The sequence below is a fragment of the Coregonus clupeaformis genome, chromosome 17 (assembly GCF_020615455.1).
Source record: "Coregonus clupeaformis isolate EN_2021a chromosome 17, ASM2061545v1, whole genome shotgun sequence".
Lineage (NCBI taxonomy): Eukaryota > Metazoa > Chordata > Actinopteri > Salmoniformes > Salmonidae > Coregonus > Coregonus clupeaformis.
In genome coordinates this window covers 26,972,476-27,042,858 of record NC_059208.1, presented here as the reverse complement: position 1 = coordinate 27,042,858, position 70,383 = coordinate 26,972,476, and the positions used below count along the sequence as shown (strand labels likewise).

Below are 70,383 nucleotides of genomic sequence, written 5' to 3'. Positions count from 1 at the left end.
AGAGCCCAGGTTGGAGACCGTGTCTCTTCACCCCCACACACTCTCTCAGTGTGTCTCTTCCCTTCCCAAACCTTCAGCTCATCAGCTCCTGATTTGTTTCAGCTGCGTGGGAAGATTGGCCATAGAGGGGTGGCGTTCCCGACCATACCAGCAGATGGAGCCATAGCTGTCTGGGTTTGCAGCCACCTCAGGGGGATGTAACGTCCCTCCAGGACACAGCCTCTCGTGACATCACACATCCCCCTCCTCGGGACCGACGTCCTCGTCGGGGTAAAGGCAGCGAAGAAGGCATCACGCCGGGAGAGGGCGTCCGCATTGCCGTGGTGCTTGCCAGCCTGCTCTCTCTTCAACTCCTCCACCTCTAGGACCAGGGACTCAGCCTCCTGTTGTCTCTCCTTGAGTTTCTTACTGAACGCATCAGCCTTGGTTTTAGCAGAGTTTAGCTTCTGTTGAGCAGCTTTCAGTTCCTTCTCTCTCTCTGCCTCCGCATTCTTCATCTTGTTCTCCAACACCTTGTACTTCTCCTCTGCCTTCTTCTGGACCTCCTTACTACTGCGCAGGGTCTCCTCACACTCCTCGATGGTCCTGCGCAGCCTCTCCAGCTCCTCCTGTTGCTTAGGGAAGGAGCTCTGTTGGAGTTTAGCCTGGAGGATATCTAACTCTTCTGTCTTCATGTCTAACTGTTGCTTTAACAAACGATACCTCTCAGCGGTCCCCTTCAGACCAGACAGTTCTTTGTCCAGATTCTGTAGCTCCGTCTCTGTGTCGGTCTGGGCACCTGCCATCCCTATCAGAGCCCGGGCGGGAGTGAGTAACTCGGAGGATTGCACCGGAGCCTTCCCAGGATGAGTCTTGCCTCTCCGGTTCCGAGGTACTCGGGTTATCCTCTCCTGAGACTCTCTCCAGAGTGGGTAAAAGGCTGGGCAGTCTCGTCCAATTAGGACAGGGACGGGGAGGGAATCAACCACCCCCGCTGTCGTGTGTATGGTTCCCCGTGTGCTGGTCATTGTAAGTTCAGTAATGGGGTATTCTCTGGTGTCCCCATGGACACAGGAAACTGGGAGGACTTTCCCGGGGTCAGACACGTTGGGCCCACCAAATCCTTACGCACCAGGGTGGCCCGGCTACCAGAATCCAGTAAGGCCTCCACATCATGGTGATTCACAGTTACCGGGCAGGTGGGGGGTCGATCTGGGCCGCCATCTACGACTCCCAAGAGCGAGGCAAAACGATGTGTGGGTGCTGAGCTGGAGGACTCCGCAGTGGGCATAGGTTCATCGGCTGGTTTCCCACACTGCCAGGAGATATGTCCCATCTCCCCACACCGGTAACACTGTCGAGTTTCCCCATCCTGGTGTACTCTTCTTGGACCCGCCTGGTTTCTGGCTCCCCCTGGAGCCGGGATAAGTCCTGACGTGGCTGGGTTCGAGACCTTGGGGGTCCTTTGGACGGGTTCTTCCCATTTGTGGTGGGGCCGCACTCCTGGGGTCTTTTCGGGAAGCATTCAGCATCTCCGCTGTGGCCTGGTACTTTTCCACAGCTTCCACGGTCAGATCAGCCGTGGTCAAGGCCTGTTGACTGATGAACCGTTTTGCCTCATAAGGCAGGGGCGCGTAGGTAACGATCCACCACAACGGCCTCCACCACCGCCGCTGCTGTATTCCTCTGCGGATCCAGCCATTTCCTTGCGATTCGGACAAGTTCATGCATCTGCGCCCGAGGAGGTTGGTCTGGTTGGAAGGTCCAGCCGTGAAAGCGCTGGGCCATACCAAACTTTGTGAGTCCATATCTGCTGAGGATCTCAGACTTCAGGGCATCATAGTCAGTAACCTGGTCAGGGCCCAGGTCCCGGACAGCATTCAGCGATTCCCCGGTTAGAAAGGGGGGCTAACAGACCAACCCACTGTTGCTTGGGCCAGGCTTCCCTAGTGGCCGTGGCCTCAAATGCATGCAGGTATGCCTCAATGTCATCGGTAGCTCCCATCTTAGATATAAAGTCACTTGCCTTTATTGGGCGGGTATTTTGGACAACCCTCTGTCTCTGCAACTGCAATTCCTCTGCCTTCAGAAGGTTGGCTTTCTTTTGCTCCTCCAAGAGAGCCACGTTTGCTTGCATCTGGGCTTGCTGGCCAGCAACAAGGGCTTTCAATATGTCCTCCATTTCAGTCGGCGGGGAGCCTACGGCCAACTTGGAAAACTGGGTGATCAAACCTTTGGTATCCTCCTCTGACATGCACTATTAACGCTTGAGCTTGCCCGTATTCTCCACCATCTGTGATGTCACGAGAGGCTACACAGCTTTCAGCGGGATTGCTCAAGTAGTGCAAGGAGACCAGGTTCAATCAAAACAAGGATTTTATTAAAGGTCTTGGGAAACTAACGAAAGTATAACACAATTCTGTTCTCTTGTGGCTCTTTAAGGGTTAACAGTTCAGGGATGTCTCTTCCACATCCAAAATCATAACTCTCACTCGCTCAAATAACTTTTCCCCAGTCTTACTGTATTCCACGTTGCAGCTAGTGGCCAACCCAGCAAAACGTCCTTCCGAATGTCCCACACGTATTTCCACAGGTGCATATATCCAAAGGTGAGTATTTCCCAAAGGTAAGTATCTCCAAATCCTTATATTCCTCATGGAAGTGGACGTGCAGCACTCTTGTCCTCCAGAGAGCCCAGGTTGGAGACCGTGTCTCTTCACCCCCACACACTCTCTCAGTGTGTCTCTTCCCTTCCCAAACCTTCAGCTCATCAGCTCCTGATTTGTTTCAGCTGCGTGGGAAGATTGGCCATAGAGGGGTGGCGTTCCCGACCATACCAGCAGATGGAGCCATAGCTGTCTGGGTTTGCAGCCACCTCAGGGGGATGTAACGTCCCTCCAGGACACAGCCTCTCGTGACATCACAGCGTTTATTCGTGAAATAAATATGAATGCATATCACGCTGCGCCTTGGTCCTTCTCGTTCATGAACGATCGTGACAGTACCAAACAAGGAGCCTGCTGCGTCCTTTTTTAATGGAATGAAAGTGTGGTTTTTAATTGCATTTGGCCCAATTTAATGAAGAAACGACATAATCCCTGCGGTAATTACTGATTAAAAAATAGGTGAGACCGACGGGCTGGGCCATCAAAACGCTCCCAACCTTGTCATGACATCACTGCTCGTCATCCCAAGGACACCTAAAACGTACTAATTTGAGCCTTCCATCTTCAATGTTGTGTGGCAGCCCAAAGTCTGTCAGTTGGGTTGGTGGTGGTGGGGGGCTTCTTGTAGCTTGCTATGGCTTAATGTTAGCCATTCCCCTCTGCTTCAATGCGCTGTTGTCTTTGTTGTCACTCTGTTTTGCCACTTTGTGAGCTGGCCCTGATTGCCCACTGTGGATTGCATCTCCATTATAAAATACATTCTGCTGCATAGTCATAGGCATATTGTCCAGCGATGTTTCTCTTGAGTGCCTGCATTAGGCTGGCTCTTCTCTAAACTTCAGTCCCCTGAGTGTTCTTCTTATTACCCGTTTGTATTCAGAGCGGTCGGGTGGATGTGTGTATTCTGGCTCGCTTCCAGTGGCTTGGAACTTGGATGGAGTTATCTCTAATTGCCTCTTCTTTTTAATTGCATTGGCCTGTAAGAATGCGAATTCTCCATCTACACACTCTATCTGAACTCTACAATGGACTAATTTTTCCTCCTAATATTTTCTCATGAACTGTGGTGGTTCTAGACACATTTTACTAGGGGGGCCAAGGAGGGGCCAGTGTTTAATCAGGGGGGCACACATAAAAAAACTGGCAACACATGATATTCAAAGATTATAAACTTTATTTTACTTTAAAATCATATGACATTTATTATAACACGTATTTTGTACAAGAGTGCAGATGCAAGAGAGATAGTGCCATAAAAATGAAAAAAAAAAAAAAAAATTAAAAAGTACAGGGTACAAATACAGGGTTCATATTCAATGTGAACAAAACTCCAGGATACAACAAAGGGTACAACAATGTGCCATTTCCTATTTATGGAAGCCCCACTACTGTGGACAGTTGATTCCACATTTTGTTTTAAGAAAGAAAACTTTCTGAGTGATTTATAAACAAAACACACTACCCTGTATCCATTTAGGTAAAATAAACCAAATCAGAAAAGAAATTCAATTCAAAGAGGCTTTACTAGCATGACCATATTGACATACAGTATTGCTAAAGCACATAAACAGGGAAACGTGTTACACATTAACATCCAGTAGTCCAATAGGATGCAGACAATAAACATTAAGTTAACATTCGTTTAAAAGCTCTTTGATAATCCCTCCATGCGATCATTGCACACTTGTGTCGTTCAGACTTTGCATGTAGTGAAAACCCTGCATTTCTCATAGTTGCCTTTTTCCAGTTTGTAAAACCAGGTGTTGAAACAAAAACGGTGTCTGGGGCATTTGGTGTGCTAAAATGTCTACATGCATAGCAACATGTAGAGTCCGTCATTACAGAATACTCAAGCCATGGATGAGTAGTGTACCAGTTTGGTCTGAAGCTTCGTCTTCTGTCCCCCATCAGTGTGGTTGGGAATATCTTCAAGTTCGGCTGTACTGGTACGTCATACTTAGACTTGCTGATATCTGAAGAAGATGGACAGTAAACATAGGGCACAACTACAACATTTATTTACTGTATATCTGCATATATTTCAAAATGTAGGCAAAGTATTTACTTAAAAAAAAAACAGAGCCATATTGACACAAAAAAGAATTAACAGCAGAAAGCAGCATTTTAAGGACACCCAGCAGGCCTACCATTACATTGTAATTGCATTGCTTTGCAAATAGTAAGAACCTTCCTCATCACAAACCTGATGGTGCAGTACTTGATCCACATGGATCCACTTGCTGTCCCTCTGGCTGTTCATCTCTCTGTCCCTGTATGCTTTCTTCTTCATGCTTCTCACCCTCTTCTTCATTCTCCCTCGCCCTCTTCTTCATTCTCCTCACCCTCTTCTTCATCCTCCTCACCCTCTGGAATTTCCCTCTCTTTGTCAGACCCCTCACTTTCATCACATGCTGGCTCTCCCTCTTCCTCAACTTTCTCAAAACCTCGATTTGTTTCTCTCACTTTTTTGTTTGCTGGGGCAAAAAAATGACTTTATGTCCCTTCCTCGTTTCATGATAACTATTAGAAGAAGAAAAAACGTAGGGGCATGCATTACATTTGTTACCTAACCATCCCTCCCTACTTAACACTGGCAGATAACCTGTTGATTACTTTACTAAAAATGTATTTGTTATCGCGATGCAACAGCCAAGACGGATGAAGTTACGTGGTTAACATCACAACATTGTGTAGACCTAGCAAGGATAGCCTACTAACATTTGGATATTTGCTTCTGCTTCGATGAGTTTGCTTAGATATGATTACATTTCTAAACAAATCGAGACCAGACATTTAAAAACTTGATTTGATTTATGTGTGAGGAACAAAAGGAACATGTAGGCTATGTGCAAGAACAACAAGTCACTTATGATATTAAATCGTTTTTCTTACCTTCGACTCCTTCAAATCGTAGCTCCTCTCGCAAATAGTAGTTGCTGAGCTCTCATTCACCGAAGCAGCACCACACGTGGCAGGCAGGCAGATGGCAGGATACAGTTTTTGGGTGCGCCACTCTAATTTACCCGTGTAGAACGTTGCCGTGTAGAGCGTTGCATTAGTTCCGCTTTTGGCGCTCGCGTGTAAAATAGTTATAAATTCATAATTTTTTATTTGGTCAGCACGGGGGGGCCACAGGGGTGGCCAGGGACATTTCCAGGGAGGCACGGGCCTCCCCCGGCCTCCGTGTAAAACCGCCACTGCTCATGAATCTTTGAATATTGCATTTCCACTTGCTTAGAGCAATAGTAACAACAAGAGTGTGAAGTCACTCAACTTTGGTGTATCGTTTCTATGTACAGTGATTTGCAAAAATGAAGGCTCGTATTCATTAGAAAAAAAATATTTGTCAAATCTTACTATAAAATACACCCTTTCACCTACATATGATCATGCAAATGTTAAAGTCTGATATTGTACAACTAAAATTGCTTATGCACAAATAAAGTACTACGTTCAAATACACTTTCCAATTCATCAAATACCTTTCTTTTGTTCACCTATCTCAATTAAATTCTATGTGAGGTCTTGTCCACTTCAGCTAATTAACAACACAAAATGAAAAATCTTATGTTTTTTTTACTACTTTATTAAAAATAAAGCTTCACCCATTTTGAATGTTATATTGTATTTGTGCATCTCTGAGCGATGTTCTATAGATTCCCTAGGTGTTTTCATATGTATCTGAGCTATTGCTGTTCAAGCAGGCAGAAATGTGTCTGGTATGACGTAGCGTTGCGATAAAGCCACTCTCACTACACTGGAAGTTAATAGGAATATTACTTTTAAGGCTGGTTTACAGTCCGTCTATCAACATGTCTGTAGACAATTGTCATAGCGACATCATGAACATTCTACTGTCGTCTGACATCAATCTGACATCAAACTATGAAAAAGTATAAACACAAAACGACAGCCTCAGCATGACATCAGCAGTCCGCTGCTCCAAATAGCATACGTTGCCTACTTTAACACCAATAAATCCATCAGTTTCAAAAATGAATTCAGTAAATATCAACCTAGCAAGCCTGGCAACTAAAAGCAATTGTCTAAACAATGTTTTGGATTGTTGTTAGCTAGCTGGCTAGCCAGTTCAAATATTGACCAGAGTATAGCTGACAAGATCTTAACTTTAGCTACTTTATAAAATTATTACAGGAAAGGAAACCCACATCATTATTTACAAGGTAATGGCGAGCTTACAGAACGGCTTACTGTTTCATGTATATGTGACAAGGAAACTGACAGACACAGCGATGGTCTACAGACATTCCACTGGAGCAGTGGCAATTTTAGCATGTAAATCTTGGTGGGGCTTATTCAACCAATGTTGTTAGATGCATGCCAGCAAACCCACTACACAACACTATACAATACATTAATTGCACTATAACGGTGACAAACAGTGCCCACAAACTGTTAGGGCCTACATAAAGCTGTCCCGACAGTGGAGCTTTCCTTTCAGCACAATGGAGTGAATCCTTACCACCGCTACACCTGGCTATCAGCGGAGCCTCATCTGGTAACGAAACGGTTAATTCAGCCTCATTTACTGCCTTTTTCAAAACCGTAGCTGATATGGCTGACTTGCTTAATTAAATAAATATGTTTTCTACTGACTCCTTGTGGATTTGTGTAACTCGACAAGAACCACATTCTCCTTCAGTAATAACATATGCCGTCATGAGTTTTGACTTTTGAACCATACACAAACATTATTACATTTTTGTTCAGTAAATTCATCATGTTTGTTCTTATATCATTAACACTTAGCTCGAAGTATAAGCAAGTGCAAGCAAACGAGCTGCGATGAGGTAGGCCTATTCGTTCAGCACTTTCTAAATTGACACTGATCGAAATTCAGATAGATGTTAGTTTAGAAATTCAGCAAGATGTTGAGGCCTTAACTTTACTCTTTAAGTCAACACACAGAGAGAGAGACGAGACGCGGTTAAATCAAATCAAATTGTATTTGTCACATGCGCCGAATACAACAGGTGTAGACCTTACCGTGAAATGCTTACTTACAAGCCCTTAACCAACAATGCAGTTCAAGAAATAGAGTTAAGAAAATATTTACTAAATAAACTAAAGTACAAAATAAAATAAAAAGTAACACAATAAAATAACAATAATGAGGCTATATACAGGGGGTGCCGGTACCGAGTCAATGTGCGGGGGTACAGGTTAGTCAAGGTTATTTGTACATGTAGGTAGGGGTGAAGTGACTATGCACAGATAATAAACAGCGGTTAGTCTACCATTTGAAGTATTTTAATAAGCCTATGTGGTCTAAAAAATAAGGTAAATACAAGCGCGAGGATCCACTTTTATAGACAATATACCGACGCACAGACAGCGCATTGCGCAAACAAAACAACCCTTGCAATATGAACTGGATTTACATGGTTCTATTACAGAAGTTTTTGTTGCAAAACATTTTTTGAATTTAATTAATTAATTAATTATTAATTAATTAATATGCCATTTAGCAGACGCTTTTATCCAAAGCAACTTACAGTCATGCGTGCATACATTTTTGTGTATGGGTGGTCCCGGGGATCGAACCCACTACCTTGGCGTTACAAGCGCCGTGCTCTACCAGCTGAGCTACAGAGGACCACCCATACACATGGGAAGAGACTGTCACTGGCAAACATGGTTACCGACCCAACAACATTATATAATATCCCTGTCACGAACGTTGAGAGACGGGTCGGACCAAGGTGCAGCGTGAAAAGCGTACATGTTTATTCACCAAATAAACATACAAACCAAAAGAAGAAACAACGTAACGTGAAGTCCTCCGGCCACACACACACACACACACACACACACACACACACACACACACACACACACACACACACACACACACACACACACACACACACACACACACACACACAAGCCTAAACGGAACAAGATCCCACAATACACAGTAGGCAATGGGCTACCTAAGTATGATCCCCAATCAGAGACAATGAGCGACAGCTGCCTCTGATTGGGAATCATACCCGGCCAGACATAGAAATAGGAAAACTAGAACCTAAACATACAAATTCTAACATAGATACTCACGCCCTGACCAAACCAACTAAAGACAACCGGCCTGAAAATCCCCTCCTCGTGGAGAAAAACACATGAGCTAATTATAATACACAAAGTAAGCAAAAACAATGAAATGCATCATTCCAACATTGCCTAAAATTATGAATAAGATACTAATGAGAGAGATCTATATAAGCAATATAACAATTGAGAAACTACGGCAGAAGGGAACGATGAGCAGATCAGAGGCAAGCCGTAATTTCGATTAAGACAATGAGCGGGCTAAGACAGACGTAGTCGATCTGCCTATTTGTTCAGCACATTTGAAATGGACAGAGACAGAATTCAGAACATGGGCCGTTCTTACAGTATTCTCCCAGTACACCAAGTCAGAACCGTAGGATAAATAACGGGGGCATTTAAGCAGACAATGAAAGCTCTTACAATATTCAATTATATTTCTCTAAAACAGGCTATAGGATACATGTGCACCACCAAGTCAGAACAGTAGGCTAAGTTCTGCGGGGGAGAGAGACAAAATTCTTAAGGTGAGACACATGGGCTACTAACCGCTTACTACACAACATACACTTAGTATTACTTTCTTAGCTACAGTATACATATCTCCCTGGCATATTACATTTATGCAGCAGCATACAAGACATATTTATTATTATTATTATTATTATGGACTCACTATTGTGCTGTGCTCACTTGAACAGGAAGGGGGCGCAGCACTCCATCTTGTGGGCAAACTTTGTCATCAAGAAGTCGTGCTGGATTGACAGCATGGCCAATGTATTCAACCTTTTCTGGCCCATGGTGTTGCATGTGAATGTTTATCCTCTTAAGCTTGGGAAAGAGACCCTTCAGAAAGATGTTTTAAATCCTTAAATCCAAACTTGGACCACACACCCTCTCCAACGAATAGCAGCAGCGGAAGCAAAAATAGTGATCGCTTTGCGACGCTCGCAGTTAGCCACTGATTCCTTACAAACCACTCATTGTTGTATTTGCGACTTGAGTCATGTTTATCTCCAACGGTCAATGAGCACCGAGATGTTTTATCTATAATTTATCTTCATATGACAAGGATTTAAAAAGATTTGCCAGTAGATTGCAGATGTGATTCATTATAAATGCTTGTCTAGCTAGCTAGCTTGCTAGCTAAGATTTTGAAATTATGATGTTGACATGATCAGTCCAATCAAAGCTATGGTAGATATAACGTGATTTGACATCATTTTATCTGTGGCCAATGACCTTGAGCCTTCTTGGATGGGCCCTAATGTAAATCTATGGCAGCACCCAAGGGGGCTTCAACTGCATAGCTCTCCCTGTAGATTCTCTGGTGACGTAGTGTCCCCATGAATGACACAACCCTGAGCCAATCACGGCGCAATTAGAGAAGATTTCCAATGCCTACGCTCTGTGCTTTCGCTGGCTGCCCCTCCACCACAGAAAGCAATGAGCTAGGCTGAAACACCTGCATTTTGGAGATGCCTTACTCAAGAAAGAGACCATGTTTGTATGTGACTTTATTAACTGAAGGATGTATTTATTTTTTGATTGTTTGCAAACTGATATGTAACACTAATTAATGTCAGAATAACATGCAAAACAGGCCCTTTTTTTGTTAAACGGGTGGAGCTCTGCCCCACCTGCCCTGAATGACAGGTCGCCACCGCACCAGAGCATAATTAAATGTAGTTTTGACCAGCCACACTTGTCGCATTCTAATTGTCTACAGACATGTCGTTAGACCAAGTATAAACTGGCCTTTAGGTCGCAAAAACGTCTATCATACAGATTTCTATACTGGCCGATGTCATAACGCAGGAGGTTGTCTTTTCTTGAATGAGCCATTGATCATATTTTTTTGATATTCCTACCATGAGAAATGTGTAATTTAACAGAGGGTCTAAAACATGTATCCTATTTGTCTGCCTTTTCAGTCCAGGGTGCATTGCATGGTGCCGTTGCGAATGTCAGACTCCACTCTGTGGCACACTGATCTGCAGGTTGAACATGGTGAGATTGTAGACTCCTAAGTTGATAGTGGAGTTTGTTTAGGTGATTTTAGAGCCAACTAGCTACTTCACATACTGATATTGACTTTGGTATTATTGTGTATAGCTACGTTTGCTACCTAGTTAGCTATCCAGCCCATTGAAAGAACATTGCATTGTGGGCTTTTGTAGTCGACTTGAGCTGGAACAGACTTCCACAACTATTTGCACATGTTGTTATCAACCTTATTATAACGACAAAATGAAAAATTTGTTCACAAAAATATTTTTCTCACATATTAATTATAGGAATGAGTGGTTTTGGGTAGATTGTTCCTTTAAAAGTTAACATATAATAATAATAATAACATATAACACTACATTTACCGTGTACCAATAGCTCCACCTAGCAATTGTTCTTGAAATATTTTGTTTCATTATCGTTGATTTGATTAATGTATGGTACCGTTTATGTTATGGAGAATGTCATTTGTCATTCATTCATTTTTTTTGTTGCTCAATTGGATTAACTCTGGTTTGTTTCTGGATGTGGAGCTACGCCTACATAATCAGAATAAATAATAGAGAATGATAGGGGCCTCTAGTGGCCAAAAGGCTGTATTAGCATGGCCAGTGCCATTGAGGGCTTCCATTATTTTAATGTAGTCAACTGGGTGGTACTTCCAACTTCATTGGCTGATCCCTCATGGTGACCCTGTTGGAGTCATGTCCAACCGGGTCATCAGGAGGGATCAGCCGATCGTGAAGAAGACAAGTGACTACTTTAAAATGGACATGGCCTCAATGGCGCTGCCCATGTTTTCACATTTGCTATGAAAAACACAGATACAAAAATGAGTCCTCTATCTATCTCTATGGAAGGAATAGATATCTCTATGGAAGGAATAGATAAAAAATAGGTGTGATCAATCAGTAAGCCTAATGAAGCAGACTGTAGACGAAAGTCGGCAAGTGAAGTCGGAGGTGCATCTGTGACAGCCGAAAGTCGTACACTAGCTAGGTTCCATCCAAAAACTGGCGACTAATTTTCATGGGAATGTTGTAAAATATGCATAAAGAAAATATGCACATTTTCCCACCAGTGGTGTGTTTGCACCAAACGGAATTGTTGAGGATACAAATCAGTGTGTGATGACATAGTGCTCAGACTTTTCCGCTTTAGTTTTCATGTACCGAATAAAATCGAATGTTCAATGTGTTTTCATTGCATTTTCAACTCTACCGATAGTTTTGTCACAAACTGTTGCATTAAATAGCAAATGTGTGTACTCTTGGCATGTTCACTCTAGCCAACAGCTTGCAGATACAGTGAGGGCAGGCTCTGAGGGTAGGTTAGTCTACATGATTAGAGTATTATTGATAAGAACAATAATATTTTTATTTGTCAGTAAAGCATCGATCTCCGTAGCTCAGCTGGTAGAGCACGGCGCTTGTAACGCTAAGGTAGTGGGTTCGATCCCCGGGACCACCCATAAACAAAAATGTATGCACGCATGACTGTAAGTCGCTTTTAGATAAAAGCGTCTGCTAAACGGCATATTATTATTATCATATCACCAGAATAAGACCCTCAACATTTATTGGAAAGAAGCATCAAGCTCATACCGTGCACTTTCAACACCCTGTGAAGTTCATCATAATATCCAGGTGCGCTATTCATTCAACTTCCTCATCCAGTTCAACATCGACTAAAGGGCTCCCCCTGGCGGGCCATCCAGGTGCGCTATACAGTCCGTCTTGACGCCCTCGAGTGGATGTTGAGCGGGATGCAAACCGCACACACACCATGCGTTTAAAATGTTTAAACGCGTTTTCCAACACCCTAGTAATTCGGTGACAGAATCTGCGTTTGTTTGGGGAAAGCAAACATAAAAATAGACGAGTTGGTGGTAAGGTTGTTTACCTCTCAGTAGCAGGGTAATTTTGGAGGGTAGATTGCATTTCCTCTCATACCAACCCCTAACCCCTCCCCCCTCTTTCCCTCGCCAGACGCTCAAATCTACCAGACTACGAAAACCTTGCTCGATGTTTCAGGAGAAAATTTTCAGGACCAGACTTTGATAATTTTTCATCAATTTATGAACTAAGTACGGTGTTTTTGTGGCGGTAAATTAGAACACAAGAAACATTGTTTCTGAAGGAGCGCACTGGGCGGAGGCAAAGCGGCGACCCAAGCCTTCTAATTATTAATCTAATCTCCACATAGTCTTTTCCATTAATTGGACTTCTGACAGGTAATTTGTTTTCATTTGCCATAAATCTGGTTCCAACGGTTATTTTCCCCGTTAAAACGTGAACAACCAGGCTACAAAAACGTGACTGCTCTGACAGGCTGTTATACGTGTGATTTGGGAAAGGAATCTGTTATTGACCTGTGCGCACAGCTTTACAGTTTGTGAATAAATTGCTAAACTTATTTAAATAGCCTTGCAAGTAAGCCATATTTTCCTTTTGGTTTAAGGACATTTAGTCTATAGAATGTCCCCCATATCATTACATATACAACCATTTCTAAATATCACTGAGAGCACGTGACCATACATTTTTTATGTATTTATTTAACTTCGATTTTATCAGGGAGTCCTACTGAGACCAAGGTATATTTTACAGATGAGCCCTGAATTACTTAAATTACAGAAAATACATACATCAAAATATAAATACAAAATGTAAGTAGAAAGAAAAACGAGGTCATAAAAAAAAAAACACATTCATCAGTAATAAGGTCCTCAATCAGCTTTCTGAATTGCCCTAGAGGCACCAGAACATCAAATGTAAAAACATTTTGAAGATTGTTCCACAAATAACGTGCAAGAAAAGTAAATCAACTTTTAGTTAACTCATCAATATGCTTTTTAAAAGACAGCTTTTCATCTATCCAGAAGCCCAGATATTTGTAAGCAGGGACATGATCAATATGGACACCATCCAAAGTACATATAATCAGTTATATTTATGCGCTCTGGAGAACAACATGTGCTTAATTTTACCTGCATTCAATACTAATTGCAGGTCAATAAGGTTTTTCTGTAATACAATGAAGGCAGACTGTAGGTCAGATAGAGCCTGGTCAACCATTGGGGCAATAGTATACACAACAGTATCATCAGCATGCAAGTGCAGGATAACATTTTTGACACAAGTCAATATTGTTAATGTAAAAAGTACAGGACCCAGAATCGACCCCTGCGGGACAACTTTCGTAATATCCAGGAAACCTGATTTAACGCTATCAGTTGATACACATTGAGTTATATCGGTCAAGTAATTTTTAAACCAGTTACATGCAGCCTGGTCTCGACCAATTGAAGAAAGCCTCTGAATTAGCGGTGACTGATCAACAGTATCAAAAGCCTTTGACAGGTCAATGAAGAGGGTAGCACAATGTTGCCTTTTATCCATAGAGTAAACCACATAATTTATAACTAATGATGCAGCAGAGGTAGTGAGTGCTATGACCTGGTCTAAAACCTGACTGATGTACATTTAGAATACATTTGAAAGGTAAGAAAGATCTTAGCTGAGAATTAATCAAGGGTTCAAATATTTTAGCTAGGCAAGACAGTTTAGAAATAGCATACATGACATAAGCCAATGACTGTATGGCAGCGATCATCAACAAGATTCAGCTGCGGGATGATTTTTACTTGAGCGCATGGTCAGTGGGCCGGAACATAATTACAAATAATTTGTAGACCGCAAGAAGCCCAAATAGATACACTATATATACAAAAGTATGTGGACACCCCTTCAAATTAGTGGATTTGGCTATTTCAGCCACACCCGTTGCTGACAGGTGTATAAAATTGATCACACAGCCATGCAATCTCCATAGACAAACATTGGCAGTAGAATGGCCTTACTGAAGAGCTCAGTGACTTTCAACGTGGCACCGTCATAGAATGCCACCTTTCCAACAAGTCAGTTGGTCAAATTTCAGCCCTGCTAGAGCTGCCCCGGTCAACTGTAAGTTATGTTATTGTGAAGTGGAAACATCTATGAGCAACAATGGCTCAGCTGCGAAGTGGTAGGGAATGGGACCGGCGTGTGCTGAAGCGCGTAAAAACATCTGTCCTCGGTTGCAACACTCACTACTGAGTTCCAAACTGCCTCTGGAAGAAACGTCAGCACAAGAACTGTTCGTCGGGAGCTTCATGAAATGGGTTTCCATGGCCGAGCAGCCGCACACAAGCCTAATATCACCATGTGCAATGCCAAGCGTCGGCTGGAGTGGTGTAAAGCTTGCTGCCATTGGACTTTGGAGCAGTGGAAACCCGTTCTCTGGAGTGATGAATCACGCTTCGCCATCTGGCAGTCTGACGGACATATCTGGGTTTGGCTGATGCCAAGAGAACGCCACCTGCCCGAATGCATAGTGCCAACTGTAAAGTTTGGTGGAGGAGAAATAATGGTCTGGGGCTGTTTTTCATGGATTGGCCTAGGCCCCTTAGTTCCAGTGAAGGGAAATCTTAATGCTACAGCATACAATTACATTCTAGACAATTCTGCGCTTCCAACTTTGTGACAACAGTTCGGGGAAGGCCCTTTCCTGTTTCAGCATGACAATGCACCTGTGCACAAAGCGAGGTCCATACAGAAATGGTTTGTCGAGATTGGTGTGGAAGAACTTAACTGGCCTGCACAGAGCCCTGACCTCAACCCCATCGAACACCTTTGGGATGAATTGGAACGCAGACTGCGAGGCAGGCCTATTTGCCCAACATCCGTGCCCCACCTCACTAATGCTGTTGTGGCTGAATGGAAGCAAGTCCCAACAGCAATGTTCCAACATCTAATGGAAAGCCTTCCCAGAAATGTGGAGGCTGTTATAGCAGCAAAGGGGGGACCAATTCCAAATTAATGCCCATGATTTTGGAATGAGATCTTCGATGAGCAGGTGTCCACATGTAGTGTATAATATTTGAGTAAAACATAATCATTTCAAACCTTGCTTATATTTGTATATGGTCACATATCTCTCTATTATGCATGGGAATACTTTGGAATATATTTACACAATTAAAATCACTTGGAGCTGATTTGCTGTTATTTTTACAGGCTTTCATGTCCAACAATAAAACTCATTTTAAAACTTTTTTTGCTCAGAAAACTTGGGTGACCAAAGAAAATCACCCGCGAGCCAAATTCGGCTGCAGGCCGCCAGTTAGGGAACCCTGCTGTATGGCATAGGCATGCTGTACCATAACTGTTCAAAACTGACTAGCCTAGTCTACTTTTCTTACTTTTTATTTGTCCTTTTCAGTGCAGGCAAAATGCAATAAACTCCCAAATCTCTAGGCATGAGAGGTAGCTATCTATAGCCTAGTGGGCTAGATGAAAATCATGACTGAGGTTAAAAGCATTTTCTAAGAATAACTTAGTTTAAACTTTGTTTACTTGAGGGTGAGCCCAGTCTTCTTTAAAGTAGAATGCTGTAACGAACAATATTATTGGCCTTTGCTATAACTCTTGCAGTATTTGGTAGATTAAGATATTGATTGGCAGTCCTTTGTTGTTAATCCTGTTCCTAAGGCCTGGTTTCAGTGTTTAAAACCCAGTTTCTCTCTAAACCATGCCACACTGCTCCAACTCAGAAACCATAAGTATGAATAGTTATAGTCACTGTGTGGAACAGCTTCTCTATGCCTTGGGCTAGGGAGGGAACAGATAGGGTCTGTGCCAAAAGACAGGCTCTGATCAGAGTCAGTGGGGCTAATCATTTTAATGACTGTATGTCAGATTATTATGTTAACTACAGTGACAGCCATCTGATGCCCATCACAGTATGGTATGCCTTCATATGGAAATCTACTAAATGTACAGGATGAGTTCTGCCCCCACATCTGCTGCCAGGGTAGTTCTTAATGATCATATATCAGTTGGACAGAAGTCCTGAGGTCACTGACTTCATCTGACAGGTTTTGATGGAATTAATACATTATTAGATATATAACAAGGCTAATTTGTATGTTCACCGTTCAATTCTCCCAAAATCCCACAATCATGTTCTGCACATGAATCAAATATGCTCACAGTTCCCTAGAGATTAGTGTCAGGTGAGAAAAATGTTCTGCAGCACTCCAACAAACAAGATTTTGTTTAAAGAAACATGTAGGCTTATCTGCTGTCTGTAACAATACTCAGGACACTGCCTGCCTAGAGTGCCAATGCCTCCACACACAACACTCCAGTGTGGGAGTTTTGGTTTAAGAGCCACGACCAGTAAACACATGATGTGAAAATCTAGAAGACGGGCTTGGGCGAACATCTGTAGAAAGAATGGCCTATGTGTGAAAAACAGACTGGAGCGGTATGTCATACCGTCGTGAGCAGTGACTGCACATGTCATACCGTCGTGAGCAGTGACTGCACATGTCATACCGTCGTGAGCAGTGACTGCACATGTCATACCGTCGTGAGCAGTGACTGCACATTCCAACTGAAAAAAGTTACAGTGCCTTCAGAAAGTATTCACACCCCTTGACTTTTTCCACATTTTGTTGTTACAGCCTGAATAAGTGAAACGTAGATTTGTTTGTCACTGGCTTACACACAATACCCCATAATGTCAAAGTGGAAATATGTTTTTCAACATTTTTACAAATTAATTAAAACTGAAATGTCTTGAGTCAATAATTATTCAACTCCTTTATTATGGCAAGCCTAAATAAGTTCAGGAGTAAAACATTTGCTTAATAAATCACTTAATAAGTTGCATGGACTCACTCTGTGTGCAATAATAGTGGTTAACATGATTTTTTGAATGACTACCTCATATCTGTACCCCACACATACAATTATCTGTAAGGTCCCTCAGTCGAGCAGTGAATTTCAAACACAGATTCAAACACAAAGACCAGGGAGGCTTTCCAATGCCTCGCAAACAAGGGCACCCACTGGTAGATGGGTACTGTATGTCTTCAACCCACTGACCAAATATCAAGTGCAACTCAACCCGGGTCTCTCCCCGCTGCACCCCAATACTGCCAGGACAGGACACCCGTGTTCTACGGTGCAGAGACTGAAATAGCCCCCTCTTCCTTTACCCTGAGTCAGGAGCTAATAACATAAAGAGATCATGGGGGAACTGTTTAAGTCTAGCAGCAACAGACCATGGCCTCCATATTCCTAACGGGTCAGCTATAAGATCACAAGATGTTGGGTTATTCGAAAGCATCTGCTCAATGTTTAATTGCTCCCCACTGGTCAGGGGCACAAACAAGTAATGTGAAGTCAAGAATAAGTGCTAATTCTGTAGATGACCCTTTCCCTGTAGTTTCATTTCTTGAGGGAGATTGGCGCGATTTCAAGAACTTTCTTTGATAGTGAAGTGTTAAAGTTGCAGGGTGTTGTGACTAGCTCTGCTGGGAGACTGTCCCCTCAGATACAAAGCTGTCTGTGTTCAGCAACAAGGCTTACGTTAAACCACCGGGATCTGCACCTATTCCCCCCACAACCACACCTGTCAGACACTGGTGGTGGGAGAACTTCAACACTCCTCTGTTCAGGACAACTATGTAAGCCTGTTATGTTTCCTCATTATGGGCCCAGCAGTCTTTCCATTACGTTATGCTTGAAATATGTCTTAGTCATGTATCAACATGAGTCCTTCCAGGGGATTGAACTTGGTTCTCAAATAAAGTATTTGCTTTCTGTTTTGCCATTTTTCTACAACACTTTCAGTCTGTTGTCTTTGTGAGGTCCTTAATGTTTCTGGTGGTTGTTTCCCCCTTGTCTCCAGGTGACATGGATCTTTCTCTGTTGGTGGCATTCTGCTCCTGTGTTTCTCCTGCTTTGGGTGAGCTTTTTCCTTTCACGTACTTTCACTTTCTTTGTTTGAGCTTTTCTCTCAAATGACTCCAGCACTTGAATGGTGACTGAGGAACCAGACAAATGCATTTGTAGTCACTGACGGTGCTGTTATTAGTATTGGTACAGTGTAGCAGACTAAAAACATGTCATTCACAGTGTGGTTGAGGGTACTATAATGTATTTTTTAGAGTACGGGAGGAAAAAGTATGAAAATGTATGCACTCACTACTAAGCAGTGTGTCTGCTAAATGACTAAAATGTCAAAATGAGTGCCAGTGATGAGCTGGTCTCTGGTCTGTCTGTACTAACAGGGTCAGGATTTGGCAGGGAGATGCCAGGTAAGTTGGCAATGCATTGGATGCCTCAGTTGTGTCATAAAGGAATGAGAAATGCAGTCTGTCTGCCTTGGAATGGACACAGAATGCACGGCCATCTTTGTTTTTTGCTTATCAGTTGCCCTAGAGCAGTGTTTCCCAACTCCAGTCCTCGAGTACCCCTTTTTTTTTCAGTACACATTTTTATCGTAGCCCTGGACAAGCACACCTGATTCAACTTGTCAACTAATCATCAAGCCCTCGATGAGTTGAATCAGGTGTTCAACAAAAATGTGTGCTGTTGGGAAACACTGCCCTAGAGCAGGGTTTCCCAACCCTCTCCTTGGGCCCATCCAGACTTTTCACATTTTTGTTTTAACACGAAACTGGCACGGTCATTGTTTCCCCTAGGATTTTTTTCAGCAGTGGTGGGGGGAGGTTGGGGGTTGCAGCGGATGGGTTCTACCTGGGGCATACATGTACATTATATATACACTACCAGTCAAAGTTTGGACACACCTACTCATTCAAGGGTTTTTCTTTATTTTTACAATGTTTTACATTGTAGAATAATAGTGAAGACATCAAAACTATGAAATAACACATATGGAATCATGTAGTAAACAAAAAAAGTGTTAAACAAATCAAAATATATTTTAAATTTGAGATTCTTCAAATAGCCACCCTTTGCCTTGATGACAGCTTTGCACACTCTTGGCATTCTCTCAACCAGCTTCAGCTGGAATGCTTTTCCAACAGTCTTGAAGGAGTTCCCACATATGCTGAGCACTTGTTGGCTGCTTTTCCTTCACGCTGCGGTCCGATTCATTCCTAACCATCTCAATTGGGTTGAGGTCGGGGGATTGTGAAAGCCAGGTCATCTGATGCAGCACTCCATCACTCTCCTTCTTGGTAAAATAGCCCTTACACAGCCTGGAGGTGTGTTGGGTCATTGTCATGTTGAAAAACAAATGATAGTCCCACTAAGCCCAAACCAGATGGGATGGCGTATCGCTGCAGAATGCTTTGGTAGCCATGCTGGTTAAGTGTGCCTTGAATTCTAAATTAATCACAGACTGTGTCCCCAGCAAAGCACCCCAACACCATAACACCACCTCCTCCATGCTTTACGGTGGGAAATACACATGCGGAGATCATCCGTTCACCCACACCGCGTCTCACAAAGACATGGCGGTTGGAACCAAAAATCTCAAATTTGGACTCCAGACCAAAGGACAAATTTCCACCGGTCTAATGTCCATTGCTCGTGTTTCTTGGCCCAAGCAGGTCTCTTCTTCTTATTGGTGTCCTTTAGTAGTGGTTTCTTTGCAGCAATTCGACCATGAAGGCCTGATTCACACAGTCCCCTCTGAACAGTTGATGTTGAGATGTGTCTTTTACTTGAACTCTGTGAAGCATTTATTTGTGCTGCAATTTCTGAGGCTGGTAACTCTAATGAACTAATCCTCTGCAGCAGAGGTAACTCTGGGTCTTCCATTCCTGTGGCGGTCCTCATGAGAGCCAGTTTCATCATAGCGCTTGATGGTTTTTGCAACTGCACTTGAAGAAACTTTTAAAGTTCTTGACATTTTCCGTATTGACTAACCTTCATGTCTTAAAGTAATGATGGACTGTTGTTTCTCTTTGCTTATTTGAGCTGTTCTTGCCATAATATGGACTTGGTCTTTTACCAAATAGGGCTATCTTCTGTATACCCCCCCCACCCCACCTTGTCACATCACAACTGATGGCTCAAACGCATTAAGATAGAAAGAAATTCCAGAAATTATCTTTTAAGAAGGCACACCTGTTAATTGAAATGCGTTCCAGGTGACTACCTCATAAAGCTGGTCGAGAGAATGTTTAACACTTTTCATAGTTTTGATGTCTTTACTATTATTCTACAAATAGTAAAATTAAGAAAAACCCTGGAGTAGGTGTGTCCAAACCTTTGACTGGTACTGTATAAAGAAAAATGTTACTTTTTTTATTTTTCAGTGGTGGGTGGCCAATGCAAATAGGGGAGACACTGCAGTGTGATAGAGGGAAGTGTGTAGTGTCATATATTTTAGCAAACTGTAGTGTCTTTAGAGTGCCAGTGATTAAAGAATGAGCTGGTCTCTGGTCTGTCTGTGTACTAACAGGGTCATCTATAGGCAGGGACATGCCAGGTAAGTGTGTTGTATTGGATGCCTCAGTGGTGTCATAAAGGAATGCTGTCTGTCTTGGAATGGACACTGAGAATGCATGGCCATATTTGTTATTGGCTGGTCAGTTGCCCTAGAGCAGGGTTTCTCTCCCTGGGTGCAGATTTTGTTTTTTGCCCTAGCACTACACAGCTGATTCAAATAAACAACTCATCATCAAGCTTTGATTATTTGAAGAATGCTATGGCAAAAAAACTGGTTGTCTAGGTCTTAATTGAAAGGAAAGACCAGCAGACACTAGGCCCTCTATGGAATGAGTTTGACACCCCTGCCCTAGAGTATGGCTGTCTATAGAGTAACTAGCTTTGCTCTGTCTGTACTTACAGATTGCACAACTATATTGATTAAGTACTATTGTGTAAGGATTTCAAGTTATGATTAAATCCAGTTCATTTGAAATAGGCTAATCTAGACTGCTGTAAGAAAGAGCTTTTGCTTTCCTGGCCAGGATTAGGCATTTTCTCATGTGAGGGATTTGAGTAATCAGTCATTTGGTATGCAGCCAAGCCTCCCATATTGTAGTAGCATGTGGCACTAGGCACTCCTACACTGTACTTTGGGTTGTGTTGTGCTGACTTGTTCCTGAGCAGATTGCCCTACATTAGTTTTTTTTCTCCTCAGTCAACAGGGTGATTTGGGCAGGATATAAGTTCCCCTGGTAATGGAGAGGGTTGACACCAAACGGAAGTGTTTGTTGGGCATTAGGCTTATCTACTGCACCATAAAAAGCCCTGCTGGCTCGGGTTGTCGTTCTCTGACATCCTTTAGAAGAAAACAAAATGAAAATGTCAGCAGATACGAGATGAGCCAATCAGAGGAACATTTCATTGTTAAGAGAGCTGAACATTGATTAGTGTACTTGGAATCTTCAAGAAGGGGTTATTTTATCTCTGTACTCCATGAAGCAGGAGTAATTTATTTGTTGTTTGGTGATCCAGATAACGTGACATCCATGTAATTTAGATTCTTAATCTAAATGGTATTGTAAGGAAAAATGTGACCTTTGGTTGGTTCCCAAATGGTTACTCGCACTGCACAAGCCAACATGTATGCGCGCGCGCACGCACGCACGCACGCACACACACACACACAGACACACACACACACACACACACACACACACACACACACACAGGTAAAGTCTGCTTTATTACAGTGCCTACCTAAGCTGACATTGGTCACTGGCCTTAGAAATGACTGCAGAGTGGGTATGGTTATTAATACATCAGGACTTGCAACTCTGTGTGGTGTCTTGCATCATTGTAGCATTTCCATGAATAACTGCTTTCAACAGAGCTTCTTATTGAACACTGCATTTTGCAGCTTCTCCTTTACTCATATGAGGAGAGAGGCACCTGAGTGTTGCCAGATTGTATTTAAAAGCATGCACTGTATATCATATCACCCAGTGATGTAATCTGTGTTAGTGCATGCACCATTCCTAAACCTTCAGTACAAGTGGACCGTATTTTTTAAAAGCACAGAACACTACAACAGGCTTACTATCATGTGTACAGTAGTCACTAGTTACATTCAATGCAAACCTCTGGAACACTTGACTACAGTTCTGAAAGTAAACAGAGCCTAAAATCAGTTATGAAAGCTTCATAGTTCACACCAAGCACACAGTCAGAGCTAATGTCTGTCAATCACTAATGCTTTCTGTCTTTTCTTTTTCAGCATCAAAAATGGATGAAAAAGGTAAAGGTTTCTTGTTTCAAATTACTGTATCGATTGTATTTCACTTTAAAGAGCATGTTGGCAAAGAGTTAAATCACATACATTTTGGTCACTCGCCATCTTTTTCACACCAGTTGCACTCAACTCAGTTAAGGTTTGAATTAGTTTAGCTCCAAACTTGGTGTGTAAGTTTCCATTGAAAGGGACCACTATGAGTGTGTGCGATTTAAATTAGATTTAATTCCAGCGGTTCCTTTACAATGCATTCCATCTGGCGTCATGCACAGCTCTGTCGCCAATCTGCTTTGGCTGCCGAGGGGACAAGTGGTCTAATGTGCCTTTTTTAATACTGTAGTTACAATTTCAATGTACACTGAATAACTGTGAATAATAACATTCTACAAAATGCAGAGTCACTAAGTTCATATGGTTTTTGATGTATTCCCTCTCCTCCTCCTCTTCTCCCCTCCCAGACTATGACGCTGCGTTTCACTATGGTGAGTGGGGAATGGATCAACATGGACTAACTCCACAGGGGGCAAACGTGACACTTCTCAGGAAATATTTGGGAGGTCAAGAAGGCTCGCATTTTCCCTCCATTTTTTCAGGAGCGTCGGAAAACATTGACCCCTCGGGCCACGCTTCCGTAGTTCAACTGACAAACAGTTATAGTCCCGCCCACTGTTGTAGTAGCCTCATTTCTAAACACATCACAACCATTATAGAGATTCTGTCATCAAACCCGTTCATTGCTCTATCCTGTCTTCAGTAGGTCTATGCATTCTCAGACACATTATAGGATGTATTCAGCTCTTACAGTGAATATTCTTCCATGTTTGAGGCAGTAATATCAATCAGATTATAGATATCTATAGGTATGAACCTGATGGATATATGAATCGTGGCATAAACAGTAGGAGCATATGTTTGAATGATCTCATAGGAATGTGATTGATGGTGTCATAATTACATAGCTATGCTGCATACACCCTAAGAGGGTTCAGTGCATACGTATGTACTGAATTAGATATTTTAAGTTACACTGTGCCTTGCACATGTTCCATAGTAGTGGGGCTTAGTATGCATGGATAAAAATGTATTTCTGTTTCAGACTATGAATCTCTGAGGATCGGTGGACTGATCTTCGCTGTGGTATTGTTTGTCATGGGCATTGTCCTCATCGTCAGTAAGTCTGTCGGCCTAAGTACGGTTATACTTAAAATACAATTTTAAGTATTACACTTACATTTTAATTACCCATTGAAATAACATTTGATTAGTGTCATAAGTTTATTTCTACTGTACCAATCTCATTCCATAATGATGGTATTTCTGCGCTGTTCAACATGCTGATCCAGTGGACAGCTCCTCTTTACCAGTCCAGTCCTTATAAACAAACCTGGGATCAGTTACTTTCTGGGGGCTGGGACGCAGGCCAACATGCCTTGCAAAATGCCCAGACCCCCAGGACACCCAACACCTCTCTGCCCTGTAGACATCTGCACATCTAGGGCCCTGACTAAAACTGGCCTGGACACTATGCAGCCTTGTCCCCTCCCTCCTCATCTCCTGCCCTTGCACTCATCCACCCCACCCCAGGCATAGCTGCAGCCCCCCACCCACCCTAACTCTCACCCCAGGCAGAGCTGCAGCCCCCCACCCTAACTCTTACTCCAGGCATCCATTACATTAGTCAGCCCATACATTAGTCATAGATACCACAGGGGGCAGAGGGAGTGCCCCCCCTGATCCAGTGGACAGCCCCTCTTTACCAGTCCAGTCCTTATAAACAAACCTGGGATCAGTTACTTTCTGGGGGCTGGGACGCAGGCCAACATGCCTTGCAAAATGCCCAGACCCCCAGGACACCCAACACCTCTCTGCCCTGTAGACATCTGCACATCTAGGGCCCTGACTAAAACTGGCCTGGACACTATGCAGCCTTGTCCCCTCCCTCCTCATCTCCTGCCCTTGCACTCATCCCCCTGCAAAGAGAAGGCGTTGGGTTTGTAGTGTCCTGTCCAGCCTCCCGAGTGGCACAGTGGTCTAAGGCACTGCATCGCAGTGCTAGCTGTGCCACTAGAAATCCTGGTTCGAATCCAAGCTCTGTCGTAGCCGGCCGCGACCGGGAGACCCATGGGGCGGTGCATAATTGGCCCTGCGTCGTCCAGGGTAGGGAGGGAATGGCCGGCAGGGATGTAGCTCAGTTGGTAGAGCATGGCGTTTGCAACGCCAGGGTTGTGGGTTCAATTCCCACGGGGGGCCAGTATGAAAAATAAAATAATGTATGCACTCACTAACTGTAAGTTGCTCTGGATAAGAGTGTCTGCTAAATGATGTAAATGTAATAATTTAGAATAATCAAGCACTTAGTTTGCATATTTTTAACTGGATAAGATAGGGTCTTGTAAAATATGTAATATACCAATATTCCAACTTCTATACAGAGCGGTTGCTATAGTATCTTCATTCTAGTGTAAGTTTACCAGGCATGTGTCTTTGACACCTAGGATGGAGAGAGTATATCAGCTTTCCATCATAGTAGCTCTTTTTCACACCAATTTCTCTCTCTCTCTCTCTCTCTCTCTGCAGGCCGGAAATGCCAATGCAAATCAAGTCCGAAGTCACGGTAAGTTGGGCGAAGAAGAGATACAGTGTTGATAAAAACATGGCAGAGAGAGACCATGACTGAGTTCATTGTAAGGCTATTAACCTCTTAAGGATCGGACCCTTTCTTTCCATTTTCGCCTAAAATGACATACCCAGATCTAACTGCCTGTAGCTCAGGACCTGAAGCAAGGATATGCATATTCTTGATACCATTTGAAAGGAAACACTTTGAATTTTGTGGAAATGTGAAATTAATGTAGGAGAATATAACACATTAGATCTGGTAAAAGATAATACAAACTATTTGTTTTTTGTTCCATCTTTGAAATGAAAGAGACAGGCCACAATATAAATTGCAGTTTAGGCGCAATTTAGATTTTACATTTACATTTACATTTTAGTCATTTAGTAGACGCTCTTATCCAGAGCGACTTACAGGAGCAATTAGGGTTAAGTGCCTTGCTCAAGGGCACATTTACGTCATTTAGCAGACGCTCTTATCCAGAGCGACTACAAATTGGTGCATTCACCCTATAGCCAGTGGGATAACCACTTTACAATTATACTTTGTGGGGGGTAGAAGGATTACTTTATCCTATCCCAGGTGTTCCTTAAAGAGGTGGGGTTTCAAATGTCTCCGGAAGGTGGTGAGTGACTCCGCTGTCCTGGCGTCGTGAGGGAGCTTGTTCCACCATTGGGGTGCCAGAGCAGCGAACAGCTTTGACAGGGCTGAGCGGGAACTATGCTTCCGCAGAGGAAGGGAGCCAGCAGGCCAGAGGTGGATGAACGCAATGCCCTCGCCTGGGTGTAGGGACTGATCAGGAGCCTGAAGGTACGGAGGTGCCGTTCCCCTCACTGCTCCATAGGCAAGCACCATGGTCTTGTAACGGATGCGAGCTTCAACTGGAAGCCAGTGGAGTGTGCGGAGGAGGGGGTGACGTGAGAGAACTTGGGAAGGTTGAACACCAGACGGGCTGCGGCATTCTGGATGAGTTGTAGGGGTTTAATGGCACAGGCAGGGAGCCCAGCCAACAGCGAGTTGCAGTAATCCAGACGGGGAGATGACAAGTGCCTGGATTAGGACCTGTGCCGCTTCCTGTGTAAGGCAGGGTCGTACTCTCCGAATGTTGTAGAGCATGAACCTGCAGGATCGGGTCACCGCCTTGATGTTAGCGGAGAACGACAGGGTGTTGTCCAGGGTCACGCCAAGGCTCTTCGCACTCTGGGAGGAGGACACAACGGAGTTGTCAACCGTGATGGCGAGATCATGGAACGAGCAGTCCTTCCCCGGGAGGAAGAGCAGCTCCGTCTTGCCAGGGTTCAGCTTGAGGTGGTGATCCGTCATCCATACTGATATGTCGGCCAGACATGCAGAGATGCGATTCGCCACCTGGTTATCAGAAGGGGGAAAGGAGAAGATTAGTTGTGTATCGTCAGCGTAGCAATGATAGGAGAGGCCATGTGAGGATATGACAGAGCCAAGTGACTTGGTGTATAGGGAGAAAAGGATTCAGCAGTGAGGAGAATGTGGCAAAGAGCTTCCTAGGGTTAGAGGCAGATGCTTGGAATTTAGAGTGGTAGAAAGTGGCCTTAGCAGCAGAAACAGATGAAGAAAATGTAGAGAGGAGGGAGTGAAAAGATGCCAGGTCGGCAGGGAGTTTAGTTTTCTTCCATTTCCGCTCAGCTGCCCGGAGCTCTGTTCTGTGAGCTCGCAATGAGTCATCAAGCCACAGAGCTGGAGGGGAGGACCGAGCCGGCCGGGAGGATAGGGGACACAGGGAGTCAAATGATGCAGAAAGGGAGGAGAGGAGGGTTGAGGAGGCAGAATCAGGAGATTGGAGGGAGAAGGATTGAGCAGAGGGAAGAGATGATAGGATGGAAGAGGAGAGAGTAGTGGGAGAGAGAGAGCGAAGGTTGCGGCGGCGCGTTACCATCTGTGTAGGGGCAGAGTGAGTAGTGTTGGAGGAGAGCGAGAGAGAAAAGGATACAAAGTAGTGGTCGGAGACATGGAGGGGAGTTGCAGTGAGATTAGTAGAAGAGCAACATCTAGTAAAGATGAAGTCAAGCGTATTGCCTGCCTTGTGAGTGGGGGATGGTGAGAGGGTGAGGTCAAAAGAGGAGAGGAGTGGAAAGAAGGAGGCAGAGAGAAATTAGTCAAATGTAGACGTGGGGAGGTTGAAATCCCCCAAAACTGTGAAGGGTGAGCCATCCTCAGGAAAGGAACTTATCAAGGCGTCAAGCTCATTGATGAACTCTCCAAGGGAACCTGGAGGGCGATAGATGACAAGGATATTAAGCTTAAATGGGCTAGTGACTGTGACAGCGTGGAATTCAAATGAGGAGATAGACAGATGGGTTAGGGAAAAAATTGAGAATGACCACTTGGGAGAGATGAGGATTCCTGTGCCACCACCCCTCTGACCAGATGCTCTCGGGGTATGCGAGAACACATGGTCAGACGAGGAGAGAGCAGTAGGAGTAGCAGTGTTTTCAGTGGTAATCCATGTTTCCGTCAGCGCCAGGAAGTCGAGGGACTGGAGGGTAGCATAGGCTGGGATTAAGTCAGCCTTGTTGGCGGCAGAACGGCAGTTCCAGAGGCTGCCTGAGACCTGGAACTCCAGGTGTGTGGTGCGTGCAGGGACCACGCACCACACACTTTGGCCACCACACATTTTGGCCACTAGATGGCAGCAGTGTGTGTGCAACGTTTCAGATTGATCCAGTGAAGCATTGCAATACTGGACTATTTTGTATCAAGTCTGCCCAAATGTGCCGACTTGGTCAATTGATACATTTTCAAGTACATAACTATAGAGAACATACAAAAATGATATGGTAATACAAAATGTAAGTTTACACACTCCCAGGAATGTCATACATGATGGATCAATAGCTTATACACTAACTTTCATACATCTAGATGGCCGGGCGGGGTGGGTGTGTAGCCAGAGACAGCAAGGGTTCAAACTGTAGAACCCAGTTCCTACATTTGAATATAAAAAATTATTTTATCAAACAAAACTATGCTACATTTTATCTCTGGGACCTTTAGGATGACAAATCAGAGCAAGATTACTGAATGTAAGTACATAATAGCTACTGTAAATTGGACAGTGCAGTTAGATTAACAAGAATTTAAGCTTTCTGCCCATATAAGACATGTCTATATCCTGGAAAGTTTACTGTTACTTACAACAGTCACGTTAGCGCATTAGCTCAACTATCCCGTATACAGGACACCGATCCCATAGAGGTTAAAGTGTCATCTCTAGACTCGTAAAAGGAGCTATTTAGAATATTCTTAACAGTTAGACAGAAGCTGCAGTACTCAGTTTGATGTTCAATACATTTTCTGTTATTTACAGTTTGTTTTCAATTTCCCTCTCTTAGGCCTGTTGGGGTACCTGAGGCATTGGCAGAGGCAGGGGCTGTGACAGGTAAAAGTAATCTATATCTTTGTCTTCATTGCCATATCAAACGTCTGTTTTGTATGTATCATTTTTTTTTCTGAAACCAATACATCTCATCATGACACCTATCCGCTCTCAGGTCCTCAGTGATGTGAAGTCTCGCCACCAGGCGGCAGCATCGGACAGTAGATGACTACTATGGCCATCTCCCAGAAAGCACAAGGCTCCTTTTTTTATTTCCATCCTGCTGATATGTTCTCTTGACATTTTTTGCTTTTCTCTTTTTTTCTATATGAATTAATCTACAATGACAGTACTTTGAGGAAATAATTGGTTTATGCAGTAGGGTTGTTTTAATTGTAGGCTATATGTTAAACCTCATATGTGATAGACACACATGAACAAGCGATTTTGTAAGTTAGAACTTGACTATTAATGACTATTTTAAATTGTAATAAATAAAATAAAGTGATGTAGATTGGTAATTGTGTGTTGTGTTCCAACTTTTCCTAGTATCAGTCACTGGCATAGACGGTCTCCCTGTCAGTCACTGCCACTGGCACAGTGTTGACCCAGTAGCGCAGTTCTAATGGATATGCAGCACACCCTTTTTGCTGATGTTGCACCTTTCTGCAGGCATTTGTAGACAAATTCATTCAACCTCCTGACATACGCAGTAACATCAAACATGCTGTAGCCTATTGTTTAGAACCATTGTTGCATGCTAATCTGACTGTTTTGTGCTTTAACAAAAGTGGCCTATCATTTTATCATGAACACAACTCCGTTATGGTTATTGGTATATTCTTGGCCAAAGGGGGTCTAGCTGCAGGATGGATGAGGGAGGGGACCTGTCAAAGACAGCTTTTCAATAGGGACAGATTTATTTCCTCCATCGAGGAAAGTGGCCACAATCGAAAGAAGAGGGGTGTTGACTGCATAAGATAAATATTTTTATCATTTCATTAGAAAAATACTTGAAATAACAATTCCCATTTGAAATTATAAGAATTCCCCTAAATTCACTTGGTCACTCAAATATAGGCTAGCTAAGGCATTCCTTGTGAAATAATGTAGCATATTAAACTGGAGGCAAAATGATTGCATAAAAGATCACATGCATTTTCTGCCTACACCACCATCAGGGACTTGCAGATGTTTTCATCTTTACTATACATTTGCTCTGTGTATTTTTATATAGATGAGAAGACGGGGATTCCTTTGTGCACAGCCTCTCCCTTGTTGCTCTGTTGCTAGGGATATATTTTCCTCGTGCCGCAGTACAGGAGGAGAGGCGCCAAGGGGTGGAAAAGGGAGAGACCTGTTAGCGCATTCCTTCCCTTGCAGTTTCCCACGCCTCCTCAGGGCATGATGATAGTAGGCTACTCGAGCGCAGTAGAATACTTTCCGCATTGGCTGGCACATTTTTTTTTCTTCTTCTTCACACAATCTTTGGGGGATACCTCAATAGACAGGCTGCAGCACTGAATAGCCTGTAACATACTTCAGTGCCTGTGCTTCACCACCAGAGGACCCCCCTCATGCTTTCTAGGGGTTGGTGCAATTTACTTTATTGAGCCGCAGTTTTCTTTCTTTCTTTTCTTCCCATCCTACTCCACACCTCCGAAGTGCGCGTCTTCCCATTTTCTGTCCGCTGACCTGAAAACCTGCATCGGGGCGCAAGAGAGACTCAGCAGACAAAGACTGAGTATATCCACACTGCAGTCATGGCAACTGAAGGAGGTTTGTCCAATCTCTGTTTTTTTCTGAATGTAGCCTATGCTAGAGCATCTTTAAATCTAAAAAGACTAAAACATTTTAAGCTACATAGTGAGTTTCATAATGTTTTTTTTCTTCAGTTCTGTGTTTTAGGTAAAGGTTCTTTGCACAGGCTGTTCTTGCACATCAATTATTTAGGCTAAGCTTGCTCCTAGACTCATCTCATCAATTTCTACTTAATTGAATTTATTAACAATTGGTGCATTGCTGCTAGAGCGCCAATACAGGCTAGGCTACTTTTCCCATGTTTTGGATCCCTTTCCGTTTAATCTATTCACCTATTGATTATTATTTTTCAAATTACGTAATACTCACTGTATTTTCATGCTTAAAAATGGTAAATAAATAATTTTCTTATCATTTGTGAATGGTTGTGTTGGCTTGCCCATCAGGGTGCAAGAGGGGAGGGGGTAGTGCGCTGGGGAGAAGTTGAACGCGCCAACTAAGCCATTACATAAAGTGGGGGTTCAGCAACATAAAGTCGCATTGTCGACGCTCTGTTTAAGTGCTGCCAAGATGATCTTATAACCTTCTGCTCGGTAAAGTCAAGAGATAGCATACCTATTTACTTGAACTATGGCTGGGAGCTCTCATCTGAAGATGTTGAAGCACAGTTCAGCACCAGGGGTGTGGACAGCACTTTAGTGGATAAAGAAAATATTGTATTAACAATTATTAGGATTGTTCTATTTTTTAACACATCCGATATGGATAATCGATACATGCAACTTGATTGATTGGCTTGTAAATCGCGTTGCATTGAACGCCCCTCGTGCGCTTTTAATCCACTTTCTGTGGCCCGTCTTTTTATGCTGAGCAAAGACCCTGCATTGATCAGCACTCCGCAGTCAGCAGCGCTGAGACGGCTGTGGTCGTTTTAAGAAAACGCCTAGTAAACTGGAAGATTTACGCATAAGATATTCCTGTTGGTGTAGCGCTTTGATTTTATTTCCAATTGGTCTATTCGTGGTCCTCTGTAGCTCAATTGGTAGAGCACGGCGCTTGTAACGCCAGGGTAGTGGGTTCGATCCCCGGGACCACCCCATACGTAAACATTTATGCACACGTGACTGTAAGTCGCTTTGGATAAAAGCGTCTGCTAAATGGCATATAATTATAAAAATCACATTAAGCAAAAATAACGCACTAACTCAAATCACTCACTTAGAATCAGTGATTAATATGAGAGCAAAATCTGTCCACATTAGGCTACTCATGTTCCGACGTTTTCCCAAAACCGGTCGAGTTCTGTTGTCCATGGTGCTGACCGACTCCCATCCCAAAAGGGCGTTCCCATGAGTTTGGACTCGGTCTATTGGCTGTTCTCTTCTCCAGCACTGCAAGATCCTGCCATCATTTATAACTTACATTACATAATGTTGGAACCTTGTTATTAGGCCTGATGTGGATGATACATGGTTGTTTGTTCTGACTAATAATGTGTGTTTTCTGTACAGAATCGATGTTTCATGATCAAAGTGACTTTGAATATGGTGAGTGAATTCATCCCAATGGATTCATTTGTTATTTGAGTCACACCAAACATGGCATGTGAGTTGTACCATGTTACTACTACTAATGGTCATGTTTATAGATTTTTTTTATGGTTTCAGATTATGAGACACTTCGAACTACAGGGGTCATCATTGGTGTGATCTTGTTTGTGTCGGGTATCCTAATAGCTCTTAGTAAGTATGCTTGCGGGCAACACACACCGCCTAGTCTGTCACATGCTCACCTGTAACTCTCTGAAGGTTACCGTAGACATCTGTAACTTTTCATCTCTTCAACAGGTAAAAAACTCACATGCTCAAAATCGTCTTCCAAGTAAGAGTTTGCACATGGCTTGGCAGTTGCTCCGCCTGTGCATGTGGAATGCATCAGACTTTGGAAGAGGAGTCCCCACCAAATACAGGATGGCTTTACGAATACTATTTTACTGTTACCATATCTGCCCTTTCCCCCTCTCTCCCCTCCCACAGTGGATCCTATGTCTGAATGCTGCCTATTGGTTAAGAGATTACAGTCCTGCCCTCCCTCCCTAAATCCAACAACACTGCCCACCTATTCAACTAATTAAGCAGTCACCCTTATACAGAGCATCCTGTTACAGTCAAATGTTTCAAGATAGTCTAGTGGTCTAACTCTGAAATGGTTGAAAATCAATTGTTCTTGTCAACCAAACAATATTAAGGAAATGTCCTGCATTAGGGCTTTTTTGGGGCCCTTGGTTGAGAATGGGGACCGTTGTTGTATGGGTTGGCAGTGTGGATGGATGGCCTCAAAGAGTGTATGTTTACAGCTAATGGCATGCCGACCCAGTCTCTCCCTCTCTCCTACCCCTCGAGAGAGGACACCGATTGGGAAGATCCTGACAAATCTCTGCATTTTGCCCCAAATTGAATCCTATGCTTGTCAAAGCTTTGTGGCCACAACCCCTTCTGTGCATGGAGACAGTTGACCTAATCCGTCTAAAATACCTTCTCCTTGGTCAAAACACACATGATGTTGGTTACATTGTGGTTGTTTCCACAAAGCTTTGAGGTGAACTGAACTGTCTGAACTATCCAGGATTGCTTCCTTTAATTCCCTTTCTCTCCTTGTGACAGAGTGAATAACTGTCTTCTCTTGTCTTCTCGTCTTCAGCTCTAATACAGCAGGCACCCAAATACCAAAGACAGAGGGTGAGAGAGAGAGAGAGAGAGAGAGAGAGAGAGAGAGAGAGAGAGAGAGAGAGAGAGAGAGAGAGAGAGAGAGAGAGAGAGAGAGAGAGAGAGAGAGAGAGAGAGAGAGAGAGAGAGAGAGAGAGAGAGAGAGAGAGAGAAAACACACTGTCCTCTATCTTGTGTTGCAGTGCCTCCTCAAACAGTATAGACGAAGTGTGCATGGAGGCGAGGGAGAGTCATCATTGGAGGTGCTGCAGAGAGGCAAACACACACAAGAACACACACTGACTTGTTTATGGCTGACACACACCAGTGTCCATTGGAACATCAAGTATGTTACACACCCAGACCAAGCTGACCAGAAGAATGACGGAAATGTCAATCTTGATTTAAATAAAATGTTTATCAAGCCAAGCCAAGTGACTCTTAACCGTCTTTGTGACTTATGTATTAGGTGCTATCAATCTACCTTGCCCAGGAGAGAAAGTGAAGTAGCCTTCAGTGCTGATTTGGGGTTTATCCTTACCCCAATCTGCACCAAAAGCAACTAAAAGCAAAAAAACATACCTGGCCCAAGATCAGCTTTCAGGTGCACTGTAAATCTGTATCATGATGTGTGTAGTGTTGAAACAGAACTGAGTGCTGTGCTCTCCCTCTTCCTTGCTTTTGACTTCATGCACACCCAAGAAAGTTGATTGCATGTCTCGTTTTACTGTATACTACTCTCAATGCACTTTAGAAATCTACAACTTTATTATCCAGTCGTGTGAGAGAGGTCTTTTACATTTAGGATTTCACATTGGACCTATTAATAACCTCAAGCATGATTTAAGATATCAACCCAACCCCATTATCCCACTGTGTTTTACCGACGGTTGGCTCAGGATCTATCTGCTGTCATTTGTGATGGAATGAAGTGGATTGCCGTGGGTGGTTGTGTGCTAGGTAGCAATGAGAAGGATTTCAACCCCATGTCAGATGTTAATTTTACAGCAATTTGAAACAGAAACAGGAATGAAGTCTCCTATCGTTCTCTGGGGTCTGAGAGGGTGCTACCAGTATAGTATTGTATTTCAATTACCTCTTTCTTTCTCCTATTGCATTTTAAGTTACATTGCACGGGTAGAATCATTTGAAGCACTAAAAAGGTATTACCTTGGGTTGAAGGAGCGGGCATTTTAAAAGTGTATGAGTTTAAGCTTAATGAAAAGGTCAATACATTAAGATAAGGAGGCACAGTAACTACCTGCAAATAAAATGTCTGTATTATCATTATTTAGAGCTGTTTCTAACTTGCTGCAAGTACAATGTCTGTTATCCTCAGCTATATTTATTTACCGGTATGTAGCACTAGTAATGCCTGATACTGAGCCAATGGCGTAACAGTTAACCAAAAGCAAATGAGTGATTCTCACCAGAGCTAACCAATAAGACAGCTGCTGCAATAAAAATCACCCTCTATACAATGGTCTTATTGATTTATTGTTTACAGTTATTTCCCATATATTTTCATCTGAACCTTTATCAATATATACATGTAAAATAGAAGACAAATAGAGATGTTTGAAGAACAAATTTAATGCCAGCGTTAAGTTTAGGCAATTCAGTAAATCAGAAGGATACATTCAGTGAAAAGTAACAGCAGTACTACACTGTTACAAACTGTCCAAGTAGTAGATAGTCCAGAAACGTTGAACAAAATGGACCCAAGCAGCCAAAATCACCAGATTCTCTAGTACCATTTCTAAATGATAACATTGGTTGTTCTCCTTCATGTTAACTCGCCTATGCCTTAGACCTAGGAACAAACAAAGAACATCACTGTATGTTCCTAGACTAAGACTGCCCAGGTGCCAAAACTAGGGAAAATAACATTTGAAAATCATTTATTCTACAAGTCTAGGGAAATGATGTGTCATATCTCCAGTGAGATGTTTTTTTGATTTGATTTTGTATGCCACTTCCAGTGATGAAGATTCACTACAACAATATTTCGAAGGGCACATGCATGCTACCTCATTGGAGAATAAAGAGAAGAAAAAGTAAGCCAGTCACTAGTTCTATGAGTAAGTGACGGTTGCTTTCTTGTCACCACAAAACATGTTGTGGTATTTTCAATCATGAGTCATGTTTGAAAATACCTGATTAATTGAAGGCGAAACGAGTCATAACTGAAATACTCCTCCTATAATGCCCTTTAAGAAATAAATATTACTGGTACTATATTGTATACACTGTTGATATATTATATTATATTATATAGCATGTGTGGTCAATATCAACATATTCCCTTTACATAGTAAATAGAAAACATTCTTTCCATAAGTCAGAGTATGAATGAGACAATATATTAGCTATTCAATGAGCGCTGTGAGCATATCAAATATAAAAAGTAAAGACTAAGTAATAAAAGACAGTGACAGCATGAGCACAATGGTACACTGTGTCACATGCTTAGTGAAACAACAACCACCTCTCAACAAACCAATATGATTTCTGACCATGGTGGGGAAGTTTTGACAAGAGAATGAGTGGGGGTGGTAGCCCAGAAACCCTCCTCAGATATACCTCTAACAGCGGGGTACTCACACAATGAGTCTGGGCAGCTTTGACTATAATGTTAACGATTTCATAGAAATCAAGGTTGTACTGAGTGACAGTAATATCAGGGGGGACTGGAATTCCACCTGTTACCACTGCTCATTACTAGCTAGCCATTAAACAACAACAAATTAAGCTAGAAAAATACATAAACGTCATAGCTAACTGAAAACAGATAGTGAGCAAAATCATGTCAATTAAACATATCGTTTCAAAGTGAATGCCCTAGTATATATTAGAGATTTGTGGTGTTTGAAAATCCTCACATGAAGATACGCTAGAATCCCTCACTCTTGGAAGTACAGATGTCTGGATTCAACCTACAGTACAGACCTTCAGTACTTCCTCTGAAAAGAGGCGGAGGGATACACAGGGACATAAAAAGTAGTCCAGGTCACTCTTGGTCCTGTAAGGACATTACACGTCGACGAGAGGAAGCACTTCGCTTCTTCAGGATGAGCTTGAGCTGAAAACAGATGGGACAGGGATAGGTGAGCTGAGATTATATGAATGAAACAAAATGGCCATTAGCTGTCTGTCTGTCTGACTGCTCACCTGTTCCCCATGGGGTCCACTCTGCAGCAGGTGTGCAGGCTGGTCGTTCTCCAGGTTGCGGATGCTGGGGTCGGCCCCTCGGCTCAGCAGCAGCCTCAGCATCTCCTCTTGGTGTGGGCTGCCATGGAGACCAGCGGCCATGTGCAGCGCGGTATGACCGTGGGCCTGCAGGGGAGGAGGTCAAGGGAATCATGAAGCTGTGAGTATATACCAACACTATGGCAATAACTAGATATGCACACACTGTCAATGAGTCTCCCTTTCTTTTCAATATTTTCCTTTCACATGTACACATGCTGTTGAAGATGTTCTTCCTCTCTTTTCTCTTTTCATGGAGTCTCTCAGGACACAAGTCAGTTTCTCTACACCTTTGAAGAGCAGACAATCTCACAGCAGCACTGACCTTCATGTTGACAAAGTCCCTCATGTTGGCCAGGGGGATCTTAAGCAGGTAGCGGACCAGGTGGATGTTCCCCTCCTTCACAGCGAGGTGAAGAACAGTCTTGTTACTTTTGATTTCCTGGAAACAGAGGAAAACACTATATGAAGCATCAAAATGAAACCGCAACGCGCCGAAGGTGAAGAAAATATTCAAAACCCATCATAGGTTTCTGCAGGTGTGAGGTTGGGTGGAGAAAAAGCAGACTAATAGCTCCAGATGTGATTTCTTTTCTACCATAACGAACCATGCCATTCCCTTGGGAGGACTGATGTATAGATGGTGTTTTCTACTTATTGAGTACTGGCACCTCCTGTAGAATACAGTCTCTAAAATACTATCTCTAGTACGTTACATTTAAGTAGTGCATTCAGTACCTGGCTGGTCAGGGAGGCTCCGGTGTTGAGCAGCATCTGCAGCCAGGAGAGCTTCTCCTCTGCCAGGGCATGGAGGCTGGCATCACCCAGCCCCGTGGAGGAGAGGGAGGAGAGAGTCTTCATGGTGCCACCGTGGGAGATGGCTGCACAGTGCAGAGGAGTCAGACCTGAGACAGGAGTGGGAAAATACTTTATTCTATTGTTGTTACTTATTCTGTTGTCTTTATTATATCGTTTGTCAGATGTCTTTTGAGTAATGGTTGTGTTGTTCTCATTTGACATAAGCTGGATGTTACCTTCAAAATTGCGAGCCTCAAGGTTCACTCCAGGCCCAAAGGAGAGAATAACCTACAAATACAGATCCAAAGATTGAAAATGATTGGTTATTCACATCATTTGTTATTTATCTAGATTGTGCCCTAACAGATGATACCTTTGGTTGAAGGCAGTGCTGCTGGTTTACCTGCATAACCCTGGGGAAGCCATAGGTGGCAGCAAGATGAAGTGCTGTTTGACCTTTGACATCACAGGCATTTATATCTGCTCCTAAAGACAACAGATCCTGGACGATTTCCGGATGGTTAGCAGTCACCGCCACCAGCAAAGCAGTCTGGGATACCGGAGGGAGGGGGGGTTAATGCTATTAAACTAAGGCTCACTATGTGTGGCATCCACACATTTATTTTAGAGGAAGCGTCTCATTTATTTTTTACTCAATCCTGTGTTCTCTAAAGTAGAAGTGTCTTCTTGGTGCATACCTTCCCCTTGTGTTCCTTGGAGTCTAGCCTACCCAGCTCAGCAAGCCTCTCTGCTGCAGCAAATGCATACTCCCTCAGGCCCTTGGCTGTGTAGATATGCAGAATCCTGACAAGACAATACAACATGACAAATTGGTTTCAGTCGAGAATGTTGTAAAGTCCCATGAGACATGAGATACTTTTATTTTTATTTGCCAAGTTTCTCTTAACATTTTCTCAAACTTAGTCATGTCTACTTTCTCAACATCGGGTCACAAGCTTGTAATCTGTGTATCCCCCCCAAACCCCCCCCACCCCACACACATACACACACACACACACACACACACACACACTCACGTGTCTCCGTCGTCATCCTGCCAGGTGGTTCTGCTGTAGTCCATCCCTCTGTGGAATATCCTGGCTTCCTCCAGCTTGATGACATCCATCTGGCCACTAAACACCTGCTGGACAGGCTCTGTGGGGCCCAAGGTTCCCGACGACCAGGAGTAGACAGGGGTCTGCAGGGGCCCAGAAGGAACCAAACTAGACACAGCCTCGGTCACTGGACACTCCGTCTGTAAAGGTAAAATATTGGTATCATCATAAATGCTATAGCACATACTGTTCATGTATTTAATAGCACGAGAACAACAAGTAGTCAAAATGATGATGTAATGTCAAATTGCTTCTGTTCGAGAAACCAGTCCTCCTTACATATTGCTGAGGCATCGTGGTGTCTGGGTAGTCCTGAATCTGCTGTGTGTTGTAGCTGGAGGCCATCGGACGGCTGTAGGCCGGAGTGTGGCTGTAGTCCATTGAGGTGGATGGGCTGGAGAAGTAATTGATCTCCACAGGGGAGAATGGTCCTTCCTGTATGGCCAAGGGGGTTTGGTGCTCATCCATAGAAACCCATCTCTCATACCCCACTGCCATGTCTGAGTAGCTGCTGGCTACACCTGGGAGGGTCACAAGTCAAGCCATCTGTCAATGTCAATGGAAGATATTTGAAATGATTTGACAATGTATCTGACCCAGGTCTGGTTGGGTTGCAAATGGCTTACATGGGTGCTTCAAGCAGTAGTCACCTGTTGAGGTAGACTTCTCTGGTGTTGACACCTGTTGGGAGAGGACAGCGGCAGTGGGGACACCGGTACTGATTGTTGCCGTCGAGGAGGTCTCCCTCTTCCTCTTCTGCTCCAGGAGTTTCTTCACTGTGGGCAGAGTGTAACACGGCTTCTCCTTCGGTGCTGTGGGGACAGAGGTGATGTTGCAATGAATGATTTTTGGTGGATAGTCATGAAGTCGACCATGACATTTGTTCTATATTGGGGTGCTTTTCTACAATGGTCTACTATTCTTACCAGACATGTATTACTACAGAGCGACACAGCTAAAGCTCTTGGTATAGTGTTATGACATAATATGAAGTAATGTGGTAATTTTGGATAACGCTTCATCTTTGGTTTTTGGATTGAAAGGACATGCAAAAAGAGGCCATTCTCCTCCAGCTCTGTGATTTCCTATGATTCATCTATGATATCATGTTTACTCTTTTTCCCCATCACTTTCTTTTCCATTCAGCAGCCAGAGGAAAAAGAGATAGTGGTGAACAATATATGTATCTGAGGTTTCCAGCTTGATATTGCTTGTGTGCAGCAAAGCAGGGTAGTTTTTCCTCGAGTGTCATCACCCCACACGTGAAAGACAAAGCGACATTTCCACCGAGGAGCATAAACAGGTAGAGAGAGAGCTCTGAGGAACCTATTCCATTAGGAAAACAGGCTGTGAGGTCAGAACTAACAGATAGATTCACTAGAACCACTACCATGTGGAGGCTTGCCACTACACATTTTCTGTGACTCTTTCCTGTCTAGCTCCGTTACGCTGGCTGTGGTAAACCACAGCACTTCCTGTCGCTGCTGTGTGTGCCGAGAGCACGTTACAACCCAGAAGTGAAGAGTGAACATATAAACGTGGGCCATGTCTGCTCTGCAGTGTGACTGAGCTGGCAGCCATAACATAATGTCTGACTATTATCATGCTTAAGTGTGATGATTCATAAATGTGGTCATGGAGTAGATTGTTTCTCACAGCTATCTCACATCACCTGTCCTTTTCTTAGAAGACAATCAAGCCATAGAAAGGGGGCTTTTTTGGGGGTGAGCCTGAGATTTTGGTCTAGTTAAATAACATATTTGAATGCTACAGTAGTCTCCTCTATTCCCCAACAGGGTTCGGTGAACATAAGAAGGAGTGATAAAAACACACTCTTTCTAGTGCCATCAACACAGTGTCAGTGGAACATCAAAATCTCTGAATTGAGAGCGACAGTATAGTGAATGCCTGGGTGAGGGGTGTGTTGCGTTTTCACTTTTTGTATCCCTCTCACAGGGAGGAACGTTTGGTATCACTTGAGGCCACTCAAATGGATACAAAGGAGGAACTGCCTTTCTGTTCTGCAATTGTGAAAACTCCAGGAGATATTAACATTCTGTTTCTTGTCTCTCTCTTCTCTTGGACCTGAGTTTTATTTCTGTCTCAATTATTTCCCTCATTTATTTTCTCTTTCTTCAGTTTACTGTCTTGCTGAATAAGGAATAAAAGACAGACTACTGGAACTTGCATAACTAAAAATAAGACGGGAGATGCCACAGAATTTTCAGCTGAACTAAAATTACACATTACATCAATTACATTCACAATTTTCATTCCTTATAACAATGATTATAAACATTACTGTAAGAGACTCCTATTTTATTATATTCTATTATTTTCTTATTTAAAATGACTTGCTACTACTGTTATCCTCCAAATAAGAATCAATTTGCCAAACTGTGACATGTTCATATTGGTAAAAGGACCCTGGAAATGAGTTGTGACCATCTCCTCAAGACTTTATTCCAATTTATCTAATGAGTTCAACGTCATACAATTCATCATCAGATACTGTAAAGTAATTAGTGAATCCCCCTACGTCATTTCTCAACCTTCACCACAGTGTAGGAGGGATGAATACTAATAGAGGGAATACCTCACAGGGGAGAGAAAGAAAGGGTGATCTACACGCGGAAGGGCAGCTCTGGCTACTGGTGCATACTGTAGACAGCAGGTGTGCCACCCCAAAAATAATCTCATGCAAATATTTGACTAGTAGTGCATGTTGGAGGAAAGAATAACCCCCCTACAGTTACAGGATAAGCTACAGTCGGATGTTAACCCTTAAAGGCAGTATACTGTCCATGTCCAAAGCCAGTCTTTCTTTTAAAACACCCACAGAGAGGGAGAACTGTCCTCAATAGATGTTCTTTGTCACCAAGCAGGTAATAAAGGTCACAGCTGTATTCTGTAATGTCACCTAAATGTTCCGAATGAACTGAGTGATGTTCATGTTCACTTTCGAGTTTACCTACACAACCACAGAGAGTAGAACCCATCACAGTGGTCTTTACTCAAATAAACAGCGTACAGAATGTTGTCTTCTATTAGTTTCATTGAAGGAATCATAATTAGAGTAAATGTTGCAATTACTCCTTCTTTAAACACTGTATTCCCCTTTATAAAGGGTGGTAAAAGGAGTATGCCACGTATGAATCCTGAAACATCTATGTAGTGATTATGTAGACATTATGAGTGCTCTATAAAGCATATTGCTACATGAGTTTGGGTATAGACTAAAGTACGCTGTACTCTACAAGTCCATTTGAACCTAGAGTTACATCATTTGGCAGACAAATTATATCAGTGCAGAAAGTTCTTTACATCAGCCTATTGCACTATACATCTTCAAAGGTATATTTTTACAGTTGTCATTGTTGGGACGTTAGTTAATCGATCCATGACAAGGAGACAGGGCTGCCTGTGATACCCTGTCTGAACGCTGTTGCGATGTAATATTTAAATGACGGAAACCCCTGGCCATTTAGTCTTGCGCGTAGGCGGCGGGGATTCCGATGACCTTTCTGTTTGCTGGCTCAATATGCTGCCGTGGCGAGCAGAGAAAACGAAGTGAACTTCCTCAATGACTGTGGTACTATGTAGACTAATATTTTGCATAGATATGACTAGTATGCTACACTATGCCCGTCGCTAGTATTGGCACTCCGGGCAAAATCAAGTTCATTCTTGCGTGCGTGAAATAGACTATCCGGATTCCCCCTTCACACCCATCATTAAAAGGGGAACTGAGATATAGCGAACATGGGCGAAGGTTGTGAGGGTTTCCCCCGCTGTCGGTTTTCAATACGCAAAAGTAGGCTATTGTTTTCATCATTGCCTGTAAATGTTAACATAACTTCGTAATATTAACGTATTTAATCATCTCACATTAGTTTGCTGCACTCAATTGTATGATATGATATAGGCCTACCCACTTTATAACAACCCTCATTTATTTTGAATGTTAGTCCTGACTTGTAGGCTATTGCCTAAGCCTACTTGCCACTTATGAATCAAAACAATGGTGCAACTTAGACATTAGGAATACATGTTCAAAACTGAGCAGCAAGTGAATGTAAAAAATAGCTTTTGATTGTCAATGTCACAACATCCGCTATATGATCACAATATTCGTATCTAGGCTTATTAGTATAGTAGCCTGCTAGTCAATGTCATATTCATCATCAAAATAATAAACACTCACATTTCTGCCAGTGCATGTCAGAATCCCTTTTTCTTTGTAACACCTTGTCAGCTCCTCTTGGTAAAAAATGTTTGAAGTCTCTTCTTCAGGGTTTGAATTCGCAGCGGTTCCTGGTCCTGCTGTAAGTGTCTGTCACAGGCTCGTTGTTGTCCTGCTACTATGTACACACAGAACACGTTGCCGATGACGCCATCCCCATTGCCAAAACCACGCCCACTACAGTCTGTGACGATTGGGTGCGCCAGAGAACAACATCAGTGCCAAACCTTCACCTAACCCGGACGACGCTGGGCCAATTATGCATCGCCTCATGTGTCTCCCGGTCGCGGCCGGCTACGACACAGACCAGTAACAAATAATTCTTGAATATTTTCTGAATTAACAATGCATGTTCTGATTCAAAGAGTGAAATCGGAATGGAGATGATTTTGGCTACCAGGTTACATTCTAAGTTGTTTGTGTGTGTTTTGTGTATGCGTGTGTGTGTGTGAGAGAGAGAGAGACAGAGAGAGAGGGAGAATAACAAACAGAGATTTCCTTGATGTAGTAGGAATCTTCCTATATGCCATCATCACGGACTACTGTATAATTTAGAAACCTTTAGTTCCTCTTCCTCTCCACTGCAGCGGTTGGTATCTGCATGAGGAGGAAATCTAACTGAACAGTCTCATTGGCTGCTTTGGTCTCAAACCAATGAGAGGAGGGGAATCCAGCATCAAACCATACACCCACTATTCCTTATCAAACTGATAAGCATCTACATTCATGCTAGGAAAGACATGAAACTGCCTTGTCTTATTATAGCACAATGTGTTTATATTGACATGTTTAGCATTTCTCATGCATGGTTGAGATCAAGTCCATTTGAACACAGTTTATTGGGGGAAATAATTAAGCCAGTAATTTATTTGAACAATCTGCATATATTCTTTAATGCAATGGCAATTTATCCTAGATTGACAAAATCAAAGGGGAATTCAGTCCAGCCCTTGTAGCCTACTAGCAGCTCTTGTTAGCTTTTCAGGACAGGACAGAGCCTCCAGCATAGGATTTGATCATTTTTTATACAGCTGATTCAGTGTTTCTTTGTCCCCATGGAAAGGCTAGGAAGCCCTCTAGTGTCTGTTTGATAGACTTTGATACATTATCCCCATCTAGTGTAATGGAAGCTCAACTACCACTTTCCTCTGTGTTTGGAGGGCTGAGGAGCAGTCTTGAGGAGGACAGCAGGTGGAGTCTTGTTTACTTCATTAATTGTCCTAATTAAGTCCTAATTAAGAGACATGATAATTAGCATTGGATGGTTTGAACTGTATGATTTGAAAATAATGTGGCATCTATGTAGCCTATCCCAACTCAGACTTTTTAAAGAATATACAACTTTTTATCAGCAAGTGACCTATGTTCACAAAGGCAAATACAATTTTCTTAAATGAACACCCACACCCTACTGTGACTTATTATTTTATAGGTGACCATTTTCACTAAATAGTCTGAAGGGAAAACGTTCCAATCAAGCTGCTCTATGCCTGCTGTTTATAGGCAAGGTGGACGCAATGATGAGTCATCATTATTTGACTGATGAGAGTGTTACAGCAGGTGAAGGGCATCAGTGAGTGTTACTGACTCATTCAACATGTTAATCCCTGATTCAGATGGAGGCAGTATCCGCTGTTACAGAGACCTTCACTGGTATCACCTTCAGAGGATGGAGAGTACAACCATTCCTGATGTATGGAAAGACTCTGTCAGTGAAAGTGTGTGTGAATGTATGTTATTATCTGGGTCAGAGAATGACAGCATTCCTCTGTACCAGTCCAGCTGCACTCTGACCCTCTTGGGTTTCTGTCTCACTGTTAGGAGCTCGAGTCTGTGAACAAGTGGCACCATTAGAGCATGTGTTACATACCTATCCATTAAAAACCACACCCCAGGATCCTCTACACATGCCGATGTCTCCCTTCCTCCGGCAAGACTCTGTGATCACACCCACGATCCATTCTGTACTGTCCCCAACCTCAACGTCCCAGCTGTGTGTTCCTGAGTTAAAGCCCTCAGAGACCAGGACCATTGTATAGTCATCAAATCTCTCTGGGTTGTCAGGAAGTTGAGGTATCTCATCACTGTTTATCACTGTGGTTAGATCATCAGACAATATTAGATGTGGGTTTGCAGTGTTGGGGTCTAGAGACACTGGAGCTGAACAGAGACAACACAAACATACCATAATGAAATAAAAATTGAGGTAGGGACATAATCGTATTATTCAGCCTAAATTTCATTCACTAAGCATATTTCTTGTTTTCTGAATAGGAAAATGTTAGTTGCGGTAACGTTTTATCCCAATTGTATCTAATACTCACTGTATTGAATTGTTCCCTGCATCTTCTCCCAGACTCTATACTGTGGGTTTCACAGGTGCTTTGCTACATCAATCAGTCGTCCTGAAACCCTCTCACAGTCCGGCTGTGTGCAGTGTGTTCTGGAAGAACAGTAAGGAGTCAGTGGGGTTGGATACAGAACCACTGAGAAGAGAGAGACCGGAGGCAGATCACTTACCTTTCCAAGGTGGCCCTGTAGTGCTGCAGAGAAACTAAATCAATTTCTATCCATCTCTTATTATACCAAGTATTTTGGTTATAACAAACTTATAACAAAGACCTGGTGAAGAATGCTCTCTATAAAATATGAAAAGTACAGTTGTCCTTACCTGTAGGAATGAGATGCTTTCAGCTCCCAGCTCCTCTTCTATGGCTCTGATTGTGTCTGAAAGTGATGATATCTCTCTGCTCATCTCTTCAATCTTCTCCTTCATCTTCTGACTCTTCTGCTTCTCTTCCTCCCTTAGTACAGCTATCCTGACCTTCTCTTCCTCTTGTAGGTACAGGTGAAGCTTCTCAAAGTCCTCCTTGATCTGCCTCTCTGTGTGCTGAGCCTGGCTCTGTAGATAGCAAATAAGAATGTGTCTGATAGTAACACCAATCATCATTTTATCAACAATAATACCACAGGGTGGAACTGTGGCTGCGATCACTCTGTATTCTTTCTTTAATGTGTTCTGCTGTTTGATCACAAGTCCGTTTAACGTCATTGAAGACCTTCAGCTTCTCCTGTAAGGGCTTCAGTGCAGTCTTAACCTCCTTTAATGAAACAACATAGAAGTTGGGTGTAAAACAGTGAATTATCAAAGACATTCAATTTCACCATCTGAAGAAGTGTTCTATATTATCAACTACCTTACGATACTGTGCAATGTCATGTATTGGGCAGTGGTCATGACTCTTGTGCTTTTTCAAATTTTGACACACCACACATATGGGTTGTTTATCCTCCAGACAAAAGAGTTGGAGTTGCTCACGGTTGTTTTGAATCTTGATTATTTTCAAATCATGAGTAAGTCATGCAATGTAAGTTAGTTGAATGTTAAATAGCTGAATGTCACAGTGCTGTTCTATTCTGTACTTGAATCCCTCTTACTTGAATCCCTCTTGCTCAGGTGAGTCAAGGATGGAGCTCTATATAATAGCAGCACAAGGGTCATAGATTTCTGCAGTTATACTCTTCTCTGTATACTTATCATTAGTGTGTTTGCTTCACCAAGAATAATGCTGTTCTCTTGCATGCTTATTGTTTGCTTTCCACCAATTTGAAACTATAAACATCAAACCAACTTCAAAATGTGCAGGCTGGCAAAACTACAATATAACTTTCAGAATTGTAAAGGCCGACAAACAGGCAGTGTATTGAATCAGACATATAAGGTAAACAGGGGAGGAGGAGTGGGAGGAGCAGAGAAACCTGTCATTATTTAAAAGTGAAAACTCCTAGCAAGCCCTAGTGAAAGACAGTAACTGATCATCGTAGAAGGTCCTGTAGATACGTTTATGTTGAGGTAAGATCATTCTGTTTACAATGTATTATTTTCTTTATTCTTTTTTAACTTTTTACTTGGAGTGTTGTTTCCATAGCACTCCACTAAAAGACACATGTTGAAATGTTTTTCTCAATTCAGATAATTTGATTGATATGTGTTACATTTTAATTCGGTCATTTCAGATTTTTGAATTGAATGATAATTTTTTTGTTCAACTACATTATTTTAAAAATAATTTCACATCTGTTTAGCATATTCAACTGTTATTTTTTGGGGGGAATATACAACTTTTTATCAGCCAGTCCTATCTTCACAATTGCAAATACACTGAAACTTTTTTAATGAACACCCACAACCATATGTGACTCATTCTTATGTAGGTGACCTTTCCGAAGTACATTTTCTGTGGAAAAAAGTTTAGAGTCAAGCTGTTCTACTTCTGTTCCACTGAAATGGCAGTCAGATGTGTATGCCTTCTGTTTATTGACAAGGTGGACGCAAGGGAACCAATACAACAACCAGGGATTCAGAGTAGTTTGTGTTCCCACGTGAAACCCATGCAGCTCATATAATGTTGGTGTAAACATTGATGCTTCAATAAACCAAATGTCTTCTTGTGTGGTGAATTTAAATTTCTCCATAGGGATATTGTGTTGTTAAATGCAGACCCAAATGATGTTAATGGTATTGTGTTCTGTTCCAGCAGATATTGTACGGTGGTAATCACAGAAAATGGCAGACAATGCAGCATTGCTGGTGGTTCTCTTCCTTTGCCTCTGTGGTAAGTGATGTGATGAACGTTCACACCTATATTCACAACCCTATCTGAATTGATGTGTGTGTATGTGTATATATATATATATGTGTGTGTGTGTGTGTGTGTGTGTGTGTGTGTGTGTGTGTGCGTGTGTGTGTGTGTGCATGTGTGTGCCTGCACCCTTGCAAATATAGGTGGTCCCACACAGGAAAATAAGACCACAAAGCAGTTTGGGTAAACAGAAACTAAACTGCAGCCTCTATTGGTGTTCTACATGTAGACTTCTCACCCTCAGACATTCTAGTGAAATAGGAAACATTGTTTTTACTGAAGCTATATGTGTACAGTATACACTGAGTATATCAAACATTAGGAACACCTCCTAACATTGAGTTGCACTGCTCCCTTTTGATTTAGAATTTTAAGACCCCTTGAAGTATCCCCCCCAAAATATGAATACATTATTTAATGAACAATTATTTTGGGCTTTACTGCTATTAGCTCATACAAACGCATTGAATAACAGTCATTACATGGAACAACAGATAGTCCCCCCAAAAAATCAAAGGGAAGTTTGGTCTGAAGTGTCTGTCTATATCTGAGAGATACACTACATGGCCAGAATTATGTGGACACCCCTTCAAGTTAATGGATTCGGCTATTTCAGCCACACCCGTTGGTGAAAGGTGTATAAAAATGAGCACACCGCCATGCAATCTCCATAGACAAACATTAGCTGTAGAATGGCCCGTACTGAAGAGCTCAGTGACTTTCAACATGACACCGTCATAGGATGCCATCTTTCCAACAAGTCAGTTAGTCAAATTTCTGCCCTGCTAGAGCTGCCCCGGTCAACTGCAAGTGCAGTTATTGTGAACTGGAAACATCTAGGAGCAACAATGGCTCAGCTGCAAAGTGGTAGGCCACACAAGCACACAGATCGGGACTGTCAAGTGCTGAAGCGTGTGGCGTGTACAAATCATCTGTCATCGGTTGCAACACTCACTTCCGAGTTCCAAACTGCCTCTGGAAGAAACGTCAGCACAATAACTGTTCGTCGGGAGCTTCATGAAATGGGTTTCCATGGCCGAGCAGCCAAATACAAGATCACCATGGCAATGCCAAGCGTCGGCTGGAATGGTGTAAAGCTTGCTGCCATTGGACTCTGGAGCAGTGGAAGCGCGTTCTCTGGAGTGATGAATAACGCTTCACCATCTGGCAGTCCGATGGACGAATCTGGGTTTGGCGGATGCCAGGGGAATGCTACCTGCCCGAATGCATAGTGCCAACTGTAAAGATTGGTGGAGGAAGAATAATGGTCTGGGGCTGTTTTTCATGGTTCGGGCTAGGCCCCTTAGCTCCAGTGAAGGGAAATCTTAACGCTACAGCATACAATGACATTCTAGACGATTCTGTGCTTCCAACTTTGTGGCAACAGTTCGGGGAAGGCCCTTTTCTGTTTCAGCATGACAATGCCCCCGTGCATAAAGCGAGGTCCATACAGAAATTGTTTGTCGAGATCAGTGTGGAAGAACTTGAATGGCTTGCACAGAGCCCTGACCTCAACTCCATCATACACCTTTCGGATTAAATGGAATGGCGACTGCAAGCCAAGCCTAATCACCCAACATCAGTGCTCGACCTCACTGATGCTTTTGTGGCTGAATGGAAGCAAGTCCCCACAGCAATGTTCCAACATTTAGTGGAAAGCCTTCTCAGAAGAGTGGAGCCTGTTATAGCAGCAAAGGGGGGACAAACTCCAGGTTAATGCCCATGCTTTTTGAATGAGATGTTCGACAAGAAGCTATCATTTTTGTTGTTGTTTTTTAAAAACTTGTATTTAACTCTTTATTTTTGGCACTAAACAGTCTTCATATATACAGTACCAGTCAAAAGTTTGGACACACCTACTCATTCAAGGGTTTTTCTTTATTTTTACTATTTTCTACATTGTATAATAATAGTGAAGACATCCAAACTATGAAAAAACACATATGGAATCATGTAATAACCAAAAAAGTGTTAAACAAATCCAAATATATTTTAGAATTTAGATTCTTCAAAGTAGCCACCCTTTGCCTTGATGACAGCTTTGCACACTCTTGGCCTTCTCTCAACCAGCTTCACCTGGAATGCTTTTCCAACAGTCTTGAAGGAGTTCCCACATATGCTGAGCACTTGTTGGCTGCTTTTCCTTCATTCTGCGGTCCAACTCATCCCAAACCATCTCAATTGGGTTGAGGTCGGGGGATTGTGGAGGCCAGGTCATCTGATGCAGCACTCCATCACTCTCCTTCTAGGTCAAATAGCTCTTACACAGCCTGGAGGTGTGTTGGGTCATTGTCCTGTTGAAAAACAAATGATAGTCCCACTAAGCGCAAACCAGAAGGGATGGTGTTTCACTGCAGAATGCTGTGGTAGCCATGCTGGTTAAGTGTGCCTTGAATTCTAAATACATCACTGACAATGTCACCAACAAAGCACCATCACACCACCTCCTCCATGCTTCACGGTGGGAACCACACATGTGGATATCATCCATTCACCTACTCTGCATCTCATAAAGACACGGCGGTTGGAACCAAAAATCTCAAATTTGGACTCATCAGACCAAAGGACAGATTTCCACCGGTCTAATGTCTATTGCTTGTGTTTCTTGTCCTTTAGTAGTGGTTTCTTTGCAGCAATTCGACCATGAATTCACACAGTCTCCTCTGAACAGTTGATGTTGAGATGTGTCTGTTACTTGAACTCTGTGAATCATTAATTTGGGCTGCAATTTCTGAAGCTGATAACTCTAATTAACTTATCCACTGCAGCAGAGGTAACTCTGGGTCTTCCTTTCCTGTGGTGGTCCTCATGAGAGCCAGTTTCATCATAGGGCTTGATGGTTTTTGCGATTGCACTTGAAGAAACTTTCAAAGTTCTTGACATTTTCCAGATTCACTGACCTTCATGTCTTAAAGTAATGATGGACTGATATTTCTCTTTGCTTATTTGAGCTGTTCTTGCCATAATATGGACTTGGTCTTTTACCAAATAGGGCTATCTTCTGTATACCAACCCTACCTTGTCACAACTCAACTGATTGGCTCAAACGCATTAAGAAGGAAAGAAATTCCTCAAATTTACTTTTAACAAGAAACACCTGTTATTTGAAATGCATTCCAGGTGACTACCTCGTGAAGCTGGTTGAGAGAATGTGTGCAAAGCTGTCATCAAGGCAAAGGGTGGCTAATTTGAAGAATCTCAAATGTAAAGTATATTTTGACTTTTTTGGTTACTACATGATTCCATATGTTATTTCATAGTTTTGATGTCTTCACTATTATTCTACAATGTAGAAAATAGTAAAAATATAGAAAAACCCTGGAATGAGTAGATGTGTTCAAACATTTGACTGGTACTGTACTTCCATAAATGTTTTCAACTGGTACCGGGGGAATTTCAGACAAGTCATTGTGAGGTCTGTGGGCATCCTAGAACAAAACAACTGACTTGTGCGTATTCGTCAGAGTCTCACCGTTCCACAGTGTGTAGCCCAAACTGTTCGGACGCTACAGACAGAAGTTGACAGATCGTCTGTACCGACCTCAGACGAGTCCCACTTGTGGGGGTCGTAGAGCAAAACGGAGAACAGAGTCTCTTCTTTCCATAGAGGGTTCATAATTCACAATTGTTTGTAGACCAAACTGTTCGGACACTACTGACGATTTTGACGAAGTCCAATTTTCGGGATGTCTCATGGTCTGACATACACCGCTCTAGCTCACATCTTTCACCGCAAATGCAGAAGTGCAACATAGGCTGAGATGTTGGATTAAGACGCATCCAATGCAAAAATAAATAAATAACGGATATCTCTAGCTTTAACTGATGGGTTTTTTGGAGATGTTTTTATTATGCTAATTGGATTTCTGCTGTGGATTTAACAAGTGACATCAATAAAGGATCATAGGTTTCACCTGTATTCAGCTGGTCAGTCTGTCATGGAAATATCAGGTGTTCTTAATGTATTGTACACTCAGTGTATAATAGAATTACACTGATAATGATCTCTTTCTCATTTGTCTCTTCAAGAAAAAGTTGTGGCTGATCCAGGTATAAGTATGTATCATGATTAACACATATCGTATGAAGCATAACATCAGGACAAATTCCATATTTTTCACACACTGGAGACCAAAATAATCATATTTCCTATCCCTTTTCACCCATCCCACTCTTGTCCTCCGTCCCCTCTCATCTATTTTCTCTATTATTCACCCACCTCTACCAGATAACCCGTCCTGCTACAGGATCGAGCCTGGCACCATGGCTGGCATCATCGTTGCAGACGTGATCCTGACCGTTGCCATTGTCATTGTCACATACCACTGTGCCAGCCGACGCAGACGTCAAAAAGAGAGGGGTAATGTGCCATGCAGGGTTTTTTCATGAACATAATATTTCTCTACTGCTTCCATTGGATCATGGGCCTCTGTCCAATGCCCACTATGAGCAATATTATATGTCACAATATTATACTTATGAAAGTTTAACTTCCCCCTTTTCTTGTCATGGTTCCTGCATCTCTGCCAAGATTATGTTGCTTCCCTTGTATCCTCATTCTAGAATTTGAAGGAACTATGAACAGCTCTATAATATTCAAGTTAACCCCTTAGACTCTGTAACACATGTACTGTTTATTAAGTGCTTAAAAAACATAATCAATTACCATCAGTCAACTGTAAATCATTAAATATCACTAGTATGTTGTATGTAAGAATATGTGTGAGAGCTCTAATGGTCTCTCTCTTGCTCTTGCCCTCTCTCTCTCTCTCTCTCTCTCTCTCTCTCTCTCTCTCTCTCTCTCTCTCTCTCTCTCTCTCTCTCTCTCCCTCTCTAGCTGATGAAGTCTACATGAATGTCAGGGCAAACTGCAAAATCTAAGAATCCTCAGAAAGCACCAGAATACATATTAGATATATTTGTATATACGGTGTGATCTAGTTTTACATCATGTCTCTCAAGACATTCCAGTGACTTTATTTGATTTGAAGTGTCTCAATGAACTGCTATTCACTGCCACCTCCTGGTGAAAACTCAAATCTACACGTTCAGAAGTAAGAAATCACATTGAAATTTGAATTATTTCAAGATTTACTCAAATAAAAAGGTGAAACACGTACACAACTTTGTGTTGACCAAGTTAGTATAAAGATGTACAGGAGGCTCAAAGCCACGATAAGCCTGTGTAGAGTATTATGTCTGTGGTTTAGATGGCCATCTGTCCTGTCCATGTCTCCTATGAGGTTTAATACTGACCAAGTCAAAGAGGCCCACACACACTACACTTGGTTCTCAGACACTTTGTATCTCTGAACCATCTGTCTGATCAGCATCCTGTCTGTTGATGTCTCTCTCTCTCTCTCTCTCTCTCTCTCTCTCTCTCTCTCTCTCTCTCTCTCTCTCTCTCTCTCGCTCTCTCGCTCTCTCTCTTTTTCTCTCTCTGTCTCACACACTGTCCTTGTTTCATAATGTGTCCCATCTGAGGACCACAATGGAAATAAGTCGCAGACTTTTTTGCGTTTATCCTCGATGATTCTTAATCAAGTGCATAATTTTGCATATGTACCTTGTTTGTAAATGATCAAATAAACAAACAAAAAATGTAATGCCCAGTTCAATAACAATATACTCAAAAATCTTAAGCATGTAGAAAAAAGCAGTAGGAACATCTCTGTGATTTTGTATTTGAATCATAAATATAGATTTGAGAAGAAGCAGCATGCTATATGTGAATGAGTGTACACGGAATTTCCCTACATCCCTCATCCTAAAATAGCAATTTTGTTGCCTGAGATCCCATAGAAATTGTTTTTATGAATGTCCAGTGTGTAGGCCCATAGTAGTTTCCCTACTCAACTCTGAGCTGAAAGCACTTTGAATGTAAAGTGCCATGGACATCCCTCTGCCCCTGGTATGATATTGTATGATGTTTGTCTCTGTGGTACACTCTGAAATGTTGACTCTGAGTTGACCGTTGATTTCCATCCACTGTATCTTTTATAGCTAGGCTATAAAGTGTTTATTGTGCCGACAGGGTAAGCTATCATTTCAGATGAACTTGTGGTTGAGAGAACCAGGCTTGGCTAGAGCTGCTGTCAGGTGTTGGGAACCACAGCCTACAGAAAACCACAGGTCATATTAGAAAGAAGAAAAAACTGCCGATCTGCAGGACGCTGAGCGGAAAAGGTCTAGTGTGGGCGCCATGGTAATAAGCAAGGCCTTTGTCAGAAACAAACAGCGGAACTGACATCCCTCGTGCACAATTAGCAGAAGAGGACAACACTGTCTGCTGAGATCTGGGTTCTTTATCTGTCAGATAACACTGTAGGATGACAAATAAATGTCTATGATGAATGTCAATATTTGTCTAAAAATGTGTCTCTGTCCTTTCCATTTTCTCTAAACTGTTGATTTGAACTGTTAATTGATTCACTGAAAAAATCAGAAAAGTGAACCTCACACAGTGTTCAGATGACCCATCACAGTAATGTATGAGGTGTGTAGAGGCTTCTCCTCATGTTGATAGGCTAGGTGATTTCCTGAGCTGGTGTGAGTTTAACCACTAAAAGTCAGAAGTAAAACCACTTACTGACTTCTCTGGTATTGGCCTGACCTACCATTCAGGGAAATTAGGTTCCATTTGTATTTTTAAGAAATGGGTTTAAACACATACCTGCCTCACTGGCCCCCAGAAATGGCAGACTATACCAGCATTATATGAAGACAATATTGGTATACATTACAATACAGTAACAGTAGCTGCTACTAATAGAACACTATATAGCCTCAAAACATGGTAAAAACTATCATTTTTATATCCTGGCTTGTCGGTCCTTGCATCCATAGCAATGTCTATGAATTTGAGTGGTTACATTTCTCCAGCCGCATCCCTCAGCTTTTCCCTGAAACAGGGGCAGGGAGGTTGTTTTTGTTATTGTTTCAACTGCTGATTGCAGCTTTAAGTATAAATCTAAATGAATAGAAGTATTTCTGAAGGGTGAAAAAGTTATACTGGGAGAGAAAGGTTTTTAATATCTGAGCCACTGACAATGGCTTGTCTTCTCAAAACGACATGTATGTTATCAAACTGTGTGAGCTGACGTGTGTAGAGACAGACAGTTCAACACTCATGTGGACATGACATCACAGGGGCAGAAACAGAAACTCACTCACTGGCTTCCTAGTCAGTCTGCTCTCCCTTCGCTCTCTCACACACAGACACACAGTTACAGGACACACAGACCACTGTCTCTAGCACTCCTACGGTTTACATACTACCTTGTCTGTTTTGCTGGCTCTACCACAGAGTCATTGGGGACAGATTACCTTGGACAAAGCACCAGGGACCCAGAGCCTTAGACCTCTCCACTCCTCTCATCTCCCTAGTAGGACCAGGCTAAAAATGGGCAAGGCCCTCTGTATCGTGGCTCCCCTGAAAGGAATGTTTGGTAAGTGGCTCTACATGTGGTCATATTGTCAACAAACTATCTGTTGATAAGTAACTGCATGCTAAGGTTATGGATAGGTTTAGAATAAGGGTTATGGTAAGGGGTAAGTTTAAGGTTAGGATAAGGGTTAAGGTTAGGTCTAGGGTTAGTAAATAGTTAGTTGATGTGTTACTGATCAAGTGTTACCCTTGACCGTTATGTTTTCAAGTTACTGAGTTTACCTGTTTTTAAATAGTCTTCGTTAGTGATGATACTGATAATAGAGTTTCTCTACACAACATAATATGTATCATAGGAATAACAGGACTGTGGTTGGGAAGTCAGAGGCTTAATAGAGGCATCCCTAGTTGTAAATTATGTGGTTAACTGTGTGGATAAAAGCCAACATTGTGCTGTCCTCTTCATTGACCTGTCAAAGGCTTTCGATACTGTTGATCACTCACTGCTAAGTCAGAGGCTTTCCTCAATTGGCCTAGACCAGGCTGCATGCAACTGGTTTAAAAATTATTTGACAGACAGAGCTCAATGTATATCTACTGATGGTGTTAAATCAGGTTTCCTGGATATTATGAAAGGTGTCCCGCAGGGGTCGATTCTGGGTCCTGTACTTTTTACTTTAAATTCTCTAAAACAATTATGGAGGCGGCTTATGGTAGAGAAATTAACATTAAATTATCTGGCAACAGCTCTGTTGGACATTCCTGCAGTCAGCATGCCAATTGCATGCTCCCTCAAAACTTGAGACATCTGTGACAAAACTGCACACTTTAGAGTGGCCTTTTATTATCCCCAGCACAAGGTGCACCTATGTAATGATCATGCTGATTAATCAGCTTCTTGATATGCCACACCTGTCAGGTGTATTGATTATCTTGGCAAATGAGAAATGCTCACTAGCAGGGATGTAAACACATTTGTGCACCACATTTGAGAAAAATAAGCTTTTCTGTGTGTATGGAACATTTCTGAGATCTTTTATTTCAGCTCATGAAACACTTTACATGTTGCGTTTATATTTTTGTTCAGTATAGTTAAGAAGCTGAGAATAGAAAGACAGAAATAGGTCCTGCCTCTCGCTAAATAGTAGAAAGCAGATTATTCAGTAGACATTCCTATCGGTCCTAGACTATGGCGACATCATCTATACGAACGTAGCTGCCACTTCATTAAAGCAATTAGATGCAGTTTATCATAGCGCACTGTGCTTTATTACGGGCGACAATTTTAGTACTAATCACTGCATTCTCTACTGGAAAGATGGTTGGCCCTCTTTGATGTCACATATGTTGATACATTGCTATGGTTTCATTTATAAAGCCCTTTGACAAAAAGTCCCACTGTACCAAACATCATTACTAAACTTTAGACAAAGAAGTTACCACACCTGGACTCGTCGATGGCTATCTCTGGAAATTCCTTTGATCTCTACTGAGTTAGGTAAATCAGCTTTAAGTTTCCTTGCACGTTATTTGTGGAACAATCTTCTAAATGTTCTTAAATTTGATGTTCTGGTGCCTCTAGGGCAATTCAGAAAGATGATTGAGGACCTTATTGCTGATGAATATGTTTGTTTTTTATGACCATGTTTTTCTTCCTGCGTGTATTTTGTGTTTTATATTTTGATGTGTGTATTTTCTGTAATTTCTGTAATTCTGTAAAATAGACCTTGGTTTCAGTATGACTCCCTGATAAAATAAGTCAGTAGTAAATATTTTCAAAAGGACACAGAGGAGCACTTTTCTAAAGAACACATATCTAGTGTTAGAATTAGTTTGACTAAACAAATTATAATTATAGCTGAAATAGAGTCTACATGTTGACTTTCTGAAGTGTATGTTTGTGCGAGTTGGTGTGTGTATACTGGGGGTGAATTTCCAAGAAATGTACCCAAAAAGAAGAAGTGTCCTTTTTACAAAGTTTTTTCACCTGCATAGGAATCATTCAAGAGATATTATACAGTACATGTTCTGTTGTCTGTTTTTTTAGTGAATTACCAATCCCTTCACTTATATTGCTATTTTCTTTCTTGATCCTTGATCTCTTTTCTTTCAGGTCCTGTCGAAGGAGAACAAGGTATTTGCCTGCTGTTGATAACATAATCGATTTTTGTAATAATTGAGACCAAGGGCTTAACTTTAACCACTCTTTATACTATTTCAACTCATCCTATATCCCAAAACTCTTGTGCCAAAACTCATGTTTTGACCATGGTCAGTAAGCAGAACGCTCTCTCTCTCCAGACTGTGGCCACTGCTATCAGATAGACATGGGGGCAGTGGTGGGCATCATCGCCTGTGACATCATCCTGACTCTCCTCATCGCGCTAGCCGTGTTCTGTTTTGCTACCTTCCGGAAGAAGAGGAGTCAACAGGAGTCTCGACTGGAGGGTGAGAGGTGTGTGTGTGTGTGTGTGTGTGCGCGCTTGCGTGCTTGCATCCTCCACCCATCCCTAACCCCTCCTGTTTGCCATCTCTCCTCAGGTAAAGGGAAAACACTCACAGCATCAAAGAGGAAGACAGTAGAAATCACAGAGTCTCCCTACCAGGTACAGAGGCACTAACCATAGTAGAGCAAAGGCCTCAAAGCATACATAATATACATTTACATGGAGTAACTGTTAATGGCTGGTGTGATACTCTTATGATTCTTTCCCTGTTGAATTGTTTTATTTTTGCCTTTAATGTTGTAGGAGCTGCATGGAATTCAGTCAGACGTGTACAGTGATCTCCAACAGTTTCGGAAATGAGACTACATTTTTGGACAGGACTGCATGTATCATGCTGCCTGGTGCTTAAATCTGACAAGGACGGAACTTTGCACATCTGGGATTTATATTCATACTCATCTTCTTACTGTTATCTTTCAACTTTTGTGTGTCTGTCTAATTGTACAGTAAATAGAATAGCATAAGACACATTCAAGAGATATTGTATATATTTTACATATATTTACCTGTTTATGTTTGATTAATAGGGTACCTTTTATAGTGTTGCAATTTTATTGCATTATACATCTGTTTTATTTGACTTAATTAAATATTCTGTTGAATAATAGGGTTATTTTATTCTATGTTTCATAAGCACATCATTTGTATATTGCCAGAAACAGTTCATGGAAGCCCCATTAATATTGCCCACAGGATGTTGGTGGCACCTTAATTGGGGAGGACGGGCTCGTGGTAATGGCTGGAGCCGGGTAGGTGGAATGGTTTCAAACACATGGTTTCTATGTGTTTGATGCCATTCCATTCGCTCCGTTCCAGCCATGAGCCATCCTCCCCTCAGCAGCCTCCACTGATATTGCCTATTATTAATATTAGTCATATGATCTGAAAAACTATTAGTCAACTGGGATGAAAAACTTCCAGGAGATATTTTCAGTTGATTTTCTGTCTGCTCCCTGTTAGTCATAAACTGGAGTCCTTTACTCACTATTAACACCAGGGTTGTGGTCAATTCATAATAATGTGAAGAAAAAAAAAACTCTACATCCTCTTTGAAAATAATAAGAAATGAATATGAATGGGACTATTAATAATTGCCTATGCCTGGAATGTGTTAGTCTGGCTGACACAGAGGACTTCGAGTTTGGTGTCAACCAGACTAGGATGTGTCCCTCCATTTAAAAAAAAATAAAAAATAAATATTTAGGAGCTCGTTGCTGTTTATTGTATTGGTTAGGCGGCTACATATCAAATGTATTGTTCATTGCTTTTATTCACAACTAAAACATGTCTCCATATCTAAAATAAACATTAACAAAACTTTTTGATGAATGAAATTCCTTGCACCACATTTTTAGACCTACTTCAGATGTGTTTAAATCTTGAATTAATTGCATCTTTCTAATACTGACATATTTATGTAGGTTGTATAATCAAGTAACATACCTAATCAAAACAAAGACACCTCTGTTAGTCACATATTTGCTCTTAATGCAGGGTTGGTGAGTTGTAAACAATGGATCGCGTGTCAGCAGCAGGAAATTGATTGCGCTGCGATATTTGACTGCGCAGTCACTGGAACCGGAGTAAAGTTTCACTTAATAGATTAATAGACCAGGCTGGTCTCATAGACTAGTCACAGCATAGTAAACAAAAATCTGGGACAATGAAATTAGTATGTTAAGTTTGGTATGGTTACAAAAGTATAACACAAAGGTCTAGCAACCGACAGACAACTTTAGCATTTGAACTAATTAGCAACTTTGCGACAACTTACTACCTTTTAGCTACTTTGCAACTATTTAACATGTTAGCTAACCCTTCCCCTAACCCTAACCTTAACCCTTTAACCTAAATCATAACCCTAATTTTGTTAGGTGAGGGAGCGCAAAAATAAAATGTAAATTATGTAATAACTTCCTCAATCAAAGTTTGTACTGACAGATGTAGCCAATTAAATAGCCTATCATTATAGAATATGCATAAAATGCATCCTCCAATTGCAACATCTGGCTATGCCCACACATATTGTTTCAATAACATTTTCTATTTTTAATACCATCAAACAGGCATAGGCTACCTAATTTCAAAATAGGCCATCATCACTGTCAATCGTGAATGATAATTCTTCATGTTTTACCAGTGAAACATCCTAAATGCTTCTCCATGCCAATCATTTGATTGATCTCAATCAGTTTCATGGGAGTATGCATTTCTATCTTCTTGAATTACTGTTTCTAAGTGAAATAGAGCATATGGTGTTAATAAACTATTAGCCTTTCTTGTATTTTGTTTCAATCAATATATATATCCTGCCTAGTGACGCACTCTGTTGGGTTTGGACACATGATCATTTTTTGGGGACTATTCATCTTCAACTATCTATTCTAAAATCTCATTAGAAATGAGGAGGTGTTTTTGGTGTAACAGTAACATTATAGGCCTACTATGCTATAGTATTATATTCTGTTCTGTTATGTAAAATGCAAATTCATAATTATGTGATCTTGCTAGACATTGATTCAGCTTTGATCTAACTACTAAACGAGCACCATCGTGAGAAGTGATAATCTTCTATTTCTAATAATAATATTAATAAGTGATGAGTATGACCATTAGGCATAGGCAACAGATCTTGATGAGATAGCATTTTAAGCGATTGGAGAGCCTTTCATAGTGTTGAAAGGACACCGCCAGGATCGCGCAATTATGTTAAAGACGTTAAACCAACCTGTGGTGCTGGAGGATAACTGAAGGATAGCTCTGCCATTTGGCCAGTTCAGGAACAAACAATAATTATCTTTCAGTAGGCCTTTAGCCTAATAGGCCTGAACTATGTGGTATAGCTATTTGTAGGCTATAGCCAAATGTAAATACAAATACATAGTGGTCACATATCGTTCTGGGTTGCACTGCGCAAGAGGGGGTCTTGGAGTCTTATGAAAATCGAGGCAGACTCACTGTGATTTTAGATTATTTTCAATGTTCTGATTGGCCAAAGTGGTCAAGCATCCGACAGGCCTCTGCAGTGCACACACATAGCCTATATTTATTTATCATTCTCGACAACACCATAGAGAAGACAGGGAAGAAACCACCATTTACCTACCTCTAGGCTGTTATACATATTTATTTGGTTTGTCACAGAATTTTACAAATTGCAAAAAGTGAGGGAGCGCCTCTCCTCTATACTCCGGCAGCACTACACCTTAACCCTAACCTTAACCCTTAACCCTAACCACTTGTCTAGCTTATTTTAGCCACTTAGCTATTGTTTGAGTTAGCCACCTAGCTAACATTAGCCACAACAAATTGGAATTCGTAACATACATATTGCAAATTTGTAAAAACATATTGTTCAAAATTGCAATTTGTAACATATCATATCAATTGTAATTCGTAACATATCATAATTCGTAACATATAATATACAATTGATGATGTACAACCACAAATGAATACATACCATACCAAACCTAATGTACTAATTTGGTGAGCTGGATTTTCGTTTACTTTGTTACGTCTACCACTGAGTCCAGGTTGTATAGTCGGAGCAAAGGCGGGTTGTTGAGGAGAGCTGGGCAGGAGCATGATTCGACAGGGTTAGAGGTGATGGCCGGAGACTCAAGACTGACCCGTTTCCGCCTACTCTTCTATCTTATCCTAGGTTAGGTCAGCCTCCCAAACAAAGTCTGCGACCTGCGTCCTCATAATAAAAGACACCGACTGACATCCCTGGCTACTCTGGGAGAGACGAGGACAAGGACACCTGGCGAGGTGGGTCATGATGATGTTGATGCTGATCGTTGCTTTCATTCCTTCTATTCACTCGTATCCATTTTCACTCTCTGACTCTGGTTGAATTTGACTTTGTAGGGCTCGTGCTGAGACATGTTGACAGTTGCGTTTGCATTGAGCGTCATCCTCACTGCTTTACCAGGTATCCGCATAACACAACTTATTGCACCGTAGTTACTGGCATTTGATTAACTGGCACTTCAGTAGCCTATAGCCTATTTCTGTGGTTATACTTCTAAAGTTACTCAGGTGTCCTTGCATTGCGCACAGGTTATTTATATGGTATTGATCTGTCAGACAGGCAATCAGCAGCAGGCAGCACACATTATTGGCTTCATCAGTAATGTTTGTGTTTTCTTCCAGGCTCTGGGGGTAGTAAGTGGACCGTATCCTTCACCAGGAGAGAGATCTGTGTCTGGGCTGGGACCACTGTCACTCTCCCCTGTTGGTATGACTACCCATCAGGACACACTGTCAGTAGGGTGATGTGGTTCAGGGTCTCTGGTCTGAGGGAGTTTGCCCACCACTCTGACTCCAGCTTGGTTAGCATGTCTTATAGAGGAAGGACAAAGTATACAGGCAGCCATAAAAGCTGTGGGATCCAGATCACCAATGTGAAGCTCGGCGATGCTGGACAGTACCACTTCAGGTTTGAGACAGACCACCCACAGGGACGATGGACCTCCCCTGACACCGTCTCGCTCTCTGTCACAGGTCAGTCATCTAACCTGCATATCAAAACAACTTTTGTAATTTTGGTTCATTTGATTACATCTCTATAAGATTACATCTCCATGTTAATCTGTGCTTGAAATGCATTCATTGTAGTATGTCGTGGAGCATTTCCATTGACATTTACGACGTTCACTGTGGTACATGCTTCTCCGAGCCACAATGATTCCAGGACGGACACAGTAACTGTCTCTAATACACAGAGCTGTTCAGGCTATATCAACGCCTTACGTCAAACCACATAGGAATATAATATTAGGTAAATGAAACAGAGTCATATTCGTTGAATGCTGTCCCAGAGTCCTCTCTGTCTGTGTTGTTCCCAGAGCTTCAGGTTCAGGTCCATCCTGCGAGGACAGCCAACATGTTTGGGTCAGGAGAGACAGTGTACCTGGGCTGTATAGCCAGAGGCTGTGCTGCAGCAGGGAGGAGTCTTGCTCTCTACAGGAACGGCATCAACCTGGGATCACCTGCAAAGTGGCTGACCATCTACAATTTTGACAGCCAGCACGCTGGTGCCTACACCTGTCGCCCAATCCCCCCACAGAATGTCCAGTCTCCGCCGCTGGCCTTGGCTCTGGGACGTGAGTAGTGTTTATGTGTGATTACTCAGTAACTACTGAATTTTGATTTGACATTTGAATTTTCATGACCTTATAGGATTCAGTTAGTATTTACTTTCTATCCCCCTCTCTCTCTCTCCTATCCATCTTCCTATTTCCTTTTCTTCTTTCCATTCTCTTCCCCTCTCTCTCTCCCCATTCGCTCTCCCCAACTCTCCCTATCTCACCCTAGATGCTCCTCGTTCCACAGTGATTGAGGTGAGTCCCATGGGTGTGGTAGTGGAGGGGGGCTCTGTGACTATGACCTGCAGCAGCAGTGGGGCTCCGGCGGTGGAGAGCTATGCCTGGTTTAAGGACAGGGAGAGTGGCAGCATTCCAGACAGCTTCAGACCCCAGCTCCACCTGAAGAGGGTGTCCCACACCGACCGGGGAGAGTACTTCTGTGTGGCACGCAACCCACTTGGTACAGAGAGGTCCAAACCTGTCCTGCTCAATGTCACATGTAAGGGCCTGGCTGTTGGTATCTATACATGTCTATACATTATCAGTGCTTATTTGGTGTCTAACATTAGCCCTTGGTCATGACTCTCAGTCCCATTGCATTACACATGGGAGTCATTGGACGAAGGTGTCTCCTGTACGTGGGAGTTTTGTTAAGAGCCCCGACGCTCGGTCTGAGCACTGACACGCATTGCTTGCGGTACGGTTTTGGAAGCAGTTGATACCATTGAATTAGAATTCTAGTTCTATGGTCAATACAACAGTTACTGTATAACTAGTGAGTGTGATATGGTCAAGCCTTAAGTATGAAAAATGTATGCACTCACTAACTGTAAGTCGCTCTGGATAAGAGCGTCTGCTAAATGACTAAAATGTAAAATGTAATATTACATTATTGCCTTCTATAGAAACAAAATGTATATTACTGTTGTAAAGATTTAACATCTATTCATCTTTCACATGACCAAGTGCCAAACTGCCAGTAGTTCATGACACTGTCTGTGAGGGTAGTCTGGGCCAATCATGATTGGGTAATATGTTTATTTTGGCAACTATGGGGGCATCATTTGTCACAAGGCCTACAACAGGAAGTTACAGTTCACTTTCCACAATGTCCAGATTTAGAACTTCTCATGACTAAGAGTGTTTACAAGGGCATTTTGACTTCTTAAATTGTCACTGCATAGCTCTACTTTTCGTACCTGCAATTTACGTTAATACTCTGCCAAACGAATACATCATAACAATAATGTATTGTTTTGTTGTCCAGACACTCCAAAGAGCACCAAGGTGTTGGTCAGTCCAGCAGGAGACATCAAGGAAGGCTACTCTGTCAACCTGAGCTGCAGCAGCAAGGCCCACCCCCCAGTGGACCGCTACGCCTGGTTCAAGATCATGGGGGGTCAGACTTGGGCCAAAGGGTCAACACAGAACCTCTCCTTCTCCAGCGTCCGCTCACAGAACGGAGGACAGTACTCCTGCACGGCCTGGAACCAACACGGACAGGAGAGCTCCCCTGTTGTCACCCTGGCCATTCTCTGTAAGTGGAACAACAATGTACAGTAGTCTCCTGTTCAAGTAATATTCAAATAATGTCTGGCTGGTCGCTGTTCTGAATTGTTGTCTGGATGCAGCAGATATAACACTGTAGCTGATAATGTTCTGAAACTGTCAGAGGAAATCTGATAATGGTTCCTGACCGCACACTGTAAATTGATGAAAATACTGTGGTCATTTTGCAAGCACTTCTATTCCAAGAGAGAGATATAGTGTACACTGAGTGTACAAAACATTAGGAACACCTTCCTACTATTGAGTTGCACCCCTTTTTGCCATCAGAACAGCCTCAATTTGTCGGGCCATGGACTCTACAAGGTGTCGAAACCATTCCATAGGGATGCTGGCCCATGTTGACTCCAATGCTTCCCACAGTTGTGTCAAGTTGGCTGGATGTTCATTCTTGATACACACGGGAAACTGTTGAGCGTGAAAAACCCAGCAGCGTTGCAGTTCTTGACACACTCAAACCGGTGCGCCTGGCACCTACTACCATACCCGGTTCAAAGGCACTTACATATTTTGTCTTGCCCATTCACCCTCTGAACGGCACACATACACAATCCATGTATCAATTGTTTCAAGCCTTAAAAATCCTTCTTTAACCTGTCTCCTCCCCTTCATCTACACTGATTGAAGTGGTGACATCAATAAGGGATCATAGGTTTCACCTGGATTCACCTGGTTAGTCTATGTCATGTTTTGTCCACTCAGTGTATGTCCAACCTCAGGAGTGTGTTAAGGTGAGCAGGAGTGTGTGTGGATCCAGTGGGCTGCTCAGGTTCCTCTGTCTGCAAAATGACACCTACCCTCCTTTCTGCTCTGTGGAGGAACCAATCAATCTACCTCTGTCATTGTCAATACCTCCCCTCTATCTCCCTCCTCTATCTCTATCGCTCTATCTCCTCCCTCTCTCTCCCTCCTCCCTCTCTCTCCCTCGCTCTCTCTCCCTCCTCGCTTTCTCCCTTCTCCCTCTCCCCTCTCTCTATCTCTCCCTCCCCTCTCTCTCCTCTCTCTCTTTCTCCCTCCTCTCTCTATCACCCTCTCTTGCCCTCTCTGTTTTGTCACTCTGTTCCTTTACATTTCTCAAAAATCTTTCTGTCTCTAAATATTTGTTTAACTTTCCTTGTTTCTCTCCCTCTTTCTCTCTCCTCCATCACCTTGGCTGCCTGTCGGTCTACTCCCCCCCTTCTCCTCTTCTCTCTCTCTCTCTCTCTCTCTCTCTCTCTCTCTCTCTCTCTCTCTCTCTCTCTCTCTCTCTCTCTCTCTCTCTCTCTCTCTCTCTCTCTCTCTCTCTCTCTCTCTCTCTCTCTCTCTCTCTTCCATCACCTTGGCTGCCTGTCGGTCTACTCCCCCCCTTCTCCTCTTCTCTCTCTCTCTCTCTCTCTCTCTCTCTCTCTCTCTCTCTCTCTCTCTCTCTCTCTCTCTCTCTCTCTCTCTCTCTCTCTCTCTCTCTCTCTCTCTCTCTCTCTCTCTCTCTCTCTCTCTCTCTCCTCCATCACCTTGGCTGCCTTTTCGGTCTACTCCCCCTCTTCTCTCTCTCTCTCTCTCTCTCTCCTCCATCACCTTGGCTGCCTGTCGGTCTACTCCCCCCCTTCCCTCCTTCTCCTCTCTCTCTCTCTCTCTCTCTCTCTGTCTCTCTCTCTGTCTCTCTCCTCTCTCTGCCCTTGGCTGCCTGTCTGTCTACCTTATTATCCTTTATCTCTTTCACTCCCTGTCTGTGCCCTCTCCATGCCACCATGTTTTCTATCCTCTCCCCTATCCCTCTCTCTCTGCATGCCCCCCCACCTCTCCTCTTCTCCCCTCTCTCCCAGATGCCCCTAAGAACACGTCGGTGTTTGCGCAGCCCTCCAGTGTGATCGACGCGGGCCGTCCTCTGACTCTGACCTGCAGTAGCCAGGCCAACCCGGCGGTGGACAACTACACGTGGTTCAGGATCAATGCGGCTGACGCCTGGGTAACGCGATCGGGCCCCAGCTACACCTTCGCTGAGGTCAGCCCCAGGGAGAGTGGCCAGTACTACTGCGAGGCACGCAACCGCATCGGCGTCCACAGCTCGCCTGTCCTCACTGTCAGGGTCAGAGGTCAGTGGACTGGGCAGGATGGAGGGAAGGTAGAGGAGGAGGTGGGGGGGGGTAATCTATAAGAAAGCCCCTGACTTTAATTATTTCCAACAGAAAAGTTAGATTTAGCAAGCAAGCAGATTCAGGGCACATCTCGGAATCTGGGGGCCAGAGAATCTGAACTCAGTGACCCAGATGGCTTCTGTCTGTGTGTTTCTTATTTAATCACTACTGTAAATGTAATGTCTGTCTCACAGACATGTTTTGCAAGACACCCTATATAAATGTTTCACTGTATGCCCCCCAGTCTGCCCACTCATGATCACAGAGTATTTCTGCTTTCGATTCTCTGACCTGTGAGTCATATATTGATAACTTTCACTAACTGTAAAAGAGGAAGAAGAGCAGAACTTTGATATCAGAAAACAGAAGTTTAGACATTTGATAATTGATTAGCAGACAAAAGCTAGATATTTTACTCTGTCTGTCTTCCTGTCTATGTCTGTCAGTCTTTCTGTCCCTCTTTCCTTCTCGTCCTTCTTGGCCTTCTCTCTCCTCTCCTTCACTCTCACTGTCATTAACCCAAACATCTCCATTCTCCCCCTCTATGATGGTGACTACTGTCAGATTTACTCAGACTGACCCAGTTGTTGCGCTCTGATTGGCAGGCAGACTGAAGGTTATCGCCCTGGCCTCAGCTGTGGGCGTATCTGCTGGTCTCATCACTCTCACTGTGGCCATCATGATCAGGTGACGTCCACTACACCTTTCTACACTATGATGGTCTATGGAAGGCAGGGGACGTTAGGAACATTGGCCAGAATCAGTGTTACTAGACACTTCATTTGATTGTGGGAATCAACATGTTGTATCCATCTGCCTTCTTCACAGCAAAAACATGCACAGAGTAGACATGGATTATCCAGAGGAAAACAAGAAGGTACTTGACTCTTCCTCCTCCAAGCATTGACATCAATATAGCCTAGCCATTATGTGATTAAGTAATATATAGACAAAGAATGAACAAATCATTTTCATTTGTTGTATTTATATGGAATAACAGAGGCCATCAGTGACATCGGACACACTGTTCTACGAGTCAGTCCAGCAGAGCCTTCAGCTGAGGACTGGCAAGATGTCTGACATCCCGGTAGGTCAAACAATAACTCCCACTCTGTACCACTAGATGGAGACACCATGGTTCACTTGTAATAATCATGTCATGCCGTTAGAGTTCCTCATGATTAGATTCCCATCTTCTTTTGAAAGATCAAAGGTAACAATATGTACCTACACTTTAATGACACTGCACCTACCATGTAAATACATTAGCGGTAGTTACAACCCCATAATTGGGCCACATTTTAAACCCAGGATTGGGTTCTCTCTATTGAAGTGACACCAACCCTTCTTCAATCCACTCATGGGAATCCCCCTCTTTTCTCTGTGTTTGATAGGAGGAGCCAGAGGAGGTGTATGAGAGTGCCCATCCCTCCATCGTACCCCTGAAGGATGCTCCACCCTGCACAGAAGCAGACAGCATCCTCAACTACATCACCGTGCATTACTCCAGGATCCCCAGGTAACCAACCATCCTCCATCTCTCATTTCCTCCTCCCCTTCCTTATCGTCCTCCTCCTACACTCTCCCCTTGCTCCTCCTCTCCTCTCTTCTCTTCTTCTTTCCCCCTCTCTCTCCTTTCTACTCACCTTTCTCCTCCTCTTTCTCCTCCTCTTTCTCCTCCTCTTTCTCTTTCTCCTCCTCCTCTTTCTCCTCCTCTTTCTCCTCCTCCACTCCTCCTCTTTCTCCTCCTCTCCTCCTCTTTCTCCTCCTCTCCTCCTCTTTCTCCTCCTCTCCTCCTCTTTCTCCTCCTCTTCCTCCTCTCCTCCTCTTTCTCCTCCTCCTCTTTCTCCTCCTCTTCCTCCTCTCCTCCTCTTTCTCCTCCTCTTCCTCCTCTCCTCCTCTTTCTCCTCCTCTCCTCCTCTTTCTCCTCCTCCTCCTCCTCCTCTCCTCCTCTCCTCTCCCTCGTATACTCTCTCCTCCCTCTCCTTCTGCTCCCCCTCCCTTCCATTTTCATTTCCCATCCCTCCTCTCTCTCCCTCTTTCTCCTCCAACCCTCTCCCTTCCTCCTCATGCTTCTCCTCTCCTCCCTCAGTCTTATCCTCCTCTCTTCCTCCTTCTGACATACAGACCAGTGGCACATTGCATTACCTATGTCCCTCCCTCTTTTCTTTCCCAGTCTGGACCAGATTCAAGTTACAAATATACCACTGCATGGCGATAAAGAGCCAAAGGATGCTGCCAATGTTGTTTACACTGTCCTGGCCAGACCACACCAGTAGTGGTGCAGGTAAAGTAGGGCATCTTTTTATATACACCTCACAATCTAATGAAATAATTTGCAATAAGTTCAAGTTTTACCATAGAAACAAACATATTCTAAATGTGAATTCAGTGACACACCTCCATTAACTTCCTATTTTTTCACATATCTCCCAGATGAGAACTGTAGCTTCCTCTGCTCAGTTTATCAGTTGAGTGACATCGCCAGAAGGATCTCTACCATCTTCCCCTGAACTGCTTCTGAGAAGGACTGCTCACTCTAAGCCAATTTACTGTTTTATCTAATTTACTACAAAGTCTAATTTACTAGGAATAGTTAAAGTAGTTACTTTTAATTCATTTTGCATTATAAGTGGCATTATAACTCATTTATTAGCATTTAACATTTTACTAGTAGTGGCCAGATTATTAAATATTCTGATAGCAGAATCATCCTAAAAATTCTACTTTTTCACCCTCAGAAGGAAGTCATTTTGTGCATTTCCTCTCTGGGTTCTCTCTATCTCCTCAATTAGATATCATTAAAATGTAACATACTTTACAAATGAACCCAGTTTGGTATACATCATCACTCATGCTAGGCTTATGGAGGATGTGTGTAAATGTGTTACTGTACATACCTTATGTTTAGGGTATGGTTGTTATGTCCCAAATTGCTTGTTGAAATACAGTGGGGAGAACAAGTATTTGATACACTGCCGATTTTGCAGGTTTTCCTACTTACAAAGCATGTAGAGGTCTGTAATTTTTATCATAGGTACACTTCAACTGTGAGAGACGGAATCTAAAACAAAAATCCAGAAAATCACATTGTATGATTTTTAAGTAATTAATTTGCATTTTATTGCATGACATAAGTATTTGATACATCAGAAAAGCAGAACTTCATATTTGGTACAGAAACCTTTGTTTGCAAATACAGAGATCATACGTTTCCTGTAGGTCTTGACCAGGTTTGCACACACTGCAGCAGGGATTTTGGCCCACTCCTCCATACAGACCTTCTCCAGATCCTTCAGGTTTCGGGGCTGTTACTGGGCAATACGGACTTTCAGCTCCCTCCAAAGATTTTCTATTGGGTTCAGGTCTGGAGACTGGCTAGGCCACTCCAGGACCTTGAGATGCTTCTTACGGAGCCACTCCTTAGTTGCCCTGGCTGTGTGTTTCGGGTCGTTGTCATGCTGGAAGACCCAGCCACGACCCATCTTCAATGCTCTTACTGAGGGAAGGAGGTTGTTGGCCAAGATCTCGCGATACATGGCCCCATCCATCCTCCCCTCAATACGGTGCAGTCGTCCTGTCCCCTTTGCAGAAAAGCATCCCCAAAGAATGATGTTTCCACCTCCATGCTTCACGGTTGGGATGGTGTTCTTGGGGTTGTACTCATCCTTCTTCTTCCTCCAAACACGGCGAGTGGAGTTTAGACCAAAAAGCTCTATTTTTATCTCATCAGACCACATGACCTTCTCCCATTCCTCCTCTGGATCATCCAGATGGTCATTGGCAAACTTCAGACGGGCCTGGACATGCGCTGGCTTGAGCAGGGGGACCTTGCGTGCGCTGCAGGATTTTAATCCATGACGGCGTAGTGTGTTACTAATGGTTTTCTTTGAGACTGTGGTCCCAGCTCTCTTCAGGTCATTGACCAGGTCCTGCCGTGTAGTTCTGGGCTGATCCCTCACCTTCCTCATGATCATTGATGCCCCACAAGGTGAGATCTTGCATGGAGCCCCAGACCGAGGGTGATTGACCGTCATCTTGAACTTCTTCCATTTTCTAATAATTGCGCCAACAGTTGTTGCCTTCTCACCGAGCTGCTTGCCTATTGTCCTGCAGCCCATCCCAGCCTTGTGCAGGTCTACAATTTTATCCCTGATGTCCTTACACAGCTCTCTGGTCTTGGCCATTGTGGAGAGGTTGGAGTCTGTTTGATTGAGTGTGTGGACAGGTGTCTTTTATACAGGTAACGAGTTCAAACAGGTGCAGTTAATACAGGTAATGAGTGGAGAACAGGAGGGCTTCTTAAATAAAAACTAACAGGTTTGTGAGAGCCGGAATTCTTACTGGTTGGTAGGTGATCAAATACTTATGTCATGCAATAAAATGCAAATTAATTACTTAAAAATCATACAATGTGATTTTCTGGATTTTTGTTTTAGATTCCGTCTCTCACAGTTGAAGTGTACCTATGATAAAAATTAC

General features: G+C 42.7%; 5 protein-coding genes and 1 long non-coding RNA gene across 8 annotated transcripts; 5 read left to right on the top strand and 1 right to left on the bottom strand.

Annotated features, from left to right (window-relative positions):
* The first annotated feature begins 18,109 nt into the window (after window positions 1-18,109).
* Window positions 18,110-29,241, top strand: LOC121556100 (FXYD domain-containing ion transport regulator 6). The gene is made up of 10 exons (XM_045226253.1): window positions 18,110-18,240; window positions 18,465-18,521; window positions 18,847-18,873; window positions 20,994-21,020; window positions 22,737-22,757; window positions 23,210-23,233; window positions 23,848-23,922; window positions 25,329-25,365; window positions 28,737-28,783; window positions 28,896-29,241. Exons 2-10 carry the CDS (start codon window positions 18,470-18,472, stop codon window positions 28,904-28,906), a joined length of 321 nt encoding a protein of 106 aa, XP_045082188.1. The 5' UTR covers window positions 18,110-18,240; window positions 18,465-18,469; the 3' UTR covers window positions 28,907-29,241.
* Window positions 29,242-32,158: 2,917 nt separating this feature from the next.
* Window positions 32,159-34,672, top strand: LOC121556102. Its single transcript, XR_005998079.2, has 3 exons — window positions 32,159-32,223; window positions 32,329-33,219; window positions 33,390-34,672. It is a non-coding gene; the product is annotated as an uncharacterized LOC121556102 (long non-coding RNA).
* A 1,136-nt stretch (window positions 34,673-35,808) lies between these two features.
* On the bottom strand, window positions 35,809-42,657 carry LOC121556085 (NF-kappa-B inhibitor delta). The gene is made up of 11 exons (XM_041869961.2): window positions 42,553-42,657; window positions 38,999-39,160; window positions 38,628-38,869; window positions 38,271-38,488; window positions 37,932-38,037; window positions 37,637-37,783; window positions 37,470-37,521; window positions 37,174-37,340; window positions 36,761-36,877; window positions 36,358-36,522; window positions 35,809-36,268 (listed from the first exon to the last, which is right to left on the bottom strand). The coding sequence occupies exons 1-11, from the start codon at window positions 42,566-42,568 to the stop codon at window positions 36,197-36,199; spliced, it is 1,464 nt and encodes a 487-aa protein (XP_041725895.1). The 5' UTR covers window positions 42,569-42,657; the 3' UTR covers window positions 35,809-36,196.
* Window positions 42,658-46,397: 3,740 nt separating this feature from the next.
* hcst (hematopoietic cell signal transducer) lies at window positions 46,398-53,594 on the top strand. 3 transcript variants are annotated; one of them, XM_041869968.2, is made up of 5 exons: window positions 46,398-46,444; window positions 47,133-47,207; window positions 51,264-51,284; window positions 51,463-51,594; window positions 52,072-53,594. In XM_041869968.2, the coding sequence occupies exons 2-5, from the start codon at window positions 47,159-47,161 to the stop codon at window positions 52,113-52,115; spliced, it is 246 nt and encodes an 81-aa protein (XP_041725902.1). In that variant the 5' UTR covers window positions 46,398-46,444; window positions 47,133-47,158; the 3' UTR covers window positions 52,116-53,594. The 3 variants fall into 3 exon arrangements, with proteins under 3 accessions (XP_041725902.1, XP_045082576.1, XP_045082577.1); XM_045226641.1 differs by having other exon boundaries at window positions 51,264-51,290; XM_045226642.1 differs by having other exon boundaries at window positions 46,402-46,444; window positions 47,130-47,207; window positions 51,264-51,290.
* An 871-nt stretch (window positions 53,595-54,465) lies between these two features.
* Window positions 54,466-57,889, top strand: LOC121556092 (transmembrane immune signaling adaptor TYROBP). Its single transcript, XM_041869970.1, has 5 exons — window positions 54,466-54,682; window positions 56,735-56,755; window positions 56,923-57,069; window positions 57,163-57,227; window positions 57,372-57,889. The coding sequence occupies exons 1-5, from the start codon at window positions 54,637-54,639 to the stop codon at window positions 57,426-57,428; spliced, it is 336 nt and encodes a 111-aa protein (XP_041725904.1). The 5' UTR covers window positions 54,466-54,636; the 3' UTR covers window positions 57,429-57,889.
* A 2,858-nt stretch (window positions 57,890-60,747) lies between these two features.
* Window positions 60,748-68,866, top strand: LOC121556087 (B-cell receptor CD22-like). Its single transcript, XM_041869962.1, has 13 exons — window positions 60,748-60,902; window positions 61,002-61,065; window positions 61,287-61,637; window positions 61,982-62,239; window positions 62,451-62,720; window positions 63,489-63,758; window positions 65,590-65,859; window positions 66,507-66,588; window positions 66,730-66,778; window positions 66,902-66,988; window positions 67,296-67,420; window positions 68,078-68,188; window positions 68,338-68,866. Exons 2-12 carry the CDS (start codon window positions 61,017-61,019, stop codon window positions 68,178-68,180), a joined length of 1,914 nt encoding a protein of 637 aa, XP_041725896.1. The 5' UTR covers window positions 60,748-60,902; window positions 61,002-61,016; the 3' UTR covers window positions 68,181-68,188; window positions 68,338-68,866.
* Window positions 68,867-70,383: the final 1,517 nt, after the last annotated feature.

Excerpts from the sequence above, each read along its gene's own strand:
- LOC121556092 (XM_041869970.1), top strand. The coding sequence starts at position 54,637 with ATGGGCAAGGCCCTCTGTATCGTGGCTCCCCTGAAAGGAATGTTTG. Across the intron at positions 56,756-56,922 it reads TCCTGTCGAAGGAGAACAAG|ACTGTGGCCACTGCTATCAG; the intron begins GTATTTGCCTGC and ends CTCTCTCTCCAG. Across the intron at positions 57,228-57,371 it reads TCACAGAGTCTCCCTACCAG|GAGCTGCATGGAATTCAGTC; the intron begins GTACAGAGGCAC and ends TTAATGTTGTAG.
- hcst (XM_045226641.1), top strand. The coding sequence starts at position 47,159 with ATGGCAGACAATGCAGCATTGCTGGTGGTTCTCTTCCTTTGCCTCTGT. Across the intron at positions 51,291-51,462 it reads TGTGGCTGATCCAGGTATAA|ATAACCCGTCCTGCTACAGG; the intron begins GTATGTATCATG and ends CACCTCTACCAG. Across the intron at positions 51,595-52,071 it reads CAGACGTCAAAAAGAGAGGG|CTGATGAAGTCTACATGAAT; the intron begins GTAATGTGCCAT and ends CTCCCTCTCTAG.
- LOC121556087 (XM_041869962.1), top strand. The coding sequence starts at position 61,017 with ATGTTGACAGTTGCGTTTGCATTGAGCGTCATCCTCACTGCTTTACCA. Across the intron at positions 61,638-61,981 it reads CGTCTCGCTCTCTGTCACAG|AGCTTCAGGTTCAGGTCCAT; the intron begins GTCAGTCATCTA and ends TGTTGTTCCCAG. Across the intron at positions 67,421-68,077 it reads CATTACTCCAGGATCCCCAG|TCTGGACCAGATTCAAGTTA; the intron begins GTAACCAACCAT and ends TTTCTTTCCCAG.
- LOC121556100 (XM_045226253.1), top strand. The coding sequence starts at position 18,470 with ATGGATCTTTCTCTGTTGGTGGCATTCTGCTCCTGTGTTTCTCCTGCT. Across the intron at positions 18,874-20,993 it reads ATTTGGCAGGGAGATGCCAG|GGTCATCTATAGGCAGGGAC; the intron begins GTAAGTTGGCAA and ends GTGTACTAACAG. Across the intron at positions 23,234-23,847 it reads TGACGCTGCGTTTCACTATG|ACTATGAATCTCTGAGGATC; the intron begins GTGAGTGGGGAA and ends TTTCTGTTTCAG.
- LOC121556085 (XM_041869961.2), bottom strand. Across the intron at positions 36,878-37,173 it reads GAGCCTCCCTGACCAGCCAG|GAAATCAAAAGTAACAAGAC; the intron begins GTACTGAATGCA and ends CTCTGTTTCCAG. Across the intron at positions 36,523-36,760 it reads GGGACTTTGTCAACATGAAG|GCCCACGGTCATACCGCGCT; the intron begins GTCAGTGCTGCT and ends CCTCCCCTGCAG.